At 36.2% G+C, this 72,089-nt stretch overlaps 2 pseudogenes; one reads left to right on the top strand and one right to left on the bottom strand.

The window, feature by feature from the left end:
* Positions 1-2,298: 2,298 nt before the first annotated feature.
* LOC115831092 lies at positions 2,299-2,504 on the top strand (annotated as a pseudogene).
* Positions 2,505-8,288: 5,784 nt separating this feature from the next.
* LOC100588215 lies at positions 8,289-40,280 on the bottom strand (annotated as a pseudogene).
* Positions 40,281-72,089: the final 31,809 nt, after the last annotated feature.

The following is a 72,089-nucleotide window of genomic DNA, read 5'->3' on the forward strand; positions in this document are numbered from 1 at the left end:
TGAATCTATGCTTCACTGTTTACCACAGGTACTGTCAGAAGAAAAACCAGGATGCTTCAAAAAGACACTTTCTAAGGGCAGGCCTTCCTCCACAGGCATGGACACTGTTAGTGTGGATCTGTCTTGTTTTCTTCTACTTGGGGTTCTAGGCAAGTAGTGTGAAGCTCTTGATTGCTCTTCTCTCATTCTATGAAGTTAGAGTGAGGAACACCTCTTTAAAAGAAAGATTTTCAAGAGAATATACAAAGAAATTTAAATGGAAAGACAGATTAAAGTAAGTAATCAGACCTTTTTTTAAAAGCAGAGAAAGGATAAAAATGAAATTAACAGCTTGAAAAAGAAATAAGCAAATTTAAAAATTCATTCTGTGCCTTTCGCATGTAGCTAGGCTTCTCATTGACTTCTTACAAAGTCATTTCACACCAGCCTCCAAGATTGCCCTCCGCTCACTCTCACCATAATGCAGAGACTGCAGGGATTTTACCATTTCCCTTCATATTAACAACCTGGCTATTACACAGGCTGCTGGAGGCAGAGGAAAGAAGGCAGCTTTCTATGCATTTCTCACCTCTTCATTGACCAGTCTTCCCTTCGTTGGAATTAGTGATTACACACGTCAGCACTAGTAAATTTTCATGCATGTAGATATGATAAACTCCACAAGTAACATAGTCAATGAGCAGATGTGAGGTTAGCTGCACAACTTTTGTAAAACTAAAAGGTGACATGGACATTGCTCATTCATATTTCCATACAATCCATCTTAAATGAAATTGAAAGATGAACCAGGCTATGGAGGGATTAAGGCCTTAGTCACAATTTTGTGAATTCTAGAGAAAAAAATCATCAAGAATTTGCTTCTGCATAACTATTCATGTGCTACTCTTTGCAAATACTTCATTGAAAAATCCAATACTTTCAAGAAAGGTGGAACCAATCAAACCATTTTTACCTATGACCTCCTTCCCTTAAAAATCACCAAAACAAAAATACATCACTGTGAATATTTGTGTCCCTTTCAAAATTCATGTTGCAACTTAATCCCCAATGCAATGGTATTAAAAGTGAGGCCTTTAGAAGGTGATTAGCCCATGAAGGCTCTGCACTCAGGACGAGAGTAGTGCTCCCATAAAAGGGTGCCATGGAGCAAGTTTGGCACGTTTTGCACTCCAGCCATGTGAGAACACAACATTCACTCTTTCTGCCAGGTGAGGACACAGGAACAAGGCACCATCTGTGAAGCAGGGAGCTCTCACTGGACACCAGATCCGCTGGCACCTTGATCTTGAACTTCTCAGCCTCCACAATTATAAGCAATACATTTCTATTACTTATAATTTACCCAATCTAAGGAATTTTGTTAGAGCGGCATGAATCAACTAAGACACTAAAATATATATCTTCAATTAAATAAGGAAACAGCCAAAAAAGGCACATTGTAAATAATGTACTTGACAGTGTAAACGTTGGCCTGAAATAAGGGAGGATGTTAGGAGTCATCATAGATCTCCCTAAATATCTAACAATGTGAATATCTCTTCCAAACTTAGTTATATGATATGAGTGAGCCAAATCAGAATGTCATTTATGAAGAAAAGTGAAACAAAAGAATTTAAGCATGTCAACATAGATCTAGATGTGCACTACAGAATATCAGAAACTTGGACAATGACAGATACACATTCAGCTATTGAGACACCCTAACTTTTTCCCCTGAAACTTATATTGTTGTTTTGTTTCCCACAGAATCATCCTGAAGGTAAAAAAAGAAGCAGGAGAGAGCAAAATTTAGAGTTAATTAGGCTATCACTGACCAGAGTAAGTTAAATAAACACAAATAAGCCTTTTCTGAAAAGAAAGAATTGGCATTCCAGTTTGAATTTTAGGTATGCAAACCTTTGGAGCAAAATATACTGTATGCTAACACAGAGAATTTCCAAAAAGCAAAGGGGAATTAGTCCAAAAATGGGCATAGATTAGAGCAAATTCATATTAAATTTCTTTTGAAATACTGAAGTTCATTTTTGTTCCAGTTCATTGTCTCAAATGATTTTGGAGAGAATTGAATTGATAGAACTGATTATTAGAAAAATGAGTTGAAAACAAACTATTTAGAACCTACCTCTCTTTTTTATGCATAAAAAACAGGATCAGAATATAATGAATACAAGGCTAATGAAGAATACATGTGTAAGACTTGCTTCAGCAAAGCTAAGGAATGTTAGGACAAAATTTCTCCTACCAAGTCTGAGAAGCAAGAGATTAAAGGATCTGAGGTGCAAGAGATTAAAAGAGAGAATCCCTTCTAGGTATTTTGGCTAAGACCAAGTGTAGAATCTGTTTTCATCAGTTTAATATCTGGTATATCCTCTATCCCAGGAAAATATATTAAGTAGACTTTTGGAGCAGGGAGATGGTCGAAAATGATATACACATGCTTAATGTTGACCATTTGATCCTGCCAATCAGATGTTCTGCATAAAACTGGTAATTGGGTAACAATTTTCCATAAATTGAAATGAGAAATGTTAGAAACACACAACCCGTTAACAGTAAGTGGCACAACAAAAACAGAAAAAGCCCACACCTAAGCAGCAAGCTGCCATGCTGGGGTGTAACAGGCTTTGCCTATGAGCTCCTTTTCACTTACCAACTAACACAGCTGTTACCAGGTGCTTGTTTGCAATAACATCTCTCCACTTACTACTGTCCTTCCTTCTGGACAGTTTCCTTTAGCATTTGCTCTGCCTTTATGTAACTCAGTTTATAATACTGGGCAAAAACAAGGGCTCTGTCAGAAAGTCATAGTGGAAGCAGTTTTAGGACTAGTGCAGTAAACAGTAGAGAATGGCTCCTAATAAGTGGGCACAGCAAAGCCTCTTCTAGTGAACGTCACTGTCCACAAACATTTTCTATTTGCCTGCACTTGGTGCACACATTTTTTTTTTTAGTATCTAGGTGAGATCGTGATGTTCCGTGAATCATATTCAGAATATGAATGTAAGTTTTCTGACATTTTTGCTTTTAGTTTGGTAAAACAACATAAAATTTAGAATCCTAACCATTTTCAAGTGTACAATTCTGTGACACCAAACACACCCACAATGTTGCACAATCACCACCACCATCCATCTCCAGAACACTTTCACATCCCAAATAAAAGCCCCCACCAAGGAATGATAACTGCCCTTTCCCCTTTCCCTTGGCCCCTGCAACCTCCATTCTGCTTCTGTCTCTAGGGATTCACCCAATCTAGGCGCTGATAGAAGTCAAACCTTACAAAACAGATGCTTTTGACTTATTTTACCCAGCACAATGTTCTCAAAATTCATCGAGATTGTAGCATGTATCAGAACATCACTACATTTAAAAGGAAAAAGTATTCATTGCATGCATATACCACACTGCATCTATCCATCCAACTGTCTGCTGAAGGAAAACTGGGCTGCCTCCACTCTTTGGCTACTGTGAACAATGCTGCTATGAACATGAGTGTACACGTTTGTGTGAATGCTTGTTTTCAATTCTTTCCACTGTACACCTAGAAGTGAAACAACTGAATTTGATAGCAATTCTATGTTTAAGTTTTTTTTTAATTATTGTACTTTAAGTTTTAGGGTACACGTGCACAATGTGCAGGTTTGTTACATATGTATCCATGTGCCATGTTGGTGTGCTGCACCCATTAACTCATCATTTAGCATTAGGTATATCTCCTAATGCTATACCTCCCCCCTCCCCCCACCCCACAACAGTCCCCGGAGTGTGATGTTCCCCTTCCTGTGTCCATGTGTTCTCATTGTTCAATTCCCACCTATGAGTGAGAACATGCGGTGATTGGTTTTTTGTCCTTGTGATAGTTTACTGAGAATGATGGTTTCCAGCTTCATCCATGTCCCTACAAAGGACATGAACTCATCATTTTTTATGGCTGCATAGTATTCCATGGTGTATATGTGCCACATTTTCTTAATCCAGTCTATCGTTGTTGGACATTTGGGTTGGTTCCAAGTCTTTGCTATTGTGAATAATGCCGCAACAAACATACGTGTGCATGTGTCTTTATAGCAGCATGATTTATAGTCCTTTGGGTATATACCCAGTAATGGGATGGCTGGGTCTAATGGTATTTCTAGTTCTAGCTCCCTGAGGAATTGCCACACTGACTTCCACAATGGTTGAACTAGTTTACAGTCCCACCAACAGTGTAAAAGTGTTCTTATTTCTCCACATCCTCTCCAGCATCTGTTGCTTCCTGACTTTTTCATGATCGCCATTCTAACTGGTGTGAGATGGTATCTCATTGTGGTTTTGATTTGCATTTCTCTGATGGCCAGTGACGATGAGCATTTTTTCATGTGTTTTTTGGCTGCATAAATGTCTTCTTTTGAGAAGTGTCTGTTCATATCCTTTGCCCACTTTTTGATGGGGTTGTTTTTTTCTTGTAAATTTGTTTGAGTTCATTGTAGATTCTGGATATTAGCCCTTTGTCAGATGAGTAGGTTTCGAAAATTTTCTCCCGTTTTGTAGGTTGCCTGTTCACTCTGATGGTAGTTTCTTTTGCTGTGCAGATGCCATTGAGTTTAATTAGATCTCATTTGTCAATTTTGGCTTTTGTTTCCATTGCTTTTGGTGTTTTAGACATGAAGTCCTTGCCCATGCCTATGTCCTGAATGGTAATGCCTAAGTTTTCTTCTAGGGTTTTTATGGTTTTAGGTCTAACATGTAAGTCTTTAATCCATCTTGAATGAATTTCTGTATAAGGTGTAAGGAAGGGATCCAGTTTCAGCTTTCTACATATGGCTAGCCAGTTTTCCCAACACCATTTATTAAATAGGGAATCCTTTCCCCATTGTTTGTTTTTGTCAGGTTTGTCAAAGATCAGATAGTTGCAGATATGTGGCATTATTTCTGAGGGCTGTCTTCTGTTCCATTGATCTATATCTCTGTTTTGGTACCAGTACCATGTTGTTTTGGTTACTGTAGCCTTGTAGAATAGTTTGAAGTCAGGTAGCATGATGCCTCCAGCTTTGTTCTTTTGGGTTAGGATTGACTTGGTGATGCGGGTTTTTTTCACTTCCATATGAACTTTAAAGTAGTTTTTTCCAATTCTGTGAAGAAAGTCATTGGTAGCTTGATGGGGATAGCATTGAATCTATAAATTACCTTGGGCAGTATGGCCATTTTCACGATATTGATTCTTCCAACCCATGAGCATGGAATGTTCTTCCATTTGTTTGTATCCTCTTTTATTTCATTGAGCAGTGGTTTGTAGTTCTCCTTGAAGAGGTCCTTTACGTCCCTTGTAAGCTGGATTCCTAGGTATTTTATTCTCTTTGAAGCAATTGTCAATGGTAGTTCACTCATGATTTGGCTCTCTGTTTGTCTGTTATTGGTGTATAAGAATGTTTGTGATTTTTGTACATTGATTTTGCATCCTGAGACTTTGCTGAAGTTGCTTATCAGCTTAAGGAGATTTTGGGCTAAGACAATGGGGTTTTCTAGATATACAATCATGTCATCTGCAAACAGGGAGAATTCGACTTCCTCTTTTCCTAATTGAATACCCTTTATTTCCTTCTCCTGCTTAATTTGCCCTGGCCAGAACTTCCAACACTATGTTGAATAGGAGTGGTGAGAGAGGGCATCCCTGTCTTGTGCCAGTTTCCAAAGGGAATGCTTCCAGTTTTTGCCCATTCAGTATGATATTGGCTGTGGGTTTGTCATAGATAGCTCTTATTATTTTGAGATACGTCCCATCAATACCTAATTTATTGAGAGTTTGTAGCATGAAGGGTTGTTGAATTTTGTCAAAGGCCTTTTCTGCATCTATTGAGATAACCATGTGGTTTTTGTCTTTGGTTCTGTTTATATGCTGGATTACATTTATTGATTTGCATATGTTGAACCAGCCTTGCATCCCAGGGATGAAGCCCACTTGATCATGGTGGATAAGCTTTTTGATGTACTGCTGGATTCGATTTGCCAGTATTTTATTGAGTATTTTTGCATCAATGTTCATCAAGGATATTGGTCTAAAATTCTCTTTTTTGGTTGTGTCTCTCCCAGGCTTTGGTATCAGGATGATGCTGGCCTCATAAAATGAGTTAGGGAGGATTCCCTCTTTTTCTGTTGATTGGAATAGTTTCAGAAGGAATGGTACCAGTTCCTCCTTGTACCTCTGGTAGAATTCGGCTGTGAATCCATCTGGTCCTGGACTCTTTTTGGTTGGTAAGCTATTGATTATTGCCACAATTTCAGAGCCTGTTATTGGTCTATTCAGAGATTCAACTTCTTCCTGGTTTAGTCTTGGGAGGGTGTATGTGTTGTGGAATTTATCCATTTCTTCTAGATTTTCTAGTTTATTTGCATAGAGGTGTTTGTAGTATTCTCTGATGGTAGTTTGTATTTCTGTGGGATCGGTGGTGATATCCTCTTTATCATTTTTTATTGCATCTATTTGATTCTTCTCTCTTTTCTTCTTTATTAGTCTTGCTAGCAGTCTATCAATTTTGTTGATCGTTTCAAAAAACCACCTCCTGGATTCATTACTTTTTTGAAGGGTTTTTTGTGTCTCTATTTCCTTCAGTCCTGCTCTGATTTTAGTTATTTCTTGCCTTCTGCTAGCTTTTGAATGTGTTTGCTCTTGCTTTTCTAGTTCTTTTAATTGTGATGTTAGGGTGTCAAATTTGGATCTTTCCTGCTTTCTCTTGTGGGCATTTAGTGCTATAAATTTCCCTCTACACACTGCTTTGAATGTGTCCCAGAGATTCTGGTATCTTGTTTCTTTGTTCTCGTTGGTTTCAAAGAACATCTTTATTTCCGCCTTCATTACCAAATTGCAGCAGCTGCCCCTTTTGATATTGCTACCAGCAATACAGCAGGATCCCAATTTCTCCACATCCCCACCAACACTGATTTTCTATATTTTTAAGTAATAGTCATTCTAATAGATGTGAAGTAGTCTTTTATTATGGTTTAGATGTCTATTTTTCTAATATCTAATGTTGTTGAACATATTTTTATGTATTTATTGTCATGTCTATTCAGTCTTTTGCTCATTTTTAAGTTGCGTTTTTTTGTTGTTGTTGTTATTCTTGAGCTGTAGGAGTTCCATCTATATTCTGGATATTAATTCCATGTCATTTGTATATGGTTTACAAATATTTTCTCCTATTTGTGGAATGTCTTTTCACTCTTTTGATAGCACCCCATGATAAGTAGAAGGGTTTTTTTAAAAAAATTAGAAAGTCCAATTCAATTAATTTTTTGTTTCAGTGTTTTAAGTGTCATATCTAATTTAAAAAGACTGAATCAAATGTCGTGAACATTACCTCTCATTTTTTTCTAAGAGTTTTATCATTTTAGATCTTAAACTTAAGTGTTTGATGCATTTGGAGTTAAATCTTGTATATGGTTGTAAAAGTTTGGGTTCCAGGTTTACTCTTTTGTATGACTACATGTGATTTTTGTATAAAATGCTTTGAAAAGTGTGTATTGCCTATAAGTCTCCCTATATCAACACTGGTTGAAAAGCATATTTATAGTTTCCAACATTCTATCATGTTTGAATTAAGAGTTCAGGAGGCATTCTGAGAAAATCAATAGCTTGGGAGATGTTCTATGAAGCCACCCTTTTACAAGTGGTATTAATTTGATGGCAAGAGTATGTTTTATTCAAAATTACTTACATTGTTTCTTTTTTCTTTTTGCAAAGACTATATTAGGTCACTAGGAACACCACAGTACATTCCATAAAGTATGATGCAAGTGACACTTGTTTTACAACAGTGTAGTAATATTTTTTATAACTACAAAAATGGAAACAAAAATTTAGTCTGGGCATGGTGGTTCACACCTATAATCCCAGCACTTCGGGAGGCTGAAGTGGGTGGATCTCTTGAGGTCTGGAGTTCAAGATCAGCCTGGCCAACATGGTGAAACCTGGTCTCTACTAAAAATACAAAAATTAGCCAGGCATGGTGGTGTCCGTCTGTAATCCCAGCTACTTGGGAGACAGAGGAGGGAGAATCACTTGAACCCAGGAGGCAGAGGTTGCAGTGAGCCCAGATCACATCATTGCACTCCAGCTTGGGTGACAGAGCAAGACTCTGTCTCAAACCAAAATAAAACAACAACAACAACAGACAACCAACAACAACAAAAAATGAAAATGCTTGGCAAATCACTGTCATCTTAATATTTTTGTTGCTTTGAAAAACAAAATCAATACCCCAAATGCAGCATATCTGGAAAAAAATTAAGAAGAAAATAGTGCATATCAGGTTTTATAGCATGTAAGTTCCACCTGGTTCAGAGGACTTCTTCGACAGAAGATGCTTTACTGTTCCCAGGATACAGCCAGATCCTGCACAGTTGAGGCCAACATGTATTGAACCAGCAGCATCCCCAAGAGAGCTGCTTGGCTCGGGACATAAGGCTGCACTGGTCACACTTGATTGAGGCCCAGAGAGCAGACCAGAGCAGCCCCTGCCCACGGAGCTCAAGAGCTGTGCAAGAAGAAGTCCACACAAATAGGATGCCCACTGTCCCCCATTTCCACAGAGCAGTTGCCCTGGCACACAAAAAGGAGAGGGTCATTTATGAGAAGAGACAGTCACTTGAAATAGGGTGAGTGAAGTGACCGATACGCCCTCCATATATCTGCTGGCCTTATGTTTCACCACCAAACTCCAATCACATCTTCATTGCTAGTCAGAGTATGATGGGGACCACCTGTGTCAGGGTGACTCAGGATGCTTGGAAACCCCATTCCCGCATCCATGCAAGACCTACTGAGTCAACATTTCTTTTGGTAGATCTCAACAATCCATGTTGCTACAAGAGACCTGGACCAGAAAATTAAAGTTTGAGATTCCCAACTCTCTTTTTATTCATGTTTTGCATGCTCGAGATATCAAGGTTACCGTGAAATTATTAGTATCATTTTATGTTTTCAATAAGTTTCTCATTATTTATTTTCTAGGCATGCTTTTCAATGTTCTAATATTCACAGCTATTTTCTTTATTTTCTCCATTTTTTCTCCAGAATTCTGTATTGCCTGCTTCATGGCTTTTTCTTCTGGTCAACTCAGAGCTAAATGGTATGGCCAGTGGCCCCAGCAATCTACACCTGATGATGGAGACCACGAAGTGTGTGATCTTAAGAGGTAAAATTCTGTTGATGATCAGCAACAACTGATGTAGCTCCTAGAAAACATAGCCCTGCCATCTTTGACAGCTATTCCTGCAAAGTTATAGTAGATGGTCCAGTGAAAATTAACTTGTGGGATGCAAGGTGGACAAGAAGACTATCCTACCAAGTAGGTGTCTTACCTTGAGAGTCTTCCATGGTTTGAAAGTGTCCATGTATTTCGCGGTGTTCCAATGTGTCATAACATTTCTTCAACACTCTTGTTATCCCAGGGGGACTAAATTCAGAGACAGAAATAACAAAAACACAATTTAGAAACCAAAAGAGAAAATGCTGACTCCAATCATCTACCCACAGGGTTTAACCCTAGCTAAGAAATCAGTGTTATTAAATACCTGAATATTTGGCTTTCAGCCATGAAGTCCTCGGCAGTGTTTGAGGAAGTTCCTAGAGTAGTTCTATGTCCATCCCTGCCAAGAAGGAGAAGAAGCAATGTTTGCTGTCAAGTATGCCAGAGTCTTGAATCCTATCCACCAAATCAGTTTAGCCTTTGTTAGAGGTGCTAGATCCTATGCCCTGACAAGCTTTGTTACAGACTGTTTTTTTTCACTGAATTATTTTTAATCTCTTAGTAATTTTAAGATTATTTTCATAAAAGGGAAGAGTTCATACTTTCATATTCCATTAAAATTTAGTCCTAAAATGACAACCTTCATAAGCCTTTTCAAAAGAAACTACTCTTAAGCAGATTGTAGGCCAAATATCTTCCAAATTTGCTTACCTTATTGTGCCTTGGGCACTAAGCACTAAGCTGCTTAGAAGAGCTTTGTCTTTAAAATGACATATCTTCTGAATTTAGGAAATTTTCTAAGTAATTTTCAGACCTATAAAAAGTACATTCTCGTGTCTAAACATGTCCCCAAAATGCCATAACTAAAAGGCTCCAAGCTCATTCCAGGGCTGATATGAAACTTCTTCCAGATCCATTTAACCTAGGTTGGACCACAGTACGACTTACAGATCCATAGATTAAGGAAGCTGTTGGCATGGGTGTGGACAGAGCTGGAGTGCCTGTACTGCTGAGTCCCAAATTGCAGCGTTGGATAGAGCTGGAGGTAGAAAGATTTGGTGTCCTGGCTGGGGCAATACAGGGAGTCCAAAAATGTAAATTGTATCCTAACCCTTAGGTTATTATGAAGAAACATTTGTCATACATTACAGATCATTCTGTTCCATGTTCTAATTTCTCCTTTTTAGTTAGATGTAGTGGCAATAAAAGGTTACTCAAAGGAATGCTGCGAAAATTAAAATAGATATTATATATACAACAAAGCGTAAAGTTTAGAAAAAAAATCAAGTGATACCATGTATTAGTGCTAAATATTATTATATAGAAAATAGTACACACATTCAAAAATGCCAAAACCTAAGACCTCCACAAATAGCATATAGGTATAAGGGAATCCCTATTGAGAAGGAGGGAATAAGAGAATTGCAGAAATAAAGTCATGTTTTCAGGAATAAGATTGAAAAAGAATTATTTTATTTTTAAGGATACAAAAATACCACTTGAGGTTTCTTATTTAGGAAACAAATTTTGGCTTTAAAAATGAAAAGGCATTCATGAAGACATAGGGATAGCTTTATTTTATAAAGGCTAAGAGTAATAGCATGTTGAGTGGTCCTGCAGATAGATTTCTGTTCCACATTAGGAAAGTTCTTTTATTAATTTGAGCCCATGAATTGAAGCAGTGTGTTGTCCATAACCTAAGAGCCCCTGTTTTCCTGGTGGAAGGACTTCAAACTTTGCAGATAGCAGCTGACATTGGAAGTGGCTTCACAACTTGAGTGACTGATTCTAAGAAAACTCAAGAGAATTCTTCTATGTTAAATCAGTCAATGCCTTTGGATCAGGATACATCACTTTCAATAATAAGAAGGGCCCTTTCAGACAAACTCAGGTGAGATTGTGAGACTGATGGATTTTAAGGAATTAAAGAGAATTTGTAACGTATTAGAATACTAGAAAATGAAATGGTGATTTTTTTAAAAAAGGAAATGTGCTTGCTACAAGTCTATAGATTAGTTAGCTTGAATAATTTGGGGGCAACGTCTAAAGAAATTTTCAATATTTTGAGTACTTTAAGAGAAAATTTCTGATGTGGGAGTAAGTGAAGCAATCTCAATAAAATCTGCACCAGGTAGAATATTATTTTATCAAATAATCACTACATAGTAAAATGAGAGCCATAGTATATGTAAATATTATTCATGTGTATATGTTTCCATATGTGTGTGCATACACTTGAAAAAAACTCTTCCTAATAATTAAATTGAATCACAGGTTCATATCTTCCCAAAGAAAACAATTTCAATAATAAAATAATTATCAATAATTATTGGGAAAATGTTGGCATGCCATTTCCAGAACTACTGATTCTTTTAATGTGACATTGGCAATTTAAAAGCTATAATTTTGTGGCTTCTGGGAAGCCACTGCAATGCTTAAAGAGAGGAGTCAGCAACAAATCTTACACAAGGAAGGTGAATCACCATTAATTCTCACAGCGGGGAAGCTGTTCTAAACTTCTCCATTAGATTTTTCTGAGAAAGGCAGGAATCTCATGACAGTTTTAGAATTAATTTTAATGCACACTAAGAGCAACAAAAACATACATTCTTAGACTCTGAGTGAAAGAAAGCCTTTTTTTTTCTTTTTTTTTGACGGAATCTTGCTGTGTCACCCAGGCTGGAGTGCAGTGGCACAATCTTGGCTCACTGCAACCTCCACCCCCTGGATTCAAGAGATTCTCCTGCTTCAGCTTCCTGAGTAGCTGCGACTATAGGTGTGTGCCACCACGCCCGACTAATTTTTTGTGTTTTTAGTAGAGACGGGGTTTCACCATGTTGACCAGGCTGGTCTCAAACTCCTGACCTTAAGCGATCGACCTACCTCAGCCTCCCAAAGTGTTGGGATTACAGGCATGAGTCACCACACCTGGCTGAAAGGCAGAATTTTTAAAGAAGGATACAGACTTGAAACATGGAAAGTATTGCCTTAAATAACAGTTCCACCACTTATCAGTCTTGTGAATTGGATAGGACGGTTAACTTTTCTCAATATTTTTCTAATCTTGAAGATACTTATATTACCACTCTAAAACGGCTATAATAAGGATTAAGTACAATAAAGTTGATGGTGCACCTGAAGGAAAGGTGGGATCACAGTGCTAGTTGCTCTTTTCTCACCTTCAGGTTTTATCTGAGAATGAAGTAAGAACATGCATTATGGTTTTGTTTCATAGAGAGCAACCCACATTTCCCTCTGCATTTTAAATTTTAGCAAAACTCCAAGATCAAGAGCCTGTCTTAAATATTCAAAAAATGTATCCTAAATAATGAAAATAAAATGAAATTTTCTTGGACTTCAATGAGCAAAGCTCCATGCCTTCCACAATAGTTTTAAATAGACAGATGTCTTCTTTCATGTCAATGAGAAATAGTTTTCAAAGTGGATAACTTATTTTAATATAATGAATTAAAAATTGAAGAAGCATCTGCACCCGTCATTTCATTGTCATTAGAAGGAAAAAGTAGATTTTACAACACCAAAGTCAAAATTACTAGAAAATTGAAGAATATATCCTACATCAACACTAAAAAATTCCATCCTGTAGGTTAATTCAGTGTCTTATTTGGAATCATGTTTCATTGATAAAGTATCTTGGTGGACCCCTAAAGCAGTACAAATTAAAACAAGATATTTCTCCTGGTATAGAAGACAAATGAATAGCACTAATAAAAATAATCCAAGACCAAACCATCTATGATGTCATGGTATAGATTCTGTGGAATTAAAAGTAAACTACCTGTTGGGGTATGAACATAACTGATTGTTAAGTTAAAAAAAAAGATAACGTTTCTTTTCATACTAACATATAAAGAAGGCCTTTGGGTGGTATTGATTAATCGATAAGAGGTAAAAAATCACTATATTAAATCTATTGCCAGCTTTATTCCAGAGTGAGGCATGGTAAATCATTTATAACGAATCTAATGGTGATGGCTTTCTAGGGGTTTTACTGTTTACCACATAATGTAAAGTAAATTCTAGAATGATTGGACTCATATTAATAGCTATAATCTACCCAAAATTCAGTATAAAAGAGAAAATATTAAGGACCTAAGAGGTATTAATCCACTTAAATGAATTTGCATAATAAAAAATAAAATGAGAAAAATTCAGATAACGAGTCTTCCTTAAATAATGAAGATTATATCATTTATTAAAAAATAACATAGTAAAAGACAAAACAATAAGTTGAAGATTACAAATAATTTCTTCTAGTGAGCATTTTTAAAATATATGGTTTTTTTACATATAACCTTTTTATGTACAGTTGAGATTTAATGTAATACATAAATGTTTATATCCACACATGGGTACTATAGTAAAGATTTTAAAAATGAAGATTTAAAAACATGCTTGTAAGTAATTTATGAAAAAAGAATATGTCACATTGGAAAACCAAATAATTCTCAGAAATGAATAGTAAAACACTACATATCAATTCTAGTAGAATTATAGCAATTCTGGTAGCAATGAAACTGCTATTGAAAGAGTAAAGTATATTCTGTAAATATTTTTTTATCAGAAAACAATAAAATCCGAAAATAAACAAGCCCAGAAACCTACTCGAGCACAAAGAAATGTAATGGAGAATATAAGAGTAAGAAAATAAATAAAATATTTACAGAAATTAATAAAACAGACTATAAACCTACAGTAGAAAGCATGGAAAGTCAGAAGTTTATTATTTGATAACTCTAATTCAAAAAGTGTATAAATACTTTTAAATGAATGAATGAATAAGTATAAAGAAATAAGATAACACTGACAAATTTAATCAGAGATAAATTAAAAAGGGAAGAAGGCACAAATAAAAATTAAAAATTAAAATAGGAATACGGTTAAGGATAAAACAGATTATAAAGTTAATTAGAAAATTTCAATTACAAAATTAATGTATAAACTTGAAAATATATATATAATAAACCATCTATATAAAATTAACCATGTGACTTCTCACAATTGATTCATAAGTATCTGAAGAATCCTATATTTTAAAATTTCAACCAGTAATTTAAAAATCTTATAATACCAGACTAAAAAAAGATAATTTACATTCCAACTCTTCCTGTGAAGCTAATGTAACCTAAACATATAAAAAAGATATGACTCATGTAAGAAAGGAACATACACCCTCAGAAATAATACCACACATCTACAACCATCTGATATTTGACAAACCTGACAAAAACAAGAAATGGGGAAAGGATTCCCTATTTAATAAATGGTGCTGGGAAAACTGGCTAGCCGTGTGTAGAAAGCTGAAACTGGATCCTTCCTTACACCTTATACAAAAATTCATTCAAGATGGATTAAAGACTTAAATATTAGACGTAAAACCATAAAACCTCTAGAAAAAAACCTAGGCAATATCATTCAGGACACAGGCATGGGCAAGGACTTCATGTCTAAAACACCAAAAGCAATGGCAACAAAAGCCAAAATTGACAAATGAGATCTAAGTAAACTAAAGAGCTTCTGCACAGCAAAAGAAACTACCATCAGAGTGAACAGGCAACATAGAGAATGGGAGAAAATTTTTGCAATCTACTCATCTGACAAAAGGCTAATATCCAGAATCTATAAAGAACTCAAACAAATTTACAAGAAAAAAAAAAAACCCATCAAAAAGTGGGCAAAGGATATGAACAGACACTTCTCAAAAGAAGACATTTATGCAGCCAAAAGACACATGCAAAAATGCTCATCATCACTGGCCATCAGAGAAATGCAAATCAAAACCACAATGAGATACCATCTCATGACAGTTAGAATGGTAATCATGAAAAAGTCAGGAAACAACAGGTGCTGAAGAGGATGTGGAGAAATAGGAATACTTTTACACTGTTAGTGGGACTGTAAACTAGTTCAACCATTGTGGAAGTCAGTGTGGCGATTCCTCAGGGATCTAGAACTAGAAATACCATTTTGACCCAGCCATCCCATTACTGGGTATATACCTAAATGATTATAAATCATGCTGCTATAAAGACACATGCACACGTATGTTTATTGCGGCACTATTCACAATAGCAAAGACTTGGAACCAATCCAAATGTCCATCAATGATAGACTGGATTAAGAAAATGTGGCACATATACACCATGGAATACTATGCAGCCATAAAGAAGGATGAGTTCATGTCCTTTTTAGGGACATGAATGAAGCTGGAAACCATCATTCTCAGCAAACTATCGCAAGGATAAAAAACCAAACACCACATGTTCTCACTCATAGGTGGGAATTGAACAGTGAGAACACTTGGACATAGGAAGGGGAACATCACACACCAGGGCCTGTTGTGGGCTGGGGGGAGGGGTAGGGATAGCATTAGGAGATATACTTAATGTAAATGATGAGTTAATGGGTGCAGCACACCAGCATGGCACATGTACACATATGTAACAAACCTGCACGTTGTGCACATGTACCCTAGAACTTAAAGTATAATAATAAAATAAATAAATAAATAAAAAGAAAATATAATTAACACTGGAAATTTTTAAAATATGGGATGTAAGTGCCAGATCAGAAGTTGTACTTAAGGAATTTTATGTGACTCTCCTGTGTTAGCTGGAAACATCACCACAATAAGAAAGAGGAGACTCTAGAATTAGGAAGCAACACTTCTGAATTATTATCAGTAATGTGATAAGAGTTACCATAAATTGCTTGATCTTACTGTGCTTCACTTACCACACTGAAAATGGGGTGATTAAAATTACCCTCTCTTTAAAAAAAAAAAGAAAGGAACATGCAATTCAATTTTACTCATGAATGGAAATGTACAAATCCTAAACATTATATGACTAAACCAAGTACATTAACATATAAGACAAATCATCATGTACATAGCTAATTTTCTGCTGTTAAAAAATGTGTGGATGAAAAACAGAAAAAGCATTAATCAAATTGATGTAATTCACCACTTATGAATTAATATGATTATTTCAATAATATGTAGAGTAACTATAAGATGAAAATTAACACTCATTCATTGTAAAATTTAAAAATAATTAAGTAGCTAGAAGAGAACTTCCTGAATTTGAAAACATGTTCTATATATTTGAAAATCTATCCAACCCTATAGAACATATCTTTCTCATAGATTACCTGTAAAAATAATTATTTAACAAATCAAGGAAAAGACAAGGATGCCAACTATCACAGCTTCTTGAAACATGTTATAGAATTTCCTAGCCAATGCAGTAAATTTGTTTTAAATAACAAGGTGAGCTTTGAAAGAAATAAACGTAATGAAAATAGCTGATTATATAATTGTCTACAATGAAAATTCAAGAGAATCTATAGAAAATGTATTATATTTCATTAAAAGATGTAGACATAGCAATATATAAAGGTGCAGATAGAAGATTAATATATAAGAATGAACTGCATTTTTATGTACAATCAGGAGTTAGATAATTAAACTTTTTAAAATAACAATCATAGTAGCCATAAGTTACATGATGCCTAGGAACAAATTTAACCAGGATAATCCAAAATATTTATAGAAAAATTTTAGGCCTTTTTTCTATGGCATTATATAAAGCTAGGCATTTTTTCCAATAGAGAAACACAGACAAGGAGGAAGAGAGTGAGGGCAGTTGAGAGAGACAGTGAGAGACACGGAGAGAGATAGACAAATTGGAAGACTTTTGACCTCATGTTACTAGATGCAGAAGATTATTTAACATAGTACTGTATCCATTTATAGTATAAAAAATGATACATAGATGATTGATAGAGAGATAGAGACATGATAGATGATAGATAGATGATGATGATGATGTAGATGGATAGATAGACAGGTATCTTCCTTAACTTAGTAAAAAATATTCATTCTAAATCTCCAGAATACGATTATACTGGATTTGCAAAGTTAAGGATTTGTCAGAGCATGTTTTGGCAAAAATTTGAAGAGATGAGCAGTCACTTGCTGTTGCACTTGCTGTTATCTTTGGAAAAAAATTAGAGTTTATTTTGCAAATAAACATGCCTGTTCCTTAGAATCCTGCAGCAATTTGACTTTTCTAGATATAGTTTCTATACAAACCATTACATATAACTGTCAAGGAATGGGCACATGAATGCTTATAGCAACACTATTTTGACAGCAAAACTTGGAAATATCTCAAATGCTCATCAGGGAGATTAGGAATATAGAATGGGCATGTAGTATATATTAAATACTCATAGTGTAGGTGAAACAATATGGATGTATGGTAGAAGCATAATATTGAAAAAATATTTTAAGATATATATATATATACACATATACGCTTTTTTTGCATAAATCTCTAGTATAAGAAAAACTTTTGAAATAACATATACATTGGTATGGTAACATTATATTTTTTGAAAAGCAAAGCAACGATGAATGCACCCAAGAGGAGAGGAGGCAAAGGCAGTGTTTGCTGAGAAGCACTAAAGGTTGTCTCGGTGCCATTTATGTTATGCATGTACTGAAGTAATATGTTGAAGACCTTGCACTTTCTCTTTTGTATCAACTGCTAGACAACATAATCACAAAGAAAGGAAGGATGTCAGGTTTAAAATACAGCTAACTAGAAACATTAAATATGTAAAATGTAGTCATTAAAAAAGCTCAATGCATAGATTAAACAATAGATAGTGGTGAAGAAAGAATTATTGAAATGAATGATTACTGAATCGGAAGATATATTGTAGAGATTACAGAATTCAGCAAAGAGAAGAGCAAGTCGAAAAAAGAAAGATATGCAGACGCACATTGCACGTGCTCTGAAAACACAAGCAGTAGTATACTTGCCATAATATTCAGGTCCTGTATATCTAATAATATTTTTAATATTGTATATGTTTTCTAAAAAATTATCTATTAAGCTGAGGTTTCAAATTTGAGCAAAGTTGTTATGTTTTTACATTTTCTACTATGATTAATACATTTTTATATGTATGTATTTTTTCTTCATGGTTCATGTATTTTTTTTGTATGTTTGTTTCTTTCCAGAAACCTAAGGTTTGATTTTGCCAGTTTTTTCATTATTTTCCCACATTTAAATTAATTTTTTTCTTCAATTAAAAAAAGTTATTCTTACTTTTTCTGAATTCCCGTATTGAACACGTAACAAAATTATATATATCTTCTTTGTTTCTAGGTGAACACTCTGAGATAAATATGTTTCCCCTCCAAGTACCATGTTAAATAAACTCCCTAAGTTTGCTTTTGGCTTATTTTATTTTTTGGTTAATTTTAAAAATTTGTAATATTCATTATCATGTCCTCTTAAACCCATTAGTTATTTAGGTTTTTTTTTTTTATTTCCAGTTTTGCTTGTTTATTTGCTTTACTACTACATAGTTTTTTATTTTAAATATGATTGGTTATGGTTAGAAAATACATTCTTTGTATATTCTTAGACATTTGTTGACATGTATTGAGACCTACACAGGCTCATTTTTTTCTAAATTGGTGCTTTAAAAATGTATATTATCACTTTGTTGAGTGCTGAATTATATAAGCAGGTAAGTCTTCATATAAAAGGGGCATATTGAGTCCAAGCGAAATTTAAAAAAATAAATCCACAACTTGACACCTCCATATCTCAAAAAAAAGGCAATCTTAATACCGCCAAAAACTATAGATCGCCTGGACAAAAATAACAATTAGGCTGACAACATATCCTATAACTCAGCATCCTATTGTTTGATTACTTCATACATATGGTTTGGGTAATTTAATGCTTCCTGAATATCAATATTCATATCCTTCAACTATTAAAAGAATTCTCAGCCACTCTCTTCAAATATTGCTTCTCTTCCAGTCACTCTACTTTATCTTTCTCAAATTAGGAATATGTTTTACTGTCTCATCCTGTCACACATGTATCTTCTCCCTTCTTTTACACATTATCTTTTTTTTCTTTTTTTATTATACTTTAAGTTCTAGGGTACATGTACACGACAGGTTTGTTACATAGGTATACATGTGCCATGTTGGTTTGCTGCACCCATCAACTCATCATTTACATTAGGTATTTCTCCTAATGCTATCCCTCCCCCAGTCCCCCACCTGCTGACCTGCCCCAGTGTGTGATGTTCCCCGCCCTGTGTGCATGTGTTCTCATTGTTCAACTCCCACTTATGAGTGAGAACATGCGGTGTTTGGTTTTCTGCCCTTGTGATAGTTTGCTGAGAATGATGGTTTCTAGCTTCATCCATGTCCCTAAAAAGGACATGAACTCATCCTTTTTTACGGCTGCATAGTATTCCATGTTGTATATGTGCCACATTTTCTTAATTCAGTCTATCATTGATGGACATTTGGATTGGTTCCAAGTCTTTGCTATTGTGAATAGTGCCGCAATAAACATACATGTGCATGTATCTTTATTGTAGAATGATTTATAATCCTTTGGGTATATGCCCAGTAACGGGATGGCTGGGTCAAATGGTATTTCTAGTTCTAGATCCTTGAGGAATTGCCGCACTGTCTTCCACAATGGTTGAACTAATTTACACTCCCACCAACAGTGTAAAAGCATTCCTATTTCTCCACATCTTCTCCAATATCTATTGTTTCCTGACTTTTTAATGATTACCATTCTAACTGGCATGAGATGGTATCTCACTGTAGTTTTGATTTGCATTTCTCTGATGGCCAGTGATGATGAGCATTTTTTCATATGTCTGTTGGCTGCATAAATGTCTTCTATTGAGAAGTGTCTGTTTATATCCTTTTACATATTTTCTATCTTTTATTTCTGTGGTGCATTCTAGATAGTTTCTGCATCTCTATCTTATAATTTAATAACTCATCTTCAAGTTGTACACGATCTAATCTTTTAGGCTATTGGTTTTGACAGACATTTGGCTTCTGTTTGGTTCTTTTTCAAATATGCCTGCTTCTTACTCACTGTTCATATCTTTCTATTATTTCCTTTTGTAATGCCTTTAATCATTTCAGATGTTTTTGTAGTTTTCACCTACAGTTTGACTATCTTAAATTACCCAAATTCTAATCTGTTGTTACTTTGCCTGCTTACTGTTTACCCACGACATGCTGGCACTAGACCCATGTGCTGTGTGCTTGTGCATTTGATCACTTTTAATGGATGTATAATTTACACACAGTAAACGGAATAGAACTTACACAGTTTTCTGAGTTTTAATAAATCAGCAAATCTGCAACCATCATTATTTAAGAAATTTTCTTTACAAACAGCCCCAATTAACTGCTACCCAGAGGTAAGTACTGTTTTGATTTCTTTTACCATACATTAGTTTTGCCTGTATTTGAGATTTACATAAATATACATCTTAAGCATGTACTCTTTTGTCTTTGCTTTGTTTCTCTTCAACTTAATTTTTAGCTTCATTCATGTTGCCGCATGTGTCCATATTTTCTTTACCTTAATTTCTATGTATTAATTCAATTGTATGAGTACACTTCAATATGCTTATTCCTAACAGCCAGATTTGGCTAAAGTGAATAAACTGTGATGATCATTCTAATATAATTCTGTAAGGACATTTGCTTTAATTAATTTTTTGTAAACACCTATCAACTGAATTGCTGGATGTTTGTGCAGGCCTTTTTAAATGTTATAAGAGACTGCCAAAGTGTTTTCCCAAGTAGCTGTACTATTTTCTATTTCACAGACAATGTGCAAGAGTATCAGTTGCTCATGGTTCTCACCAGCATTTGATATTGTTTGGTCCATTTAATTTTCATCATTGTAATGCAAGTGTCCTTGTATTTTAATTTCTAATTTTGTATTATGAGCACATCTTTGAAAAGATCTTATCGAGAAGAATCCTACATTTGGCGTTGGACATTTCTTTCAGGTATTCCAGTGGCAAAATCAGCCTCCAACTACATTTTACCCTAATATCTGCTTACAAATGACTGGGCTGTGCAGGTATTAAAAGTGTGAACATCAAATTTCTTAGAAAGAGCATCATTTAAGGACTTTTACTGAAAAATATTTTTCTTGCCAAATCCAGACTGAGATAGAAAAGACTCTGCATGATCTCCTTTTGGCAGTGGGTGGATTTATTTTTTCTACTTTTCATTTATGATGTAGTAATGTACTCATTTTCAAATAACAGGAAAACTGGTCCAAAATGACCTGAACACAGAGGGGTTTATTTGTTCATTATGTCAAAAATTCAGAGGTTAGAATTCCAGGGTTGACTGGTTGCATGTTTCATCTGCATGGCTAGCAGATACCTGTGGCTTCTTCAAATATCACAAAAAACTCCAAGCTGGGTGAAGGAGATTGGGAAAATGACCAAAAAAAATTACTATTAGTAGGGTTTTGCTTTTTGTTCTTAAAGAGACACATACATACCTCACCCACAAAAACTCCCTAGATAGATGTATATGCCATAGTTACCTTTATTTGCAAGAAAAACTTGGGAAAAGTGGATTGTGATGGGAGTTGCATTTCAGTTTGTCTGTCATAGTCCAGAAAACAGGCTAACAGTTGCCCATGAACAATCTCAGTCCCTCCACATGGAACATACTCACATCTTTAAGGAAGAAGTAACATCAAAAGTCACCTGGATTACCATCAGTTTGTAATCTATTATCTGTGATTTGAGCAAGTCTCAAGCTCAGTGATAACCTATCTGTCTCTGCAGTGTTGGAGCACACATAGAAGAGTTACAACAAAATTCCCATTAAGAATAAAAAATGGAAAACAGGCATCCATGGTACATGATAATCCTGCTGGTCAGGAAAAGAAAAACTCTAACCCCTAACAGAAGATCCAGTGCTTTGTTATTATCATGGGATCCTTAGGGAGTCACTTCACCAGCCAGAAATGTCTGTGGCTGGAGGCACTTTCTGCCTGAGTATTAGTTGCTGGGCTCATTCCACCCACTCAGACTGGTAGCTGCATCCAGCTCACACTAGTGTCCTGGATCCCACACTTGCCAAGGGCAAGCGAGGTATAGAGCAGGAAGAGGTGTGTGGGTGAGTGAGCATGGGGTCTGTCCACTGCAGACAGCCAGGTACTCTAGCTGCTGTGGTGGGGCAGGCAGCTGCAGGTGCCAGCACAGGTGCCAGCTCTATGTGAGGCTGCAGCAGGACCAGATGTACTGCACATGGCTTCCGCTGCAGGCATCTGCCTCTGGACGAGGGGATGCAATGGTACCAGGAATCCTGGAGATGCCAGGAGCCACAGAGCCCCAAAGAGGGTGACGTAGCCCTAGCTCAGGCAATCCCTAGGTCTGGGATCTCTGAAGGACTGCAGCTCTTCTGTCCTTCTCATCGCCCGCAATATGGCAAGTGGTGGGGGCATGTTTCACCCTGTTTGTGTTACAGCTTTTACAGTCCTGCCATTTGGAGGTTCCTAAGTTTTTGTCCCACATCCAGAAAGAATGAGCTATGTGGACAACTGGAGGGTGAGCAAGGTGGAGAGGAGCTTCATTGAGCAACAGAACAGCTCTCAGGAGACCCGAAGTGGGTAGCTCCTTTCCACAGACAGGTGGTCCCGATGATGGTCCAGCTCTCAGCAGAGAGGAGAACTGGAGTGAGTAGCTCCTATCTGCAGGCAGGTCATCTCACAGAGTCAAGGAGACCTGAAGTGGGTAGCTACTTTCTGCAGTTGGTAGTCCTGCCATCTGAGTCTGGCTGAGTCCGGGGTTTTTACGGGCTCAGACGGAGGAAAGTATATGCCACAGGCAGGCCCAGAGAAAGCACCACAAGTTCTCACTCTGTACTCATAACTGGCAGCCTGGCCCCTAGTCTTCAGGCTGTCCCTGACTTGAAGGTGGGGTTTTACCAGGGACCTGTCTCTTTCCACCCAGGAGTCTGTCTACCTCTTGCCACCATCAACATGCCATCTATTGCCCAGGCAGTTCATGCCAAGGGGTGCCTGCAGGCCCAAACTGAACCACTCTCACCCCCACTCAGCCTCCCTCCTGTGCTTGTTGGCACCCAAAGTCGGGAGAGGGCTGAGGCAGCAGGCAGCTGGCATGTCAGTGCCACTCAAAGCATGTGCACAACCAGCTGGGTAGTGACAGCACCGAAGTTTGGCCTTAACTTTGCTCCATAGCAGGTGCTAAGAGTGAGGAGGAGTGGGAACAGACATTTCTGAGCCTGCCTGGGCAGGGGGATTCCTGGGCTCCCAAGAATGCAGGGATGCCTGGGTGCAGAACCATGGCTGGGTGGAGGCAGCTGCACCTGGGAGTGCAGGGCTCCTGACCTGCCAACTCAGAAGAAGAGGGCAGAGCTCCCTCCTGTCCCTGGCCCCTGCCTGCTCCACGGAGTGCACAGTCCCAGCCACACCTCCGCTGCTGCAGCTGGCATCCCCACTGTGGCTGCTCCGTATGGGTTGCTGAGGCCATCATTATCTATTCTGGGAGACTCAGGCTCTGTGCTCTGAGAGGAGCTCCCTTGTCCACTATCAACCATAACTACATCTTCATTGAGCTCTAGGGCGAAATACCCTGTATGAGCTGTTCAGTTTCCACACCAAGTTCTGTGTGTGTGGCTTCGTTAACAATCAGATTTCTTTAAATTTGAATAATCATTGAAAGCAAGTCTTATTTTTTTAATCCCCTGATTGATTTTCATAGAATTTGCCAACGTCTAATCTATTTGCTTCTTGTCGATTTCATGTGTGAACTACTAGGACTCAGACCACGGAGAGGCCTAGCTATTTGTTCCTTTGCTACCTCAGTTTCCCAGTGATGGGTGTTTCCAGATGAAGGAAATATTAGCAAGAGGACACATCATTCCTCTTCTTCAGCTTTCTGTAAGACAGACACTTTCTCTCCCACTGATATTTTTGACGCTGCTTTTTAAAATACATCAAACTTAGCCTTTCTCTCCCCATGTGTTTGATCAGTGTTTCACAACCAAAAGCTTTAGTTCATTTTTTCTCTCATTTTATGCTCCAATAAACACCTGAGGTAGACAGGCCTGGCATTATTTGTGCAAGTAACAGCTAAAGACTTCAAGGCTGGAGGTATTTAAGTCATGCCGCAAGGCAGCACAGCTGGGTGTGTGCTGACCTTGGTGCAAAACCACTGGTGTTTTGATTCGTAGTCCAGAACTGGTGTGCTGCACCATGAAGAGTACTAATACTATAGCTTAATGACAGTCCTCACAACTTCCTTTTAGTAGCATATTAAATGTACACCTTGAAAACTATCCTTACCATATCTGGCCCCATGATGTAATGGTTAGCACTTTGGACTCTGAAAATTATCCTTAACAAGTAATAGATGTTTCCACTCCTTGGTCTAATAGGCCACGGAGTTCACCCAGTGCAGATGTGAACCGCAGGAAGCACCCTGAAATAATAACTCTCTTCTCCAAACAGATAAGTTTCAATGTGAGTGAGTAACATCTGAGAGAAGCAGGAGCAATCCTGTTGCCACTGGGTCTCAATCATTAGCTTGCATCAGAATTGCCTGCAATGCTCCTGAAAACACAGTCTGCTGTGCCCCATCCCCAGAGTTTCTGAGGCAGCAGATCTAGGTTAGCACTTCAAAATGTCGATGTCTAGCAATTCCCAGATAGTGTTTATCTGTCAATCCCAGTACCACATTCTGAGAACCACCTGTGATAGCTGATTTCATATGTCAACTTGAGTGGGCCGTGGGGTGCTCAAATATTTTGTCAAACATTAATCTGGATGTTTCTCTGGGGATGTCTTTGGATAAGAAGACTGAATAAAGCAGATTGCCTTCCTTAATGTAAGAAGGCCTAATCCAGTCAGGTAAAGGCACCGAGTAGAACAAAAAGTTTAACTCCACCTAAGTAAGGGAAAATTCCTCTTGTCTGAGTACCTTGAAGCTGGGATATCAGCTTCTTCCTGCCCTCAGACTAGAACTGAAACATCAGCTTTTCCTTGGAATGAAATTCATACCGTGTTCCACAGTGGGCATGTCTATGTAAACCTACTCCCAAAGGCTGAGGAAGCTGAGAGGCCAGAGACAGAGTCTGAGATATCCAGTTTCTCAGAAACACTAAACGGGGACTTACAGACAGAACCATGCCCTGGACAGCCACAAGATGGGATGGTGGATTCCATGGAGTTACCCCCAAGACCTAGGGCTTATGCACCATGGGGACAGAATGTCCATGCTTCAGCAGGGATGTGTAGGACAATTGCTTAAGGGCAAGATTTATGGTAAGTACATGTTTACACAAGGAACAATGGATAGCACAGAAATCTTAGAGGCATTCCCAAAACCAGAGTTAGTCAGAAGTCAACATGTTGGATGAGCATCCGGAATAGCATTACTTTAGCCTCCACACACCATCAGCTCTCCTGGGTCTCCAGCCTGCAGATCTTGGACTTGCCATGCTCCGTAATCCTGTGAGCCAATTCCTATGATCTCTCTCTCTCTACATATATGTATATAAACACACATCCTATATACATATAAACATGCACACACTTACAGGATATATGCATATCCTATAAGTTCTGCTTCTTTGGAGAACCCTGACTTATACACCACCACTGTAGGAACTTCACCAGGTGACAATGAATATTGGATATCTGATGGCTGATGTTCTAAAGAAGCATGACAGTTGGATAAAATAATAATTACAATAATAATAATGAAGCCAAGTTAGCAACAGAGGCAAGGCTGAGAAATACATACACTTTCCATTTATATACAAATAGTCGACTTTTTTTCCTTTAGTTCTTGGTAAAGTAATCAAAATGACCATTCACAAAATGTATTTGTCTACCCAGCTGTCTTTGAGGAATTTTTTTTTTTTTTTGGTCAGAGAATGAATTCTCTCTTTACACAGACCTCTTCCCAGTTCCAACCCTCAAATCTTTGAAAAGCATATTGATTACACAGCAAGCAGCTGCAGGCCCAGATTTCCCCACCCGCCTCGTTGGGGGTCCAATCCTCTCACGCTGCACTGCACCTCAGCCTCCCCGTCCCTGTGGCTCTGGCCATGTCAGCCACGTTATGAGTTTTGCGTGTGTCTGCCTCTGAGAAACAAAGGGCAGAATACATGTTTCTTCATATTTGTGCCCCTCTGGCTCTCCACATGACAATTATTCCTGGTAGATTGCTCGTGAGCAGTGGATATGGCTGAAAACCTGCAACAATGGATGCTGGGTGAAGAGCAGAGGTGCCCCAATAACTGATCATGCTAAACTTAGTGAGTGAACAATTAAAAGCCTGAACACAAGAAGAAATTAGTGAGTAAACCAGGATGATGGAAGTGTTATTGTTTAAATTTAAAATTTAAGCCAAGGGAATCACGATGGGATCATGATTATAATCCTGAGCTTTAGATTAGTCTAAGTGAGAACTTAGAAAAGTTGCATAAACTCTTTCAATCTCAGTGTCGTCAAATATAAAGTTAAGGTCATACCAGTGCTTCCCTCACAGAAATAGTGTATGTGAGGGGAGGTAAAACACATAAATCCCTGGGACTAGAATCTAACCAAACTTTAAATATTAGCAAGTGTTATTTTATTATTTTGTTTACTTTTTGTGACCTGTAAATTGCTTTGTAAGCCTCTTCTGAGATACAAACTTTCCTTCATACTCTGATCAAGGATTAGGTTAGAAGTTTAAAGTTGCAAAATTTATTGTCAGAAGGTGAGACTGTCTTAATGAATTCAGAATATGTTAACATCTGTGGTAGGTGTGCCTAGGCTTTGGAATAAATCTAAAATTATCATAGCAAAATATTTTTATAGCTTATAATCTCCTCTTTCTTCTTATGGGCAAAACATTCAGTATTAGGTGGGGATGTGACTGAAGGGAACTTTTGGGATGACTGTGAAAAACGCAGTTCTCAACATATGCTACAGATGAGTTAATAAATTTTGTTAAGCCTCATCAAATGTAAAGACCCTGCATCCCACAAAACAGGGAACATTAAACAGTGTCACTGCAAGCATCATTTTGAAGTTCTTCTCCTTGGCATCTGCGTATCTCCAAGTCAGTGGACAGACCATGGGGAGTAAAGGCCTGGGCATAGCATGGAACTTCAGCTTCCATGCATCCTGATTTCCATCTGGCTGATCAAGAGCCATCCAGTCAACTTCATCTCTCCCATATGGCCCAGCACTTGCTGAGGAGATGTTTCATGATGTAGAATTTCTAATGACCATTCAAATACCTCACAGAAACCCAGATATCTAGTGAGTCAGTTGGTCTGCGTAGAAGATTCCTCCATATCACTAAGGAAGCTCAAGATGCTGTGATTTATTCAGGGGAATAAACAAAGACTTGATAAAACAGAAACGGTTCAGAAGAAAAAGGTAAGCACCAGACTTGAATGCTAAGGTTGTGCCCTAGGGACAAGTTTTAGGCATTCAGTGGTAGAATCTGACTCTGGGGACAGATAATGAGATTTTTATGTAGTCCTGGGATACATACACTTATTCTTAGCTCCTAGACCAAGCATTGAGAAACACAGGAGCGAATTTTGAAGTGCATTTAACTCTGGATTCCACCCGAAGTGCCATTACTTCATGACCCTAAGGCCTCATCTCAGCTAAGGGCACTCCATAACGACAATTAAATATTTGAACATGAACCTTTACTTGCTTAGCATAAAAATAAACCAAAATTGAAAGTAAGGAAAACACTTCTAAGGCAATGCACTCAGTATCAGTAATACCATTGCAATACTGGTATAAAATGAAGCTCAATCAATCCACTTCATACTCTCCAAACTCTGGAAGTCTGCACCTGCCACGCTTTTATGCCTAGAACACTGCACAGCACTCCACCATCACCACTAATATGCTAAAACCTGTCCATCCATCTTATCTTAGGTTATTTCATTCCACGATGGAAAGCCTTGACTTTCAAAAGATATTCGCTGCCTCTTTATGTTAATCTTCTATTTTCTCTACATTACACAGTGTTTTACTTTCCTTTGTGCTCATTTGTATCTCTGAGTGGGCTGGAAGTTCCTGGAGGACAATGCTCACGTCTTGGTCCCTGTGTTGAATGATATACCTGGCAAATAGTAGATTTTTCAATAAGTATTTCTTGACTGGTTGACTGAGTGACTGTCTAACAAACATTTAGAGAATTACATTGTACTAAACCATATGCTTAATACTGACATGAAAGGTATCTGCTGAGTTTATTTCAAAGTGCTAACTCCTGAATGGCACCTGTTATCTCAGGGTCAGCTGGCTTAGTGAGTTCACTGAAATGTATCTACAACTTCATCAAAATAGTTGTATGTCTCAGAAATTTGCTGCAATGGGCATGTGCAGCCACAATATAGAGTAGAATCTTCATTGTCAAATGGTCTTTTTGACGTTAGACCCTTCCTCTGGGTACTCTGGATTTTAATTTGTGGACGGGACACTCCTTGTTATGTTCCAAGTATATAGGTAAATAAAATAGAAACCTTAGGCTTGTTCACACACATGAAGTACAGAAAGATCTGATTTCCCCAAGCTTACACTAAAATTAGAAAAAACAAACAAGAATTCGAGAGGTGAAGTGACATAAATCATTAATAAATTAGTGGCTTTAAAACAGAAAACAGCTGATTGAATGTTTTTAAAGATTCTAAATAACAGCAATTAAATCAAAGTAATGACTGAAGACAAAGTTAAACGGTTTGAAATTGTAGCAAATGAGTGTAAAACTTTTAGAATGTGGTTTTTACATTCCTTTAATATGTTTCTTTAAAATGTCCTCTTTCTGAGGAATGAGGCTAAAGAAATATAAAATATTCATTGGACTTTACTCTTTTGTAAGAACTTCCTCCCACAAAAAAATTATTAAATTGGACTAAAAATGAAGAGCTTTATATTAGGGATGATTTTCATCCCTAACAACTGCTTTTCCTTGATAACTTGAAAATAAAATGCCCACATAGAATGCTTCAATCGGCTAGAATTTGGAAGCTTGGACACTCCCTATTTTAACAAGTGTTAGTGAAAACTCAGAAATAAATGTGGTGCAAATGAAATGTACAAGATAAACACATCCATTTCCCCTTATTCTCCTGAATTCTTCCACAATGTATAGGTATAATTTTAGCGAGCTCCCCGCAGGACTGAACCTTTGTGTCATCACGGAGTTTATGTGTTGAAATCCTAACCTCCAGGGTGATGGTATTGGGAGGTGGGACTTATGGGAGGTGATTCATTCATGGGGATGGAGCCCACGTGAATGGTATTAGCATCTGCATAAAAAAAATCCCAGAGAGCTCCTTCCCTGCTTCTAGCATGTGCGGATACAGCTAAAAGGAATTGTCTGGGAACCAAGAACACGGCCTCACAAGACACCAAATTTGCTGGCGACTTAGCCTTGGATTTCCCAACCTCCCAAACTGTGAGAAACAAATTCCTGTTGTTTCTAAGTCACCCAGTCTATGGTATTTTGTTATGGCAGCATGATCAGATTGGGACAGACCTGTGCCTTTTATTTTCACATGTGAATGAACTTCCTTTGACCGACTTTCAGAGCATGTAGATCTGACCTAAGCCCTAATAAGTATAAAAAATATCAAATGTTTTGTTATAAAAATACTACTGGCTGGGCATGGTGGCTCATGCCTGTAATCCCAGCACTTTGGGAGGCTGAGGTGTGTGGATCACTTGGGGTCAGGAGTTCGAGACCAGCCTGGCCAACATGGTGAAACCCCATCCCTACCAAAAATTCAAAAATTAGCCGGGCATGGTAGCGGGTGCCTGTAATCTCAGCTATTCGGGAGGCTGAGGCAGGAGAACTGCTGGAACCTGGGAGGCCGAGGTTGCAGTGAGCCGAGATCGTGCCATTGCACTCCAACCCCAGGCTGACAACAGGGAGACTCCATTTGAAAAAAAAAAAAAAGAAAAGAAAAGCTACTAAAGTTTAGGCGGTATGTCTAATCATTACTAATTTTAGCTATGGATCAAACCAGATTATCTGAAGCATGTATATCTCAACTTTTTATAATAACTCATAATGAATTAACTATCAGTGGTATAATGTAGTCCTTTAAAGAAAACCATCATTAAATAAAAAATACCTTTCATATTTTCTTATTTAAGAATGCATCGGGTGCATTAAGGGCATCTCCTGCATCCCACAGGCCACAGTCCTCCCTCCAGCCCCTTGCTCTTTAAGTGAATAAAGGGAAAAATGCATTTTCATTCCTCAGTTTGTGAAATCACCGTATATATTTTATCGAATAGATTCCATATTGCAAGTTGTCTAGTAATGCAATAGACTGGAGCAGTGATTCTTAAATTTTAGTATATATAAGAATCACCTGGATATCTTATAAACTGTTGATTTCCAACCCTTGTCCTCAAAACTGCTTATCCCAGCAAATCTCCTCAAAGGAATTTACATTGCTAATTGGCACTGAAGGTGATTCTGACATAAGCTGTATTTCGCCTTTGATTCTACATTCCCACCCCATACTATAATGCTTTTGACAAGCTTGAAAGAGGATGTTCTTTAAAGTCGACTTTATATTCCTTAATTTCTCAACTTCAATCTTAAAATATGTTTCTGGGGCCTCATTAAATTTGTTTAAAGTGTGTACCTATTCTTATTTTAATATTTCTAGTATGAAATAACTCTATAGGAATTTTATTTGCCAACAATATCCTATTGTTTCCCAGTATAAACATTGTAGGCAGATATAGCTCCTAAACATATTCATATATATTCTATTTATCTAACAAAGTTTTAAAAATCTAAGTATCTAGTATCACATGTCTTTTATTGACTTTGGCTCTATAGCCGTAGGCAATCAGACTTGCAGTGCATTAGCTACTGTATAGCCCTAATCTTCTTTCTGAACATTTCCATTTCTTTTTCATCATCATTGCTCCTTCCCTATATTTCTAACCATGATATTTTCTACACTTACTGCATCAATTACAGTAACCTGTCATCATTACCTTATAGCTTATTTTTGTCCCAAAATTGAATTTTTTAATTTAAAATATGAAAATATTTTCATCAGATTCCCCTTGACTCAATGTTTCTTTCTCTTTTTTTTTTATCTTTGAGACGGAGTCTCGCTCTGTCTCCCAGGCTGCAGTGCAGTGGCGCAATCTCGGCTCACTGCAACCTTCGCCTTCCAGGTTCAAGCAATTATCCTGCCTCAGCCTCCTGAGTAGCTGGGATTACGGGCACCCGCTACCATGCCTAGCTAATTTTTGTATTTTTAGTAGAGAAGGGGTTTCACCATATTGGTCAGGCTGTCTCGAACTCCTGACCTCATGATCCGCCCTCCTCGGCCTCCCAAAGTGCTGGGATTATAGGCATGAGCCACTGCGCCCGGCCGACTCAATGTTTCAGATCACTTAATCAGAAATTAACATCTCTTGTTATTTTCTTTAGCCATGGAATAGTGATTCTTGTAGCAATTCAAAAGTTTGTAAAACAAATATATTTTGGTTAAATGCAATATCCCTAAACTGCCAAGCCAGTCAAAAACCACAGCTAATCATCCTACCCTGCCATCATATCTGTATTTTACCTACAGATTTAAAATAAATGTATACCAACTTGAATAATAGAGTTAAAATAAGAAAAAAATAAACAACCCTATTATAGCATACTGCATTTCCCCCAAATACAAATTACAAATCAATAATCATAAATGCAAGATATTTCATGGCATTTTAAAAAGCTTATTTGGTATGTTAAAACTCTTCATCACTTAATATTATCTTCTTTTCCCCAACTAGAGAAGCATTAGGCTTAAATTATCATTTCTAGTGCAGTATTCTTTATGTGGTAGAAAAACCAAAAATAATGTTCATTATACCAGAATGAATGTAAGAGAACTAAAAAATTATCTATCACACTTCTTCTACTCCTTTTTCCCTTTGTTTTCAACTCCAGAGAGTTGAAAGAGTAGAGAGAAGAGAGAGAAGGTAGGTGTTGTTTCCCTGGATCACATTTTTAAAAAATTAAATACCAAGGAACCTGTGTTTATTTTACATGAATAACAAATAAAAAGCAGTGTTGATAGGCACTGTATATTCAATAATGATCGTCTTAAGAATACATGAATAAATGCTTGTAAATCTATTTGTAAAAAATACCAAAAGACTTCTTCTAGCCTTCTTTTATCTTATATCAGTGGACAGGTCATCTGCCTGCTATTCCATTTTCTCTAACTCCTTTCCCTGAAGCTGAGTTCTGAAAATTATTATAAGGGTTTGAATTGTAGTGAAGTACTCATCTGTAATTACTACATTTAGACTTGAAGTTTTTGTTGATGTTTCAGTTTATGTGTTACCACAGATTGAAAGCAGACAGCACAAAAAGATTTTGGAATGATGGCATGAGAAACTCTACAGAACCTTTTTCCCAGCCAAATGATCACAGCTGATAAATTTTTTTTTTTTAAAGCACGATTTAAAGTCTCTAGAAACTGCCTTATGGGTAAGTGGGAATGGAGGACAAGAAAACTTAAGAAATCTACCAAATCTTAGTATGAACAGTGAAAATTAGTGGCATGTGAACCATAGCTTGCTCTGTCTCCCTGCCTTATGGCTCAGAATGATGGAAGCTCAAATCCCAGTGGCTATAGCCAAGAACACAGGACTCCCTTTCCCTCTACCTTTTATTCTAAAATTATGGCATCTCTCCAGGAAGAGCAGAATACCATCATTTCTCATCCTCCACTCCTGCTTTGTTTTGCATAAGCTCTATTCCAGACAAGACTGGCTAAGAAGCACAGGACTTTCTTCTTCCATCCAGGCCTCATTTAGAGAGGGGAAGCCCTAACAAAGGAACAGCAGGCCAGGAACACTGAACCCTTATCAGCCTCACCCCAGATCACTTGTAAGTTGCCTGTTCCATGCTGGTCAGGCAGCCCAAGAAGACTAGAAGTGATTACCCCTTGTCAGTGCCCTATTCATAAAGCAAGGGAGTAACTCGAATAAGAGAAGCATCTCGTCCCTACCCATGTTTTGGAGTAGGGTTCAGAGTTGCTTCTCGGAAGGAGAGTAAAAACATAAGAGCAGAGAGCTCCATGGGCATCCTTGCCTCTGTTTGGAACAGATTGTGAAGAAGTTCAATGCTAAAGGTGCTTTCAAAAACAATGGAGACTTTAGTAGTAAACAGTAAAGAGGAGGCTGGTAGCTCCTTATTAGCAACAAGCTAAACATTGGACTAGCTAGAAATTTATCAGAGAAAATCAGGAAAGCGAAAGATGAAAAGAATCCACCTAGCATGTCAGTGAAAGCCTCAAAGACCAATCTTAAAGTCTATAAAAGGGCCCAACATCAATTATAGCAGAAGTGGAACAATTTATGCCCCACCCAGGCATTGTTAAAAGCAATAGAATCAGCTGGCAATTAGTGGAGCCTAACTTCTGGGTGTGATAGCAGATGCAGGCAGCATAACCGAGATATCAAGGAAAGCAACTTTTTTAGTCCCCTCTTTCATAGTGAAAGCCCACATGCCAAAGGCTGACCCATCTGAGGACAAACATTAGATGTTTCACACGTGGTTGAAATATACTTCATTAGAAGACACTTACAGGTTTTTATTATAAGCCCCAGCCTGTGCTCCACACAAGGTTATTGCACAGATAACTTTTCTATACTAGCACTCTTGCTTCTATTCTTTCTTGCTTGGGCTCACACAATCTTATTAACTCCTATTCAGCAGGTCCAATTAATACAGCTTTAAAGGCAGATTTCCATGTTTCTGTTTTATAACACTACATAGAGGAAATGTCGCCTAGTTAGACACCCTAATTATCTCCATAATACATTTAGGTAAATTAAATAAAACTAGTTTACACATTCAAACACCAGTTTTTCTCTAAACTTATTTATTTTCTATTTTACATTTTCTTATACACCCAGTAATGCATCTCTCTGGGAGAAGAATCAATCATATCTGAATTTCACTGGTAACCTTTACTTTCAGTAACTGACTACAGCATATCTGCTATTTTATGCCATGGGGAACCTCATGGCCACTCGTAAATCAAGCTTCCCTATCTCCTTCCCTTTCGTTACTTCTCTTCTCAAAGCACAGATTTCAATCAGCCAGGGTCATGCTAGTGACTCCCGTATCTGACACCAACTATTCTGACACCAACCCTAACTGAGGTAGTACAATTCAATTCTGGCATGAACCACCCAGAGTTAGCACAGACTCAAGTTAAAGGGCACAGCCCACAACAAGATTGTCTTCAGTTCAGATCAACTGGCTACAAATTGAGAATATTTCCACCACCCTCCTCAGGTCTTATAATTCCACTAGAACCACTCATAAGACTGAGGAAAACACTATACTTAACATTACAATTTTATTAAAAAGGACTGCACTCAGAAAGAGCGAAACAAAGAGATACAGAGGGTGAGGTTCCCAGGGGTCTGGAATATAGAATTCATATGCCTTCTTAGGTTGCATCATTCTCCTTGCATGTCAGTGTGTTCACCAATCAGGAAAGTCCACTGAGCATTAGTGTCCGGAGTTTTTCTTGAAATGTAATTATATAGGCATGGTCAATGTAATCCATTGGCCACATAATTGAACTCAATGTACAGCCTCCCTCCCTTCCACAGAGGTTAAGGGTAAGGCTGATATTATTGGCACAAAACTGCAAGCCTCTCATCATATGAGTGGCCTTTCTGGCGTTAGCAGCCCCAATCTTAAAAGCTATTGAAGGTCTTACCGTGAGTCACCTCATTAGTACAATTTCAAGTATATTTCAAGGGGGCATTGAATAACCAAGATACTTCCATCATTGGAAAGTTATAAGAGTTTTTATAATTTTAGTGGTAAGAAAGTGAAAGAAAGGCCAGACAATTTTTAAATTATATGACAGGAACTTCAAAGTTGAAAAGCTTATATAAAAAAAGAACTCCTATGAATAACCAGAACCACCTTCTTAAAACACTGAGGAAAGTAAACACACACATACACACAGCAAATATTAAAGGGTAATAAATATTAGAGCAGAAAGTAATAAAGACTGGGAAAATAAGAGAGATAATGATACCAAGATTTGGTTCTTGGAATAGACCAAAATATTGACAAACCATTAGTTATATTACTAAAAAAAAAAAAAAAAACAAAAAAACAGAGACAGGATGCAACTTAATATCAAGCGTGGAAGAAGAGGAGATATGGCTACCAATGTTGTAGAATAGTAAAGAAATAAGAATAATAAGAAAACACTATAAACAACTTATGCCAAAAAATTTGGTCACTTAGACAAAGTGAACAAATTCTGAGAAAGTACCAAACCTGACTCACAAAATTATAGCAAATGAGAATAGATCTATAACAAGAAACTGAATTAAAAAATTAAACATTTCTAATAAAAAAAAAAACTCAGTCCTAGCTGGGGAAGGTTACTTACGCCTGTAATCTCAGCACTTCAGGAGGCCCAGGAGGGTGATCATGAGGTCAAGAGATGGAGATCATCCTGGCCCACAAGGTAAAATCCCATCTCTACTAAAAATACAATGTGCACCTGTAGTCCCAGCTACTCAGTATGCTGAGGCAGGAGAATCGCTTGAATCTGGGAGGCAGAGGTTGCAGTGAGCCAAGATTGCACCACTGCATTCCAGCCTGGGCGACAGAATGAGACTCCATTTCAAAAAAAAAAAAAAAACCCAGTTCCAAAACCCAGTTCCAAATTGCTCAATGATTTCTACAAAACATTGAAATAATAAATTCTTCACTAACTTTTACAAAAATATTAGAAGAGGAGAGAGCACTTTCCAAGTAATTTGATGAGGCAAGTATTATGCTGTATCAAAACCAGAAAAAGAGAAAAATAAAACTAGAGGCCAATATCTCTTACAAAAATGTATGTAAAAACTGTCAGGAAAATACTAGCAATTGAATCCAGAAACATAAAAAGATTATACACAAAAATCAAGTGCAATTTCTTCCAAGGATGCAAGAGTGCCACAACATCTTAAAGTTAATTGATGTAACACACATTATCTCAAAAGACACAGAAAAAATCATTTGACAAAATTCACACCTCATTTATATCAATTATATAAAGTGTCCAGAACAAGCAAATTTATAGAGGCAGAATTTTTATCAGTGGTTGTCTAGAGTTGAGGGTGGGGGTGGCTGTAAAAGTAGAGTGACTGCGGTCAGGCACAGTGGCTCATGCCTGTAATTGCAGTACTTTGGGAGCCCGAGGCAGACAGATCACAAGGTCAGGAGTTTGAGACCAGCCTGGCCAATATGGTGAAACCCCGTCTCCACTAAAAATACAAAAATTAGCTGAGTGTGGTGGCAGACACCTGTAGTCCCAGCTACTTGGGAGGCTGAGGCAGAAGAATCACCTGAACCTGAGAGGCAGAGGTTGCAGTGAGCTGAGATCACGCTACTGCACTCCAGCCTGGGTGACAGAGTGAGACACTGTCTCAAAAAAAAAAAAAAAAGAAAAAGAAAAAAAGAAAAGAAGAGAAAAGAAAAAATTTAAAAAGTAGAGTGACTGCTAATCGGGGATGGAGTTTCTTTTACGGGGACTGCTGTTAAAATGCTCTAAAATTGATTGTGGTGATAGCTGTGCAACATTGTTAATATGCTAAGATGCAATGAATTGTACACTAAGCGGCTAAATTGTATGATATATTCATTATATTACCATAAAGCTTTTAAAGAGAAAAAATTGCAAAAGTGCAAACGTAAAGTCAAGTGGAAATGACACTCCAAGGTATATGAATAGAATAAAAGGAAAGAAAAATATACAAGTATATATAGTAATGAGACCTACTTAATGAGATGCATAGAATTATATGATCTATTTCAGTCACCATATTAAATTTGGCATAATACAGAAGACATGTAAGAAAACTAATCTCTTAGATTCTCATTTGAGCAGACCCCCAAATGAGATGTTTTTTATGTCCCAATTTTAAAGATTATTTTGCTCTGGAGGATTTAGGATCTATTTTTTTCATTAGTTTTCAGAAGAAAAAATCATTTACTTAAATCAGAGCTGGCTTTGTTTTAATAATTACAAATTTTATGCAGTCATATTAATATTTGAGAAAATAGATATTTAAATCTAAATATTTCACCCAGGGAAATATTATAAATTATGGTATTTTTACCTTTGGCTTTACAAAAATTAAAACAAACCAAAAAAAGACCTGAGTGTTTATTGAAATAAATACTAAATATATTGTCAACAAAAAAAATCTCAGCAGACTCCTACTTCGTGTTACATTAATGTTACAGCTACCACTTTTTCCTTTTTAATGTTTAATAAAATCATGAATTATCATCAGAAATCTAAGAATAATTCTCTAAAACTGCACTGCTTTCTCACAATGTGTAATTCATACAAATACAAAGAAAAAATAACTTACACCTATACGCCCAAAAATTAGTATCCTCTAGACACTTTCATCTCATACACAATACATATTTTTGCTGTTGTATACTTATTATCCTGAAAAATAAGTCTCTAGAACTTAACAAATATAGTCAGTAAAACGTAACTTCATTGTAATTAGATTCGCAGTAATAAAGTAGTATGGAGTTTACAAAATTTAAAGAAAGTGAACATATTATATGATGTACTGTATTAATTAGGTTTGTTTTATTTTTATATTTTTTGAATTTTGCATTTACTATAATTCTGCTGGGTGAAAGCAAAACAAAATCCACCTTTTACTTTTTGAAAAAGTGAAATGAAACAGTCAAGTTCAAGCCACCTGAAATTTATAAAGGTTCAACTTTTGTATCTTCTAACAAAATTAATTCAATCTATCCCTTTATTATTTTATTGATTTATACATTGCTGCTGAACACAGTTATTAGCTGTCTAGCTTGGCATTATAAATATGTGTGTGTGTGCGTGTATACACACATGTTAGAGAGATATATTTTCTATATATTGAGACACATGCTGTGACTTAGTCTCCTCAACTAATAAATACAACAATTTTTCAGTGTGCTTTGTTATGGAACAATTTTACCTGTAACATGGCGTATTTTGAATTTAACTTAAACGTCCTTACCACAGTTTTGTAAATAAGACTAAAGGAAATTTGTGCTGGAGGAAGAGCAATGTTGCAATTATTGCCAATATTTCCAAACAACTAAAGAATGAAATTGGAATGTTTCCAAAACAAAGAAATAATAAGTGCTTGAGGTAATGGAACCCCAATAGCCTGACTTGATCATTTCACATTGTATGCTTTTATCAAAATTTCACATATGCCCCAGAAATATATACAACTATTATATATACATAATAATTAAAATTTTTAAATTGATTAATAAATAAAAATGTTGGGAATATTAAAGAATGGACCTATAAACTCATTCTTATTACTGTGGTTCCTGTTTATTTATTTTTATTTATTTATTTTTTGAGGTGGAGTCTCCTTTCTCGCCCACGCCGGACAATATTGGCTCACTCCAACTTCCACCTCCCAGGTTCAAGCGATTCTCCTGTCTCAGCCTCCTGAGTAGCTGTGATTACAGGCACCCATCGCCTCACCTGGCTAATTTTTTTGCATTTTTTTTTAGTAGAGATGGGGTTTCACCATGTTGGCCAGGCTGGTCTCGAATTCCTGACCTCAGGTAATCGGCCTGCCTCAGCCTCCCAAAGTGCTGGGATTACAGGCGTGAGCCACTGCGCCCAATCCCTGTGGCTCCTATTTAAATAAAGACTCTTTTTTTTCCCCATCATTCCACTATTTTTGGTTGTATAAATCTAGCACATAGCATAATGTCCTGAAATTACTCACTTATCATAGGTTTTGAAACGATTGCTTGCTCAAATGTCTTTCCTTCTAAATTGATAGCACAAGCTGTGATTTTTCACCATTAAATCCCAATTACTTGGCACAATGTTTGACAGATACTTCGTTTTCAATAATGTTTATTAAAAGAATAAATTATGAATATGTTTAACACCTATGTTAGGGTTCTAGAGAGACAGAACCATATATATTTTATCTCTCATTTTATATATATATATGAGATTATATATATTATTTATGTAATAAGAGATTATATATAATATATGAGCTTATATAAAATGTATGAGATTATATATTATATAATAGATTATATAAAATATATGAGATTATATATTATATATAAGAGATTATATATATATGAGATAATTCTTAATTAGCAAGAGATCTCATTTTCTTAATTGCTTAGAAAATGGTAAACTCTGTATTTAGGTTAAATCATTGGTAGCTTGGAAAACATGTTATTATATCTCTGATAGTTTATCTGGTTGCTTTTTTTATCTTCAAAAAATGCCTATCATTTTAATAAAACAGATGGGTATATCAGTTATGAAGTCCTGGTAAAAATTTGACTTACTCTATAAATCCTTATCAAATTTTGATACGATTTTGTAAAAAAATTATAAATTTTGTTTAAGTGATGTTTGACTATTCATGACCTTCAGATATCCTGTCACTCTTCAAATAAATATTATGTGGCACAATTATCCATATTTCATAGATGAGAAAACAAAGTTCCCCAAATGGGTGATGAGTTCTAAAAATCATGAAACTGGTGTCAGAACTATAACGCAAGCCCAGATTTGAAACCCGAGGTACGAATTCTGGGCTGCCCACCTTCCCTCTGTACCACATGCTTAAAGATGCTGGACATAAAATCACATTTATGCACATATACAAACGGTTTCAGGCAATCCTCATAATCCGTAGGATGAGAATGTTCTTGGAGTGGACTGCTTCATCTCTCCCGTATACTCTTTCCTCTGTGTGTAAGTTAGAGTGGTAGTGAAAATCCCGCAGAGGGATGGAACCAACAGGCTATCGGGCGTGTGTGCAGGGAGCTTACTTGGGGAACTGGCTGGCGTTTCACCGCGACGCCCAGAACAGGCCGCACAGAAGCCGCAGGGCTCCGCCACGTCCCAGGCCCCCAAACCAGAGAGGCCCACAGTGTGCTCCTAGTCAGTCCTCCAAGGCCCGAGAGTCCCAGGGGCCACAGGCTGAAGAAACGAGTCTGACTCCCAAGGGCAGCAGGAGAGGAAGCAAGCGCCCAGCACAGGAAGAGAGTGAGCCACAGGGAGAGGACCGACCCTGCATGCTGCTCATCCCCCATCTTCTGTCGGCGCGGTTCCAGCCGCGCTGGCACCGGATTGGCTGCTCGGCCACACTGAGGGCAGGTCTTCTTCTCCCAGTCACCCACTCAGCTGTCAATCTTCTCTGGCAACGCCCTCACAGTCTCTTGAGAAAGAACTTTGCCCACCATGTAGGCACCCTCCTCCAGCCACGCTGACCCCTATGATTAGCCATCACAGATAGTATTTGTCTGGGTGAATATTATTTTATATTGAGTCTCACTCTGTCGTCCAGGCTGGGGAGCAGTGGTGCGATTTCGGCTCACTGCTACCTCTGTCTCCCTGGTTCAAGCGACTCTTCTGTCTCAGCCTCCTGAGTAGCTGGGATTACCGGCCTGTGCCACCACGCCCGGCTAATTTTTGCAATTTTTGGTAGAGACAGGGTTTCGCCCTGTTGGCCAGGCTGGTCTCGAACTCCTGACCTCAAGTGATCCGCCTGCCTCTGCCTCTCAAATTGCTGGGATTACAGGCACGAGCCACCGCGCCGGCCCACCTTGCAGATTTCAAGTGTGATTACAGCACACACTGGTTGACAAAATGGAAGCCTTTTGATTAACTTAACGTATGTAGACAGATTATGTTTAACTAATTTAAAAATCTTTCTTCAACCATTTAGGTTAGATTTCCCAATAGCCGGGGTGTCTTTTAGCATCAATGACCAGAATTTCTGAATTTAAAAAAAAAAAAAAAATCATTGGTTTGAAATGTCTCAAAAGCAATACTCTTTTCTTTTCTGGGTTGATAAAGGATGGAGTATTGTCACAAAATATTAAAATTTATAAGACATCTTGGAAATGATGGGTAAATATGAAGAAAATACTATAAAGAAATTTTCTGGAAAACCCAGTATTATGATTTTTTAATATATTTGGGAAGCACTGAAGTATAGTTTAAAAATCACAAAATTTGATTTTGCAATAAGCCTTCTAAAATTCATATTTCCTACTAAATATAATTCATAAATCCATTTATATCATCCTGACTTTTGCAATGAAATAAAATTGGCTCTAGACTTTTTGCCTGTCTTTTGTGTGAAGTCCATCACCTTCCCAAGATGTCTGCAAATAGACCTGACATTGCTGTGGTCTCTGCCAAGTCGGAGTTTCTGCTATCACTGAATTTACTTATTTCCAGCAAGATTGCTGTGAAATCAAAACGATGTTGTGTTTTGTTTGTTTGTTATGTTTTGTGTGGTCTTTGTATTGTATAAATCAATCTCATCATTTGCAGGGATTTACAACTCTATAGATAGCAATGATTGAACATACTGTTTCCTCTAATTTCATAATTTAGAATGTTTTCCTTGCATCTTTGATACAGATTTCCATGACTACAATCATAATACTGCTCTATTCCTCCATTTTTTGGGAGTATACCATTTCTTTAAATACATCTGAAATGTAATATGTAGTGTGCAATATAAGGAAGAGAATCTAATCTATTCTGTTGGCAGTTTCAGGGTCTTTTCCAACTTACGGCTTCTTTAACCCACACCTACATCCACCATTGGAAGCCCAAGGAACATTTATATCCATAAATCCTCAAGAGTGTTAACACAGCACTTTGACATTTGCCTTCATGACATCATAATAACTCATTACTTATTAAAAAGTGACTTTTTTGTTTTTTTTAAACTACTGAATTACATACAGTTTATTGCTATAACAATACCCAAAACACAATGGTTTCATAAAATAAACATTTACATCTTGCTCACTAGACAGCCATCTAGGGATCTCACAAATGCTAATGCTTAGAACATAGTGAAAACCTGTATAGGAGACTATAAAAATGTCTTTCATTGGTCCCTGATTCCACCTGTTATAGCTTCTTTGGGAGCTTGAGAATCACCACTACACCCTAACTTCTTCTGCAGGGGTCATAGATATGCACACTTTCTGCAAAAGTCTGAAGCTTTCTCAGCTGTTCTCTTGTTAGAGCTTCTAGATAAAAAGCAATAAAGCTGTTTTAAAACTTGAACAAGCAAAGAGTTTTTAGTCTAAAACTTTTGCCATATTTAATTATAGTGAGATATCTATGTTGATTAAAACAACCAAAATTATATCAAGACATAATTACAGTTCCTGATTTTCTTTCTTTGTTTTTGTTTTGTTTTTTGACACATGGTCTTGCTCTGTTGCTCAGGCTGGAGTGCGGTAGCACAATCATGGCTTACTCTAACCTCCACCTACTGGGCTCAAGTGATCCTCCCACCCCAGCTTCTCGAGTAGCTGGGACTACAGTTGTGCACCACCACACCTGGCTAACTTTTTTTGTACTTTTGTAGAGAAAGGGTTTCACCATGTTGCCCAGGCTGATCTCCAACTCCTAGGCTCAAGTAATCTGCCTGCCTCAATCTCCCAGAGTGCTGGGATAGCAGGTGTGAGCCACCATGCTTGGCCTGTTCCTTTGTTTTTTTACCATGATGTGTTTGTTGTCTGTTTCTCTCTCTTCTACTAACCCCCACCCTCCTTGTCCCTCTCAATTCAATGGAGACTTCCAAAAGTAAGCTTTTTAACCCTGTAGCACCATGCATTCCAAACTCAACTCCCTTTCATTCATAGTTTGTGACCTCAGTCAATTCTGTCCCGTGTACATGTATTTATTTATAATCTTGTCAAATAAGAATCCAAAAGTTTTCTCATTATATCAAAAGTCTCCATCGATTCAAACTGGTCTATCTGTTTTCTAGTGTCTGCTGTCCTACAAAATAGGTGGTGTTACATATTTTAGGTGTTTTTGTAAATAATATGATTAGTGGGACATTCTGGAAACCACAATATAGATCTCAGAAATAAGAAAGGGTACAAGTCCAGACACAGCTATAATAAAACCAGGAGTTTCCATATTTTGGAATTTAATGATGAAAAAGGAAGGAAGGAAGGAAGGAGAGAGAGAGAGGGATGGAGGGAGGGAGGGAGGGAGAAAGAGAGAGAGAAAGAAGGAGAGAGAAAGACAGAGAGAAAGAAGGAAGGAAGGGAAAGGAAAGGAAAGGAAAGGAGAAGAGAGAAAGAGAGAAGAAAAGAAAAGAAAGAAGGAAGGAAGGAGGGAGGAAGGAAGGAAGGAAAGAAGGAAGGAAGGAGAGAAGAGAAGAGAAGAGAAGAGAAGAGAAGAGAAGGGAAGAGAAGAGAAGAGAAGAGAAACTTCAGGCTAATATCCCTGATGAAGACTGATGCAAAAATCCTCAATTAAATACTGGCAAACTGAATCCAGCAACACATTGAAAAGCTTATCCACCACGATCAAGTCAGCTTTATCCCTGGGAACCAAGGCTGGTTCAACATACGCAAACAAATAAATGTATTTCATTACATAAACAGAACTAATAGATGCAGAAAAGGGCTTTGACAAAATTCAACATTCCTTCATGCTGAAAACTCTCAGTAAACTAGGTATTGACAGAACATACCTCAAAATAATAAGAGCTATTTATGACACACCTACAGCCAACATTATACTGAATGGACAAAAGCTGGAAGCATTCCCCTTGAAAACTGGCACAAGACAAAAATGCCCTCTCACCACTCCTATTCAATATAGTATTGGAAGGAATGTGAATGACATCTTCAAGGAGAACTCAAAATGACTTCTCAAAGAAATCAGAGAAGACACAAAAAAATAAAAAACTATTCTATGCTCATGGATAGGAAGAATCAATGTCGTGAAAATGGCCATACTTCCCAAAGAAATTTGAAGATTCAGTGTTGTTCCCGTTAAACTACCATTGATATTCTTCACAGAATTAGAAAAAACTACTTCAAAATTCACATGAAACAAAAAAAAGCCCATATAGCCTAGACAATCCAAAAGAAAAAGAAGAAAGCTTGAGGCATCATGCTACCCGACTTCAAACTATACTACAAGGCTACAGTAACCAAAACAGCATGGTACTAGTACTAAAACAGACACATAGACCAATGAAACAGAATAGAGAACTCAGAAACAAGACCACACACCTACAAAACAATCTGATTTTCTACAAACCTGACAAAAACAAGCAATGGGGAAAGGATTCTCTATTTAATAAATGGTGCTGGGATAACAGGCTACCCATATGCAAGAAATTGGAACTGGACCCCTTCTTTACACCTTATACAAAAATAAACTCAAGTTGAGTTAAAGACTTAAATGTAAAATCCAAAACTACAGAAACCCTAGAAGAAAATCTAGGCAATATCATTCAGGACATAGGCACAGGCAAAGATTTCATGACAAAAACCTCAAAAGTGATTGCAACAAAAGCAAAAATTGACAACTGGGTTCTAATTAAGCCAAAGAGCTTCTGCACAGCAAAAGAAAGTATCATCAGAGTGAACAGACAGCCTATAGAATGGGAGAAAATTTTTGCAATCTATTCATTTGACAAAGGGCTAATTTCCAGAATCTACAAGGAGCTTAAACAAACTTACAAGAAAAAGACAACCCCACTAAACAGTGAGCAAAGGACATGAACAGATACTTCTTAAAAGAAGACATTTATGCGGCCAAAAAACATGAAAAAATCTCAACATTACTGATCATTATCAAAAGGACAGTGAAATACCATCTCAGGCCAGTCAGAATGGTGATTATTAAAAAGTCAAGAAACAGCAGATGCCAGCAATGCTGTGGAGAAATAGAAACACTTCTACACGGTTGGTGGGAATGTAAATTAGTTCAATCATTGTGAAAGACAGTGTGGCAATTCCTCAAAGAACTAGAATCAGAAATACCATTTGACCCAGCAATCCCATTACTTGATATATATACCCAAGGGAATATAAATCATTCTATGATAAAGATACATGAATGCATTTGTTCATTGTAGTCCTATGCATAATAGCAAAGACATGGAATCAACCCAAATCCCCATCTATGACAGACTGGATTTAAAAAACGTGGTGCATATACACCATGAAATACTATGCAACTGTAAAAAGGAATGAGATCATGTCCTTTGCAGGGACATGGATGGGGCTGGAAGCCATTATCCTCAGCAAACTAATGTAGGCACAGAAAACCAAACACTGCATGTTCTCACTTAGAAGTGGGAGCTGAACATTAGGAAAAATAGCTAATGCATGCTGGGCTTAATACCTAGGTGACAGGTTGATCAGTGCAGTAAACCACCACGGCCCATGTTTCCTATGTAACAAACCTGCACATCCTGCACATGTACGCCAGAACTAAAAATAAAATAAAATAAAAAAGAATACAGGAATTCCTCAGAGATACTGCAGGTTTGGTATAAGACCACCACAATAAAGCAAATGTCACAATAAAAAAATAATAAGTGGAAGCTGAACAATGAAAACACATGGACACAGGGAGAGGTGCAACACTCACTGAGGAGTTTTGGTGTAGATTGTTGGGGAAAGAGAGCGTCAGGATAAACAGCTAATGCATGCTGGGCTTAATACCTAGGTGATGGGCTGATTGGAGCAGCAAACCACCATGGCACACATGTACCTATGTAACAAACCTGCACAACCTGCACATGTATCCTGGAACTTAAATTAAATTAAATTAAAAAAAGAAATTCAAATAATAAACTGAGATGTTTCAGTTTTGTTTCAAGTGGCATTCCATCAGGAAAAAACATTAGAAATAAAAGAGAAGTAATATAAAAATCAATTGATAATTATTGAATTATTGAAAGTAATTTAAATTCAATTGAATAATTGAAAGTACAAAATAATTAATGAAAGCTTCAGTTTTTCAAAGTGGAATAGTATAAACCTTCTATCATAAGCTAATCGAAGTAAAACTAGCATAGTGATATTTTGGAGAAATTGTGGAACATCAAATATAAAGACACTGTCGTAACAGGAGAAAATATATAGATTAAGTGTAACAACCATCATGCTATCAGCAAATATTACAGTAATACAGACCATTTACAAAAAGTGTATTATTTATACATTTTATAACAGGCCTAAGTCTGTAAATGAGCCTAAAAATAAATTTAAAAAATTTAAAATCTATGTTGTCAGAAAAATAAAGAAACAATGCTAAAGTCAGAGTTTAAAAAAATGCCAAGATGGATGTTTTGAGTTGGATAATTAAAGCATATGAATGCTATGGTCATTAATTTAGAAAGATATCATTAAAAAATAGATGTACGTACTGATTTTGAAATATTTAAGCACATATATTAAAAATTCAAGAGTGATCGGCTGGGCGCAGTGGCTCACACCTGTAGTCCCAGCACTTTGGGAGGCCGAGGTGTACAGATCAAGAGGTCAGGAGTTCAAGACCAGCCTGGCCAACATGGTGAAACCCCATCTCGACTAAAAATACAAAAATTAGCCAGGTGTGGTGGCAGGCACCTGTAGTTCCAGCCACTCGGGAGGCTGAAGCAGGAGAATCGCTTGAGCCTGGGAGGCGGAGGTTCCAATGAGCCAAGATCACACCATTGCACTCCAGCTTGGGTGACAGAGCAAGACTCCGTCTCAAAAAAAAGAAAAAAAATTCAAGAGTGACCACAAAAATTATAAAATATAATTGTTCACTTCCAGAAACACCAAGATGAATCGTTTCTATGAAGAAAATTTCTGTCAATTCAACAGAAGGGAGAAAAATGTAAAAATCCATAAATTTAAAATATCAATCTGACTTTAGAAATAATTCTTAATAGCTCATTACCTAAAATATGAGTAAATATTAAAATACATCAAATAGCAGAAATAAAAACTGTATTTGAAAACTAATATTTATCAAAATCAAGACACACACAGAGACACACTCATGTGCACAAATATTTGCATAGTATTAGATCACAGAGGAAGTCTCAAAAATTTTAGATAATAGGAATTATGTAGAATAGGTTATTTGATTACAGTGGTATCAAATCTGAGTCATTAATATAAAAGTATCAAAAATCAATAAATAAAGTTTATCAGGCTTAAATTTTACTCTTAATTAACTTAGGATGTGAAAAAGAAAACACAATTGGAAACACAAAATGTTCAGAACTACTTACTTAAATATACAGGGTACATATATTGCATTAAAAATAAAACAAAATAGGTAAGATATCTAAGAAAATAAATACACATTTAAATTTTGTGGCCCTAATATCAACAAGATATACCTATTATTTATAGAATAAAATAAATAATAAAAATATAAATGAGAATTAATAAAACCAGAAAGGAATTAAATAGGGAGAATTTTAACTCAAATTTGGTGCATTAGAAAAAATTTTACAAAGCTTATGAGACGTACAAACCTGCAGCAAAGTAAACCACAAATCCCAGAGAAAATATATTACAATAGATAATTAATTAAAATAGTTTAAAAGTTGATAAAACTACAGATAAAGACAATAATATAGAAAGTCTTAAAGTACTATAAGCAAATAAATGAAATAAATGTTAAAATGTAGTAAGCATCTTTTTTCTAAAAAAAATTAACAAAATTATAGAGAAGTTAGAAAAAATAAAATTAAATATACAGAATAAGTAAGATAATAATAATTAAGGACATTATTTGAATGAAATGCAGCAAATATTTACATACAGGCAGAAAACATTTTAAGGAAAATATTACAATGTCATTAATAAGGAGATAATGCTTACTCCTTTTGATACTTTTGAAACAATTGTGAAGGATGAGCAGTTATTTAAATCAAAACATTCTAGGAAACTGATCTAAGCTTAGTCACAAAATAAGACAACAACAGCAAGAATGGAAGTCAGAAAGACGGCAGAAGCAGCACCAGGCTACAGCCTGCATCTGTAAACTGACTTAACAACAATATATGGATCAAGTTGCCTTTCTGAGAATTCCATAAGCCAATTAAAAAATTGTAGCACATAAATAAGGTCAAAGCCAAGAAGACTTACACCAAAGCAGGAATTTGCTTATTCTAGATCCAAGCCCTATCTGCCATCTTACTCAAAAATTTAAAGAACTACCAACAGCCAGCTCTTCTCTCAACTGGAAAGAGAAGAATAGGCTATGTTTTCTGGCTTTTTGGGAAGACACTTAAGGGAGTAGTTTCTGTCTAGCCTGACTCAGAACACTGACTGGAAAGGCAGCATAGGATAGATGCCAGGTTAGGAGCTGCAAAGAAAAAGTTATTGTGTGAATTACAGCCCAAGGGAGACTGAAGTAGTACATATAGATACAACGAAAAGTAAGAGAGTATAGGCTCCCAACAAGAAAACAGTCAAGCCTCTGCCACAGGAAAATTACACAGGCAAGGCCAGAGATGATGCATCTCCAGGGAAGGGCTGAGAAGCTCTAGCAAGGCTGATTGGTGGAAGTGCTCTCCTGTACAAACTCAGTTCAGAAGACTGGAAAAAGATTTTTTCATATACTTAAATACCAAGAAAAGATTACATGGTATACAAAAAAAAGAGAAAGAAAGAAAGAAGGAAAGAAAGAAAGAAAGAAAGAAAGAAAGAAAAGAAAAAAATATGGCTTAATCAAAGGGTAAAACAATGAGTTTCCAAAAACTGACCTTAAAGAAATGAACTATGATTACCTAACAAAAACTCAAACTAAGAAATTATTTTTATAGTAGAAGAATACTATATCCACAAAAAATGTCCTTCAAAAATGAAAAAAAGTTTAAGACTTTCACAGATAAATAAAGGCTGAGGCATTTCACCACTGCTAGATCTGCCCAACAAGAAATTCTAAGGGAGTTCTTTGAGTTGAAATGAAAGGAAGCTAGACAGCAACTCAAACCATATGAAAATATAAAACTCTTTTCTAAAGGTAAATATATGGACAAATAAAGAATCTGGTAATATCATAATATGGGTGCATAGATCACTTCAAATTCTGTATAGAATTTAAAGCATAAAATAATTATAAATCTGTGTTAATGAATTAATATTAAAAGATTTAATTGGGAATATTAATAACATAAATGGGGTGTGCTATCAGTTAAAAATACACTGCTACATGACCTTATATTTTTTATGTAATCCCTATGGTAACCACAAATACAATTCCTATGGAAGATACACAAAAGATGAATAAACAATCAAAACAGTTCACTCACAAAAAATCAATGAAACATAAAGAAAGGCAGTAAGATAGTGAAAAAAGGACAACATAACTACGAGACACACAAAACAATGAATAAAATGCTAACAAATTTTTTAAAAGAACCTGTCATGTTAAAAAAAAAAAAAAACCTTCCCACATTATTTTCTAACTATTGCTCCATTGTTCCATTTCATTATTGCCTTTACAGCAGTTTTTTCAAAAGGGGTTTCTCTAGTCACTTTCTCTACTTCTTTACCTTTCTAAATTCATCTTAACTTTTAACTAAACCCAGACAAATATTTATGAAGTATGCATTAACTATAGAGACTGAAGAAACAGACACCATCTACCCACTATTACCATTAATTTTGAACACTCCCATTAACCTTAAAATTCCCTGTATGCCGCTCTTAGATCCAGTTCACTTCTTTCTCCTTTAGAGATAATCACCATCCTGAATTTCCTTACAGTTTCCCATATGTTTATATTCCTAATAAGCATATCTCAATATATATTTCATTTTAAATGAGTGGAGTTATACTGTATCTGTTACTGACTTGCTTATCTTGCTCAACATTATGTTTCTGAGATTCATCCATATATAAATACTATGTAGCTGTACTTCATTCATTTTCACTGCTGTATTCCACTGTATGGGTATATCAAAGATTTTCCATTTTATTGTTGATGAACATTTGGGTTGTATCTAAATTTTTGCTACCTTAAACTGCACAGCTATGTGCATTCTTGTTTTGTCTCCTTCTGTCAAACTATAGTAAAGGACCAAGCTTTTGAGATTTTCCATAATGTGTTGTGGATTGATGCTTTTGTAAAATACACTAAAAATGCCTCATCAATGTCAAATTGCTATAAAAATATATAAACCTTTACTCTAAAAAAATGTCAACAGCAAGTCATTCACTATCAGCAATTACTTTAAATGTAAATGCATTAAACATTCTAATAAAAAAACAGGTTAGCTGAATTGATAAAAAACAAAATACAACTATGTGCTCTCTGAAAAAGACTTAAGTTTTGATTTAAGAATGCATATAGGGTGAAAGTGAAAAAATATAAAAAAACTGTCCATGCAAATGGTAACCAAAAGAAAGCAGAGGTGACTATACTAATATCAAAGAATATTGACCTTGAGCCAAGACTGTCACGAGAGAGAAAAAAGACATGATATAATAATAAAAAGAGCAATTTGACGGGAAGATTGATATAGTTTACATATTTGTTCCCACCTAAATCTCTTGTTGAAATGTAATTCCCAATGTTGGAGGTGGAGCCTGGATTCACCTTTGGATCATGGGAACTGATTCCTCATGGGTGGCTTGGGCCATCATCTTGGTTATAAGTGAGGTCTCACTCTGAGCTCACATGAGATCCGGTTGTTTAAAGTATGTGGCACCTCTCATTCCACCCCCTCTCTCATCCCTGGTTTCATCATGTGACATACGAGCTCCTGCTTCATGTTCCACCATGAGTAAGAGCTCCCTGAGGCGTCCTCAGAAGCCTAGGGATGTTAGTATTATGTTTTCTATACTGCCTTCAGAACCATGAACTAATTAAACCTTTTCTGTTTATAAATTATCCAGTCTCAGGTATTTCACTACAGCAATGCAAGAATGGCCTAACACAGAAAATTGGTACCAAGAGTGGGGTATTGTTATAAAGATACCTGACAATTTAAAAGCAGCACTGGAACTGGGTAGAGATTGGAAGAGTTTGAAGGGCTCAGAAGAAGACAGGAAGATGTTGGAAATTTTGGAACTTCTCAGAGACTGGCTGTATGGGTTGTGACCAAAAAGCTGATAAGGATGTGAAATGAAGCCCAGGCTGCTGAGGCCCCAGGTGGAAATGGGGAACTTATCGGGAACTGGAGCAAAGCTCATGTATGTTATGCCTTAGCAAAGAGCTTGGCTTCATTCTGTTCACTCCCTAGATATCTGTGGAAGTTGGAACTTAAGAGTAATGATTTAGGGTATGTGGCAGAAGAAATGTCTAAACAGCAAAATTCAAGATGTAGCCTGGCTGCTTCTTATAACCTGTGCTAAGATGTGGAAGCAACAAAATGACTTAACAGTGGAACTTAATTTAAAAGGGTAGAACAGAAATGTTTGAAAAATTTGCAGCCTGGCCATGTGGCAGAGAAAGACAACACATTTTCAGGAGAGGCTGTGGACCAACCACTTGTTAGAGAACTTTGCATAACTAAAAAGGAGACAAGTGCTGATTGCCAAAGCAATGGGAAAAAGGCCTCAAAGGTATTTCAGAGACCTTCATGGCAGTTCATATCATCACTGACCTAGAGGTATATGAGGGAAGAATGATTTCCTGAGCCAGGACAAGCCAAGGGCCCTGCTGACCTGCCCAGTGTCAGAACACTGCTCCCCATATCTCAGCCACTAAGGCTCCATCATTGGTTCTGCAGGCTCCATATAACACATATGCAGCTGCTCCAGAGAGCACAAGCTACCATAAGCACTGGTGTTTTCCACATGATATTAAGCCTGTGGACACACAGATTGCAAGAGTAAATGAGGCTTGGCATCATCCACCTATATTTCATAGGATGTGTGGAAAAGCCCAGGTGCTCCGGCAGAAGCCTGATGGGTAGAACCCTCACAGATAACTTCTACCAGGGCAATGTCAAGGGGAAATGTGGGGTTGGAGCACCCGCACAGAGTCCCTAGTGGGGCACTGCATAGTGGAGTTCTGCAAAGGAGGCCACAATTCTCCAGACAGCAGAATGATGGATCCACTGGCAGCTTGCCGTCTGCATCTGGAAAAGCTGCAGGCACTCAACACCAACCCATGAGAGCAGCCATGAGGTCTGAAACTTGCAAAGCCATAGAAGCACAGCTGTCAAGGCCTGAGGCATCTACACCTCACAGCAGTGTGTCCTGGATGTAAGGCATAGAGTCAAAGGAAATTATTTTGGAGCTTTCATACTTAATGACTGCCTGTTGGGTCTGAACCCTGCAAAGCCACAGAGGCACAGCTGCCTAAGGCCTGGGGAGTCTGCCCCTCACAGCAGTGTGCTCTCTATGTAAGAGTTAGAGTCAAAGGAGATTATTTTGGAGCTTTAAGACTTAATGACTCCCTGTTGGGTTTCAAGACTTGATGACTGCCCTGTTGGGTTGCATGGAGCCTATAATCTCTTTCTTTTGGTGAATTTTCTCCCTTTCAGAATGGGAATGTTTACCTAATGCCTATACCTACATTGTACCTTGGAAGTAACTAACTTGTTTTGATTTTACAGGCTCAGAGTTGAAAGAGACTTGCCTTGTCTCAAATGAGACTTCGGACTTTGGACTTTTGAGTTAATGCTGGAATAAGTTAAGACTTTGGGTGACTCTTAGGAAGGCATGATTATGTTTTGCAGTGAGAAAGGCATGCAATTTGGGAGAATCCAGGGACAGAATTACATAGTATAGATATTTGTCCCTACACAAATCTCATGTTGAATTGTAATCCCCAATGCTGGAGGAGAGAACTGGTGGGAGGTGTTTTGATCATAGGGGTGGAGCCCTCATTAATGGTTTGGGTCATCCCCTTGGTGATGAATGAGCTTTCACTCTGAATTCACACAAGATCTGGTCATTTAAGTGTGTGGCACCAATGCTTCACTCTTTCCCTCATTTGCTCCTGCTTTCATTGTGTGAAGTACCTGCAACCATTTCACCTTACACCACAATTGAAAGCTCCCCAAGACTTCACCAGAAGTGGAGCAGATGCCAGCACCAGCTTTCTGTAAAGTTTACAGAACCATGAACCAATTAAACCTCTATCCTTTATAATTTACCCAGTCTCAGGTATTTATTTATAGCAGTACAGGAATGAATACACAGATATAGTGAATTTAAAAATATATGCACATCACAGCTTCAAATTATACAAAGCAAACACTGACTGAATTGAAGGTAAAAATAGAAAGAAATAGAATCATACTAGGAAACTTTAATACTCCACTTTAAATAATGACTAGAACAACCAAACAGAAGAGAGAACTTGAAAACTATAGACCATCTGGACTTAACAGGTCAATAAAGAACACTTACCCCAACAAAAGCAGTTTAAATGCGCAAGTAATATTCCACAAGACAAAGTACAGATTAGCTCATAAAGGAATTCTAAACAACTGTAAAAAGGCTGAATTCAAACAAAGTATCTTTTCCAACCAAAATGTGGTAAAACTAGAAATCAACAGCATAAGAAAAACTTGTAAAATCAATGAATGTGTGGACACTGGACAACATACTCTTAAATAATGAATTAATCAAAAATTAATCACAAAAAAATAGAAAAGGTTTTGAGACAAAGACAAAAACTACTATATCAGGCTTTCTTGAATTTCTATCAAGAAATACCTAAGACTGGATAATTTATCAAGAAAAAATATTTAATTGGATCACGATTCTTCAGCCTGTACAAGCACGGCACCGACAACAGTCAGCTTTTGGGGAGGTCTCTGGAAGCTTTTACTGATGGAGGGACATGAAGCACATTATATGGCAAAAGCAGGAGTAAGAGCAAGAGGGAGGTACCACATGCTTTAAGCAGACAGATCTTACTATCACAAGGACAGCACCAAGAGGATGCCACTAAACCATCCATGAGAAATCAACCCCCATGATCCAGTCATCTCTCACCAGGCCCCATCTCCAATACTGAGGATTACAATTCAACATGAGATTTGGATGGGGACAAATATACAAACTATATCAACTGCAAAATACCAAATTTAAGGGATGCAGTGAAAACAGCAGTAAGAGGGAAGCTAATAGCTGCAGATGTTTACATTTTTAAAAAGTAAACAACTTTAACCTCAAGAAATCAGAAAACTAAGAAAATGCAAAATAAAATCTAGCAAAAACAAAAAATAATAAAGAATAAAGAAGAGATAAAAGTATACATAAACAATAAAAATTCAACAAAATTAAGCATTGGATTTTTGGAAAGATAAAAAAATTGACAAACACAAAGGTAGATTACTTAAAAAAGGGACAAGATTCAAATAATTTCAGAAATGAAAGAGGGAATATTACAACTGATGCCAAAGGGGTTAACAAAGATTATAAGATAATACTATGAGCAACTATATGCCAACAAATTGAGTGATGTATATAAAAAAAATACTTCCAGAAGCATACAACCTTCCAAGAATTAATTATGAAGAAATTTTAAATATAAAAGATCTATAACTAATAAGGTGAATGAATCAGTATTTTTTTAAAATGTAGCAAAATACTAACAAACAGAAGCACTGAACCATTTGGCTTCACTGGAGAACTATCCCTAAAATATGTAGAATTAACACTAATCATCCTGTAATTCTTTCCAAAAGTTGAAGAGGTAGAAACACTTCCAAGCATTCTATGAGGCCAGTATTATTACCCTGATTTTAAAGCCAGGCAAATATACCACCACAAAAGAAAAATACAGGCCAATATCCCTAATGAACTTTGATGCAGCAGTCCACAACAAATAATTACCAAAATGAATTCAGGAGCATATTAAAAAATTATATATTATTACCAATGAGATCAATTTCTGGTATGCAAAGATAGGACAACATATAAATATTAATTAATGTGATATATACCACATTAACAAAATACAGGATAAAAAATATGTGAATGTCTAAATTAATGCAAAAACCCATTTGATGCACTCCAGCACCCTTTCATAACAAAAAACTGAATAGATTAGCAATAAAATGAAACTACCTCCACTTAATAAAGGCTATATATGAAAAGCCGGTAACTAAGATCATGCATAATGGTGAATGACAGAAAGCTTTTCCTCTAATAGCAGAAAGAAGTCAATGGTGCTCACTCTCATAACTTTCATTCCACATAGTACTGGAAGTCTTAGACTAGGTAATTAGACAAGACAAAGACATGAAAGACATCCAAATTGAAATAAAACAAAGAAGTAAAATATCTGTCCAGAGATGACATGATCTTATATTTAGAAACCTTTTAGATTCCACAAAATACAACTGCTAAAATCAATAAAAGGATTCAGTAAAGTTGCAGGATATAAAATCAACACAAAAAAATCTGTTGTGTTTTTATATAATAATAATAAACAAGAAATCAAAAAAGAAAATTAAGAAAACAATCTCATATACAATAATTTGATTATGGTTTGATATGGTTTGGCTGTGTCCCCACCCAAATTTCATCTTGATTTGTGACTAATACAGCATTCAAAATAACACAATGCTTAGGAATAAACTGAACCAAAGAGACTAAAGACTTGCACACAGAAGCTACAAAACAATGCTTAAAAAATGTAAAGACACAAATAAATGGAAAGACATCCCATATTCATGGTTTGGAAAATGTAATGTTGTTAGAATGTTCATACTAACACCCCAACATCTAGATATTTAATACAATCCTTATCAAATCCAGATGACATTTTTGCTGAAATGGAAAAAAATTCTACAATTCATATGAATTCTCAAGGGACTCAAATAATCAAAACAATCTTGAAAAGCAAGAACAAAGTTGATGATCTCATATATCTTGATTTCAAAACATATTACAAATTTACAGTAATCAAAACAGTGTACTACTGGCTTAAAACTAGACACTGGACAATTGAACAAAATAGTAAGACAAGAAATAAACACTCGCTTATATGGACAATGAAACTACAAGTATGTCATGACCACTCAATGTGAAGCAAATGGTCTCTTAAACAAATGGTGTTGGTGAACTGAAGTTCATATACAAAAGAACAAAGTTTGATCCTTACCATACACTATATACAAATATCTAAAAATTGATTAAAGATCTAAATGCAGGACCTAAAACTATACAAATCCTTGAAGAAAATATAGAAAAAAAAGCCTCATTATACTAAATTTGGCAATGATTTCTTAAATATTATGCAAAAAGCACAAGTAAGAGCAAAAATATGCAAATGAGACTACATAAGGATGTAATGTTGTTAAAATGCCCATACTACCCTCCCAAAAATCTAGAGATATAATACAATCCCTATCAAATCCAAATGACATTTTTGCAGAAATGGTAAAAAGTCCTACAATCCATATGAATTCTCAGGAGACTGAAATAATCAAAACAATCTTGAAAACAAGAACCAAGTTGATCTCATACTTCTTGATTTCAAAACATATTATGAAGCTACAGTAAATCTACAGTAAGCTATAGTTTTTACTGTAGCCACCATAAAAAGCTACAGTAAAAAATTACAGTAAAAACTTAAAATATTTTATGCATCAAAGAAAACAACGAAATGAAAAGCCAACCTACAGAAAGGAAAATATTTGCAAATCACATATCTGATAAAAGATAAATACCCAAAATATATAAATATCTCCTACAATTCAATGACAAAATATATAAAAACTCAAAAATAGGCAAAGAACTTGATTAGATATTTTTCCAGATAAGATATACAAATTGCCAACTAGTATATGAGAAGATGCTTAACATTACTAATCATCAGAAAAATATAAATTAACAGCACAATAAGATATTATCTCACACCCATTAGGATGACCACTATCAAAAAAAGAAGAAAGGAACAAGAAAGAAAGAAGAAAGAAAGAAAGAAAGAAAGAAAGAAAGAAAGAAAGAAAGAAAGAAAGAAAGAAAGAAAGAAAGAGGGAGGGAGGGAGGGAGGGAGGGAGGGAAGGAAGGAAGGAGGGAAGGAAGGAAGGAGGGAAAGAAAGAGAGAAAGAAAGGAAAGAAAGAAAGAGAAAAGAAAGAAAGAAAAGAAAGAAAGAAAATAACAAGTGTTATTGAGAATGTGGAGAAATTTGAACCCTTGTGGACTGTTGGTGGGAATATTTGCTGTTGAAAATGGCATGGGAGTTCCTGAAAATTAAAAAAAAAAAAATAACTGCTACGTGATCCAGTAATCCCACTTCTGGGTATATAGTCAAGAGTTGAAAACAGAACCTCAAAATGATATACGCACTAATGCTAACTGCATCATTATTGACAATAGCCAAGATATAGAAGGAACTTCTATGCCATAGAATGAAAGAATGGGTAGACAAAATGTGGTATATACACACAATACAATATTATTCACCGTTACAAAGAAGAGAATCCTGTTACATACTGCAGCATAGAGAAACCTTGAAAGCATTTGATCAATTGGTCTAGTTGTGGAATGTAAGCTAATTAGTCAAATATAACAGTTCTGGAGTACTACAAATGGGCATTGTATATAGTCACGTATGCTTCCTTCTAAATAATACTTCAAACAAATAAATTAATATTAATACATAATTTTAAACCCCTATAAAGTTAACATTAATTCCTAAAAAAATTCGAGATTTTTAAAAATCTTCAGCTTCTTTATTATTTGGCAATATGTTCTTTAGCATAAAAAAATCACTCATTATTGTCATTTAATAGTACCAGGTTTACATCAAGTCCAGACAAATATTTCTAGATATTATTATTATTATTTTTTGAGACAGAGTCTCACTCTGCCACCCAGGCTGGAGTGCAGTGGTGCGATCTCAGCTCACTGCAACCTTTGTCCCCCGGGTTCAAGCGATTCTCCTACCTCAGCCACCCAAGTACCTGGGATTACAGGCACCTGCCACCGCGCCCAGCTAATTTTTCTATTTTTATTAGTTTCACCATCTTGGCCAGGCTGGTATTGAACTGCTGACTTCATGATCCACCTATCTCGGCCTCCCAAAGTGCTGGGATTACAGGTGTGAGCCACTGCGCCCAGCCTAGATATTAATTTTTAAGTTGTTTTTTCTTCCAACATCTGAAGTCATAGAAGATATTAAAATTAAATAAGTTAAATACTTAAATAAGATAAATGAATAAGGTGTCTAATAATTAAGATATTTATTCAATTAAGATGTTTAATGAATTAGAGGCTATCAATATTTTTTTTTCCCCCCGGAAACATTATCTTCAATGTAGCATTAGTAAAAGTTTTGAAACAAGTAAGGAAATAATTCAGGAAACTCATGAAGGTAGTTCTCATACTCATTTATTCATTCAATTTTGACTGTGCGTGTAGGAAGAACTAGGAACCATTTTTGAGACTGAAGGGGTAATATTAAATAAGGCCCTAAATTGTATAAGCTAGTACTGACACCAGTGGAAAAAACAGGTCTCATTATGCAACTATGTATTAACTTTTCAGAACATTTAAAAATAAGATTTGTTACTTTTTATTATTTATTTATTTATTTATTTATTTATTTATTTATTTATTTTTGAGACAATCTCACTCTGTTGCCCAGGCTGGAGTGCAGTGGCACCACTGCAACATCCGCTTCCCAGGTTCTAGCGATTATCCTGCCTTAGCCTTATTAGCTGGGATTACAGGCATGTGCCACCACGCCCAGCTATTTTTTGTATTTTTATTAGAGATGGGGTTTCACTATGTTAGCCAAGCTGGTCTCGAACTCCTGACCTCAAGTGATCAGCCCCACCTCGGCCTCCCAAAGTGCTGGGATTACAGGAATTTTTATTTCTTTGCAAAGACCTTTTACATGCTCTTTGGGTTTGTTCCTCCTCCTGGAAAATGAGTTAAGATTCACACAAAGCAGATAAAGCAGATAGCTTTATCCAAAGGAAAGCCCTGGTACTGTCTGTCACTCATAATGTCCACCATTAAACTCTGGACGTTTGATTCCAGCTTCCATTTGGAAGTTAAACTAGTGCTGTGTTTCCTAAAGCAAGCTAGAAAGAAATGCTGACTCTTCTGGGCTGGTGGCAACAGTACTTGGAAAATGGCTTTTGGGATAAGTAAATGAGGCTAGGTAAACCTCTTAACCAGCTGGTTTTACTTCTACCTGTCAGAGGTTTTAGTGTATTAATATGATAAATCATCAAAAAGCAAGCACAGGTTGCAAGGTTTCTCAAACGTAAATGACAATACAATTCTTTTTTCATGGAGTATCTCCTGGGTCTAAATTCAGATGAAACATCTTGGGAATATCTCGCTCGTTTTCTTTGGTACCACACATAACAGGCCAGGACCTGGAGACATTTGAGCATTCTATATGCCACAGTCCTGTTAAAACTTCTCTTCACCTCTCATCTCACTAGTCAAAATCTATTAGCAAACAATGATAAAACATTTCTGTGTTTTAATTTGGCAAGAAGAAAAACTTCCTTCTGGAAAATAAAAATAGTTAACCATTTTACAGAAAGATATCATAGAAATAATGTGGGGTTTGGAGTCTGCAGACAGACTTTCCTCTACAATTTCTTCTCCCAATTTAATTGGGAAAAATACTCATCGATGTAAAGCAGGTGGTACTTTATTTACCAATCAGGTTGAGAAAATATTAAGTGTGAGATTGTGTCAAAATGCCTAGTATATTAAAGATATAGTACCAATCATTAAAGAGCCTTTTCCTTCCTGTTTTGTTCCTTCATAATTGGTTCTCCAAATGTTAAGCCTTATATATTCAACAAGAAAAATAATCTATCCTCAGAAATTGATTTAGAATGGGGTCTATTTGAAGGCAAGTCTCACTTTCCCCATTTGAGAGAACATTAAGCCTGAAAACCGTTTTGTGATGGGCCAGTTATGTATGCCAGAATAGACTACTAGGTGCATGTAAAAATAAGGCCTCTTTTTTTTTAATAAATACCCTAGTAAATTTTCACATGAATAAAAAATATAATGAAGAAACTACATATTTCATATTAACATTTCGTTTTGAAGATGACTTAAGTGAACTGACAAAGACATTAGTTACTGTGCTTGAAGGAAGCCTCCCAGTTCTGATTCAGCAGAGCATTACCTGCTGAGATAGTGGTGAAGCCTTTTCTTACCTCCTCAGACCAGGCCATACTGTTGGGTAGGACTTTAATCTGTGTGCTAATTCTGAGAGCAACGCCTGTGGCAGCAAAGGTGAGTGTTCTCAATTACTCTGAATGTACCTTGATTGAATGTGAAAGATATCGTATTAACCAGTCACCTGCGGGGCCATGTTATATGCTACTTCCTGCTTAGTTCAATAAGGAAAGTGACGTGAGTTCTAACGAATTTCAAACCCGGTTGCAACAAATTAGCCAATTGATAACTCTTTACATTTGAATAATTGCTCCGCAAGTCCTGAGCTACTCTCTGTTTCTCTGTCTCTCTCTCTCTCTCTGACACACACACACACACACACACACACACACACACACACACCCCTTTCTTAACTATGTCCATAAAACTGGTTAGAGAATAAATTCATTTATTAAAATAAAAACAAATTTCTTATCTTTGACTTATCACTAAGACTAATACAGCGTACAGAAGACAAACCAAAGCACTACTTTTTCTATTACATTGCTCATACTCCATTATAAACTCACTGGATAAACAGGAATTTTCTCTGCTCTGGTTTTCCTGTTCAATGTCCCCTCTATCTTTATCCCAAAACTTTCCTTCTAACACAGAGTCTATAGTTGTTTTGTCCCATTGCACTATTTTTTTTTTAATTTAAAACTGAAAGGAAGTAATTATTTTTAATTTTTTGGCTAATAATACTATTTTGTTGAATACTTTTAGATTTACAGAAAACATTAATAGATAACATAGAGCTCCCATATGCCTCCACACAATTTCTCCTATAATTAACACATTATTTAAGTATGGTTCATTTGTTATGATTCATGAACTAACATGAGTACACATTAAGTAAGTTTTTAAGTCAGCTGGATAAATACCTCGGAGTGCAGTGGCTAGATCGTATGCTAAGGATATGTTTTTTTGTTTGTTTTTTTTTTTTTTTTTTTGAGACAGAGTCTCACTCTTTTTTTTCCAGGCTGGAGTGCAATGGTGCAATCTGCACTCACTGCAACCTCCACCATCTGGGTTCAAGCAATTCTCCCTGTCTCAGCCTCCCAAGTACCTGGGATTATAGGCATGCGCCACCACGCCCGGCTAATTTTGTATTTTTAGTAGAGATGGGGTTTCACCATGTTGGCCAGGCTGGTCTCGAACTCCTGACCTCAGGTGATCCGCCCGTCTCGGCCTCCCAAAGTACTGAAATTACAGGCTTGAGCCACTGCACGCAGCCCGGGTATGTTTAACTTTGTAAGAAACTGCCAAATTGCCTTCCAAAGTTGCGGTTAATTTTGTATTTATATTAGCAATAAATGAGAGTTCTTGTTTTTCCATATCTGCATAGGCATTTGAGGTTGCCAATTTTTGGTTTTTAGCCATTCTAATAGGTGTGTAGTGGTGTCCCAATGTTGCTTTAATTTGTAAATTTCTAGTGACATGATGTTGAGCATGCTGTCATATGCTTATCTGCCATCTGTATATCTTCTTTGGTGAGGTGTCTGTTCATATCTTTTCCCCACTATTAACTGGTTTGTTCATTTTCTTTATTGCTACATTTTTATATTTATTTGTATATCTTTGATGCCTGTATCAAATATTTAAAAAATACTTTCTCCAAGAATGTGGCTTATGTTTTTTTTTAACAGTGTCTCTTGCAGAGCAAAGTTGTTAATTTCAATAAAATCCAGTTTATCAATTTTTTCTGTCATGAACTGCACTTTTGCATTACATCAAAAAGGTATTGTCAAACACATGTTCACCTAGATTTTTAACTATGCTAAGTTTTAGAAATTTTATATTTCACATTTCAGACTGAAGTCTGTGGTTCATTTTTAGTGAACTTCAGTAAAAGCCATAAAATCTGTGACCCGATTTTTTTTTTTTTTTGAGTGTGGATGTTCAGTTGTTCCAGCACCATTTGTCGAGATTATCCTCTTCATTGAATTGCTTGGCTCTTTCATCAAAGATCAGTTGATTACAAATATAATTTGTGTGCATCAGTTTCTCATCTCCCTGTTTTTTCCATTGATCTATGTGGTTATTCTTTCCCCAGTGTCAAGCTATCTTGTTTATTGTAACTTTATGGTAACTTCTGAACTTCTGATGTCAGGTAGTGCCAATTCTCCAACTTGGCTCTTCTTCAGTATTGTCTTGGCTTTTCTGTTTCTTTTGCCTTTTTACATAAACTTAAAAATCCCTTTATTGACATACCCATTGGAGCTTTAATCAACATTTTTATTGGGATTGTGTTAAATTTGCAGATCACATTGGGAATAATTGGCATTTTAATAAAATTGAGTCTACTAATCAATGATTTCTCAATTATTTAGCTCTTCTTTGACTTCCTTTAACAGATTTTTAGAGGTTTCTACATTCACAGCCTGTACATATTTTGTTAGATTTATATCTATATATTCCATTTTAGAATTTTTCATTATTCTACATTATTTTGTTTTATTTTACATTGCTTTTATGTACTGCTGATATATAGAATTAATAAGTGTCTCTTCTATATTAACCTTTATCTTGCAACCTAGCTATATTCATCTGTTTCAGGAGGTTTTTGCTATTGTTATGGGTGTTATTGGTTCTTTCAGATTTCAGTCTTTCACCTATGATAGCTGTATTTCACCTTTTTATACCTGTACGAATTTTATTATATTTTTCTTGTCATATTCACCAGCTAAGTCTTCTGGGATAATGTTAAATAAAAGAGGTAAGGGAGGACCAGGTCTACTGAGAGGCTGATGAGCCTCTCAGAGGCAGTTTTCATTCCTGTTACAATGCTCTTTATGTCTGTCACTGCCTTTTGATTCTTGTGTTTCTACCTCTACTTACATTTCTCATCCACTCATGCATGTTGACATGTTCCCATTAGATCCCTTAACATGTAAATCATCGTTATTTTAAATTCCCTATCATATCTTCAAACATCTGTGTCCTGTCTGAGTCTGGCATGATGCTTATTTTGTCTCTCCTTACTGTGCTGTTTCTTGCCTTAGCCTGCCTTGTGATATTTTTGAGTGCCGGAAGTAACATGTATAGTAACCAAAACTGAGGTAAAAAGCCTTTAGCTTGAAGTTTCTGATTACTGGCTAGTAGCTGTGCAGTGTTTAATGTTTGATATCGCTGTAGGTCCCTGAAGCTTCAGTTTCTTTTATTGTCTTCATTTTTCTTTTCTCTTTCTCTTATCTTCAGGTATCCCCAGTAACTCCCTCTTAAACAGAGTGAGCCTTATAGCTCTGTTATTGTAATTTATTTTTATTTTATTGAAACTTGTCGATATGGTGTTAAGATATGGGAGAAGAAGCATTTTTAATGCTATGACTAAATTTCCATTTTTGATGGGAATAAGTACCTGGGGTTTGAACTTCGGGTGTGTTTCATAGCCTTTTTATGTTCTCATAGATGAGGCAGAAAGACTGGAGGAGCCTGGGGTAGGCTGATGTTTCTTCCATCAGGCAAGGAAGGCTTTGATATAGTTGTTGCCCATGGAGAACCAGCCTGTGCTATGGGGAACTTTCTGAGCGTATTTCAAAATGGTGACTTTTCCCCATCCCCTGCATAAAACATGAAGTTTTTCTTTTTTAAAAAAACAGCTTCTCTGTAGGAAACTTGTGTGGTTCCCTGGAATAAAATCTATCAGAACGTGCATCCTCTCCATTAGGCCTCAGCACCTAGGAGCTTCTCGATGGAACTTAATCAGCGCCAGCCTCCAGAAATTCATAAAACTGCCGTCAAGTGTCTCTACCTGTTTATGTCACTAGCAATTTCTATTTTAGAAAAAATAATCTCAGCCATGATTCTATATGTTCACCTGTGTCCTCAGAATTCAGTGGTGTTTTTCCCTGGGATCCTCAATTTTCTGATGGGTATGACAGAAGTCATTGATTTGGTTTGCTCATGTATTCTTTTTTTCTTCTTTTAAGGATGGGAGTGATGGCTTCCAAGCACTTTAAATATTGGAGCTGAAACTGGAATTCAGTGATCTTTTAATATCCTAAGGATCTGTAGGAGTGTTCCTCTTTACTTTCATGATATTTCTAATTACAGCTTTCTTTCTCTTTTTTTGTTGATCAGCCTAGAAAAGATTTATTAATTTAATTCATCTTTCAATACAGCCCTGTGAATAAATCAATTACCCTGTGGAAAAAATTTGGTGTTCTTTCAAGATTTTGCTTGTTATAAATGGTGATTTTTTCACACATATTCAAGAATGTAAACCTAGGAGCAAAGAGTGGGATCTTAGGTTTTCAAAAGTTCAGTTTTACACAAGAATGTCAATGTAGTGCCCAAGTACATTTTACCAATTTTCACTCATATTATAAGTGTGTAAAGGTACACACGATGTACATCCAGATCAACATACACACTATAGGACCACTTAAATTTTGGTAGCATTATGATTGTAGAATGGTATGTCTACTTATTATCATAATTTGCATTTTTAAATTTACGACCGCCATATATATATATATATATATATATATACACATACACACACACACAGACATACGTTGTATGTATATATATGGTTTGGGTTTGGCTACTAATTCATTGTTTTCTTTGGGAAGTGAGATTCCATCCTTCCTATATTACATTTTAAAGCAGTAAAATTCACACTGCCTTTATCAAAATTTGATCAAAATCTTTGGCATGATCTTTTAAAATTTCTAAAGCAGATTTTGATTTTTTTTCCTTTTTTCAAAAAAAGCATGTCTGGTGGCATACAAATTTAAATACCATAGAAGGGGATTCAAATGTCTCTCCTGAAGTGACTTATTTTCTCCCACATTGAAAGTGTGGAATGGCTTTTTGTGGCCAGCTGGGATGGTGGATGGTGCAGGTGCAGCAGTAGCTCAGTGCCTGCTAGAGAAAGTTCATCTGATTATGAGATGTGCATGTCAACCTGTCTACCAGTTTTAAATAGGAGAGGAAGCTTTTACCACTACCAAAACACATAAAGAGAATGGCCAAGGGATGCCAATGCAATTTTTCTATTGGAAAATACTGTCTCCATTGATTTTTTCCTCATTAAAAAAAAGTAGTAAATATGAAACAAAGCAAACTGGGATTCAGTAGAGATGGGGATGCAAGGTTTGAGTGTAAGTGAAGTAAGCATAGGCCTGTTTGTTCAGTTCTCTAAGTTGACTGTGTCACATTGATGGGACAGACCTCACTATGCCAAGGCACTTGGTTCACTTCGTTGTGCAATAAACATTCTGGAAAGAGTGTTTACTATCCATCAGATTCCCTGACTGGCAGACAAGCATGCAGCAAAAATCTGCAGAGCAATAGGTTCTGGTACGAAAGGTTAAGTGGAGGGGGAAAGAGAAAAAAAAAAAATGCTTGGCAAAGAATACTCACTGTGTGTGCTTTTGGCTGTCAGCTGATGTTCATTCCTGTGGATAATTCTGGGAAACTAGAGAAGCAATCTGTGAGCAGGTTAGCTCAAGCCTCCACATTTGTGTAGGCTTGAGCACATAGATGTTTCTTTATATTTTGCTTAGAGCCTTTAAATTTTTTGTTATTTAGTTGGTCAAAAAATCTTTATTCTTTTCTGATACCCATGCTTATAGAAAACAGATCATCTTTTAAAAAATTTCTAAATTGTGTCTACTATAAATCTAAAAAATAAGAATAGAAGGTGATAAGGATATGTAGGAAATGAAGTAGTCTAAGTGTGACTGAAAATAAAAGAGCTTGCTGAAGTTGAAACAGCAAAAATGACGGGGGATGGGATTGAGTCTAAGTTATTATTTCCAGGCAAAAGTAAATTTCACAAGTGCACTCTTTTAGTTATCTTTTCTCCTCTGCAGTGTTGCTTGTCCAAAGACCTAGACCAATGTCTGTAGAATTTTGCTAAGGAAGCAGACTACCTAGAAAAGTCTATAATTAGTCAAAATGCATTTATGTGTAAACACAGTAGAATATATTTCTCTGATACTCAAGGACTCAAAAAAATACAATATCTCTATATGTTTCCTTAATATCATATTGCATATGTACTTAAAATTCACTGCCTCAGTAAGGGTAAAGCCTGGAAACCCTTGATTTTAAAGGAAAATGAAAACAACGATCTGAAGTAAGCTATGATGTAAGCTTAATTTGGAAAGTAAAGTCTCATCCATCACACACTTGTTTTAAAGTTAGAATAATGTATTGCTAAAAGCTGAGTTAAGCCATTTGACATACACATCTCTTCATAGAAATGAATGAAAATCAATCTTCCCTGAGGCTCATTGTAAGAGAACCCTGGTTACACTGATGCCAGATAAATACATATAGTTGCATTTAACTAATTGTTGAAAATGTAACAATTGCCTAATTTGCTAGTTGAGACAGATTTGTGATTCATAGCAGGATGTTTATATTTCTTCCCTCTTTATATTTCATCCAAGTTGGCAGAAATGTGTGACTGGTGGTAAGACTGTTTTACTAAATTGATTATCAATAAAATTACAATTTTGTTTAAGTATGTGGATTATTTGCTTTTTGCTAAAATGCAAATATTCATATTTTTATTATACATAGTTTAAAAGGTAATATGGGGGCAAAAATCTAGAACTGTTATTAACAAATGCCATATAAAACATAACTTTTGCTTTTAATATACATTAAGTACTCATTTAATGTGATAATCCAGTCATATTTTTATACTATCTTTTATTTCTGTTCTAAAAATATAAGACAAACTTCAGAGAAGTATCTGTTATACAATAAAAGCTGGAATATTACATTGGTAGCATTTTGCTACTAGAAACTTTCAATTTGTTTATATATAACAAAATTTTCCAATATTTTAAACACAGTGTTTGAATAATGATCTTTCCTGCTTGGATAGCTCTCATTTTTACTCCTTTATTCACTAATTCTACCTAAATTTTCATTTTTTAAATAACATGAGATTTATAGTTAGATATTCATATCTTCATAAGAATATAAATGGCAATTAAGTCTGTTTCACTTTTCTAATGTGATCTACAATCAGACAGGGGTTCACCATCCTCAGACTGCAATAAGTACTTGGACTTTGCTTTGCTTACACATATATCACTGTATCATTTGGAGTAGACATCTCAAAATCAAATTATTAGATAGAAAATTCTGCAATTTTAAATACAATGAAAATTTCTGTGCTGTACAGAACCTCCTCCTGAAAGCCAAATATATCCCTAAATTGAGGCATTTTTCAAGGAAAAAAAGAGAGAAAATAACCTGTTGAGATAATTTAGACAGTTTCCTTAAAATAATGTGAATAATTGCTGCTATTCACTGACTTATCCGACTCAAAATTTATATAAAATTTAGCCTTCAAGTTCATAAGTACTGGTTGTTTTAGCCTTCTGCTAGTGAGAAATACATTAGTAAAAAAATAATTTTTCTGCTAGTTTTATATCAGAAAATAAAAACTCTTTTTTAATTTATTGGTTTTCTTCATTAACCTTTACAATGACTTTAGCTAATTACTAAAGTTAAAACATAGTTAAATAACCACAAAATGTGTTTATTTGGTTGCTTTACAGTTGGACAAAAAGAATTGTAGTTATAGATTTATTTAGTCAAATTTAAAAGTAGGATATTTCCAACAATCAGAATTTTCAGGTAGTTTATACAATTTTGGAGGAACCATATGTGTTTTCAAAGTCTTCTTTAAATTAAAAAAAATTAACTCCCGTTTATTCTATTTGCAATGGTTATTTCTATAAAATGACAAAAAGTGAAAAACCCAAATTCTGATCATTTCTTTTAACTCTGCGGTGTTCGAATTGTTTTCTAAACAACAACCAAAAAACTCTACAGTTTTTTCATTATTTTTCTTCTTCTCCATTGTTTCCCATTTATCCTTTTTAAAATATACTATAATGCTTTATAAAATTATGTTTTATGATGCGGTTCACCAAACTGGATGTTTATTGAAGATAAGGTCTGATTGGCCTGAGTACAGGAAGATTATTATCTCCCTTTCATTGGACACAGTGCTTTTCTTAAGGTATAAGATAACTTTGTAGCATAGCTGCTCTACATCTGTTTCCAAAATAGTTTAAGCAATCTGTGGAAATATTTAATAATTACAATTTAAAAAGTTAAACTCAAGGAGAGTCAATAAATTTTATAAAAGAAGTACATTATTTGTACCAAATCTCAGATAATATTGTTTATCAGTGAAATAAGCTGTTAACAGTCCCTGGAAACAAGTATATATACAAATATATGTTGAGATATATGGATGGCTATCATCAGTCTTCTTTCTAAAAATTTTATTTCAAAATATTTGAGATATAAAAATTATATTAAAGGTATACAACATGATGATTTTATATATGTGTAAATTGTGTACTGAGTACCACAAATTAACACAACTGTCATCACCCATAGTTACTATTTTGTGTGCATACATATGTGTGTATACACTTGTAATCTTTTGACCCTGATAATAGCCATCCTAACAGGTACGAGGTAACTTTTCATTGGAGTTTTCAATTGCATTTCTCTGATGATTAGTGATGCTCGGCACCTTGTCATATACCTATCAGCCATTTTTATGTCCTCTTTGGAAAAATGTCTATTCAAGGCCTTTACCCATTTTTGGATTGGGTTTTTTGATTTTTTGATTTTAATTTTTACTTTTTATAATTGTATTGTGTGATTACCTGACATATTTTAGATATATAAGAATACCCTAACAGATTTATGGGTTACACGTATTTTCTCCTATTCTGTAGGTTGCCTTTCATTTGTTAATTCTTTGCTGTGCAGAATGCTTTTGTTTAATGTAGCGCCACTTGCTTATTTTTGGCTTTGTTGCTTATGATTTTTGTGTCATATCTAAAAAATTCATTGAAAGACAAATGTCAAGGAACTTTTCCACTAAGTTTTCTACAATTAATTTTATAGTTTTAAATCTTACCTTTAAGTATTTAATCTATTTTGAGTTAATTTTGGTATATGCCATAAGACAAGGGTCTTGCATTCATTTGCATGTAGAAAAATAGTTTTCCCAACACCATTTATTGAAAAGACTGTGCTTTCTCCATTGTGTATTCCTGGCACCTTTGTCAAAGATTAGTTGAAAATCTTTGTCTGGTTTTGTTGACTATTTTTATGTCAATATGATACTGTTTTGATTACCTTAGCTTTGCAATATAATTTGAAAATAGGAGTGTGATTCTTCCAGCTTTGTTTTTCTTTCTCCAACTTGCTTTGGCTACTTGGAGTCTTTTGTGATTCTACAAACAATCTTAAGCAGTTTTAGAATTGTTTATTCAATTTCTGTAAAAAAAGTCATTGGAATTTTCATAGAGATTGCAGTAAATCTGTATATCATGTTGGGTAGTTTGGACATTTTAACAATATTAAATCTTTCAATCTATCAATATGGGATATCTTTTCATTTATTTGTGTCTTCTTCAAGCTCTGTCATTAATATTTTATAGTTTCCATTGTAAAGATTGTTCACCCATCTGGTTAAAGTTATCTCTAAGTAGTTTATTCTTTTTGATGCTCTTGTAAATGGGATTTTTTTTAAAAGAGGAAGAGGGCCAGTTGCCTCTAGGTAGTCGTTTCCCTGGGAAGGTCCTCCACTGCAAGATAATCTGTCCTTCTCTTTCTCTTTTTCTTTTTTTTTTTTTTTTCCTCTTCAGTAAAATCTTTAGAATGGCTTGCTTCTCTGGATGGCTAAAATATTTTTCCTCTCTCTTTGGATGTTAACCTGAAATTCACAGTCATCCTGAATGGTGCCTGCTATGCAGGCGGCTTCCATGTGTGCTCCTGTCTGCCGTTTACCCTGAGAGCTGCCTCCCTCTCTAGGGTATCCCAGTTGACCTCATGAGGATGGAATGATAAAGAGCACCAGAAGACATGGAATGCCGCAATGTACAGCGGCACCATCGTCAGTGAGGTGTTTTTGGCTTCCTGTGAAGTGGGGTCCCCCTCTGGAGAAACATACAGAGTTGCAGCACACCACCACTGACACAGTGGCTGTGCACATGGGAGTCTCCCAGTTCCAGTGTGCAGGATTTCACTAAGCACTTGGTGGTCATGCCTGATGGCCTCAGCACCAAGGTTGGGGTTGCCCCTCTCCTGTCCTGGAATATTGCTACATGAATTGGGACCTTCAAACACTTTAGCCAGTTTTGACTCTGGTCAGTAGTTATCATGTGAGGAGTGACAGCAATCATGGTCATCCCTTTGCAGTAGTAGGCTGGCAGTTTGTGCACATTGGAGAGAACTTGGCTTTTCAAGGGTAGGAATTTAGGTACAAAAATGTGGCCACACTGAACAAACGCAATAGGCAGTGATGCACGGCAGCACAGATATTTGCCAGCAAGAGGCAGAACCCTCCTAGGTGGTGTGAGCCACAAGGGAGAGCCCATTAGTGAGCCATGAGCAGTCTAAAGGCACGCGCCTCCTTCCTCATGGTCATGGCCATGCACTCTAATAGCTGCCCCCAATCGCCATTGTGATTTCTCTTTCTAACTTTGCCTGGAGTTCTCTCTGTCAAGAGTGGTCATAAGCGAGGTAGCCACTCTTTAGGAGAACCCTGCCAAGGGGAAGGTTAGGTTTAGGTGAGTGTGTCAGGTGGGACACAGTAAGGGGATGAAACCAAAATGCATGAAACAGAAGAGATGTACCACTTATACTTCCTAGAGAGTTTAGGGGTGTGACGGTCACGGACAGGAGGTCTGGAGGTGGCAGGAGGCTCAGTCAGTGGGTGGGGAGCGAGACAGAGGAGAAGCTTGGGGGTCAGGGTGTCACGGTGCCTAGATGTCATTTCTTAGGCTTTCCTGTGGGTTGTGGATGGGCTAAAGAAAGCATGTGAGAAGTAGGTACTTATTACATGACTCTGATGTTGCCCAGTAGGTTTGATCCTGATCAGCTGTGTGAGATGTATTGGCTTTGAGTTTGTGCAATGAGGAAATAGTGGACTATCTTGCAAATGACCACAAATGAGGATAAGCTTTAACTAGGCCAACAGTGACAGGATGCTAATGGGTTTGAAACAATTTATGTCAGACCTAAAAATGGATGCTGAGGCAGCAGCTGTACCATACAAATACATATCTCATGTATTGTATGAGATACGTATTCAACCAATACATATCTATACAATACCTCTACATGAGGTATTGTATGAGATATGATGGAGGTGTGATATTAGATCTGACATGAGAAGGCAGGTTCATTAAGAAAAACAAGGGGGAATGTAAACTATAAATAAATAAAAGTTAAAAAATATGGTAGTTTAGATCAAGTTAAAGAACATTTTAGAAAGTAGAAAAATCAGATTAAGGAACTGTTCTAGAAGGCAGCAGAAAAGTAAAGAAATGAGAAATACGTATTTTTAACAAACTAAGCCTGATGGAGTGGATGAATAGACAGAAATGTGCTAGGGCATATATAGAAATGTTTAATTATAGACTCTAGATTAATAGCATATGTGTATACAATATACAATGCTTTCAATAGTTTAATTACAAATCTGCATAATAAGTTTTGGAGAAGAAATGAAGAATATAACTGAGGAGTTAAAGCCAATATCTAGGAAATAGGATTTTCTGTGAGATAATATATTTTAACAGACAGGAGAAAAAAATTGTTATCAAATAATGAAAATAATGTAGATAAATCTTATAAAATTTAATAAATATGTAGAAACTCAGATTAAAAGACAAAAATGAACAATAATGAAAAAGATAAATTTATAAAGCATCCTGAGAGACAGGAAAAAATAGCAAGCAAAGAACAATGTCAAATCCTTTACAGATACTTTAGATGTAAGAGGTCATTGGGGAAATATTTTTAGACAATAAAAAATTAATCTTATAATTTGATATAAAGGTAATTGTCATTTCAATGTGAGATAATAAAACTATTTTCAAGTAGAAAAAGCCTCAGAAAATTTGCCACACAAAGATATAGGACTTTGCCCTTTGTCTAAAGGCATTAGAAGTATCCTTGGAAGAAGTATCGAAATGAGGAGAGAGACACAT

Source organism: Nomascus leucogenys, chromosome 17 (genome assembly GCF_006542625.1).
Source record: "Nomascus leucogenys isolate Asia chromosome 17, Asia_NLE_v1, whole genome shotgun sequence".
NCBI lineage: Eukaryota > Metazoa > Chordata > Mammalia > Primates > Hylobatidae > Nomascus > Nomascus leucogenys.